This window comes from Urocitellus parryii, chromosome 1 (assembly GCF_045843805.1).
Source record: "Urocitellus parryii isolate mUroPar1 chromosome 1, mUroPar1.hap1, whole genome shotgun sequence".
Lineage (NCBI taxonomy): Eukaryota > Metazoa > Chordata > Mammalia > Rodentia > Sciuridae > Urocitellus > Urocitellus parryii.
In genome coordinates, this window is record NC_135531.1 from 143,051,228 (window position 1) to 143,123,316 (window position 72,089).

A 72,089-nucleotide genomic window follows, 5' to 3' on the forward strand; every position below is an offset into this window, starting at 1 on the left:
GCAGTTAAAAGCACAGGACTCAGGCTTCAATGTGCCAGATTTCAAAGCTCATCTTTGCTGTTATAGACTATCTTGCTATTTCGTAGGGTAAGGCTCATCATCCTGAGCCTTTCTGTTTTTTTCTAAAATGAGACCACTAGTACTTCGCTCCCAGCACTGTTATTTTGAAAGAAGTTAGTGCATGTGAAATATATAACCAATGTATCTGTAAATGTTCACTATTGTTAGGTCATAAAAGATATCATGTCATAAGCTGTAGGGTTACCACTATGTGGCGGGATCATAACATAATAAGTCATTGAAACTGCAGTGTAGGGCATTGTTAAATTTGTAATAGAGGGAGTTCTCTTGGGTCTTGAAGAATGAGCAGGCAAGGCAAGGTGTTTGAGACCAATCGCTGTTAGAAGAAAGGCATGGAAATCATGAATGCACTTTGGCAAAATGTGGATAAGAGCATATGGCCCATAGAGGATAGTAGAAGGAAAGAGGAGGATGGATAGAGAGAGATGAGGAGCAAAAGTTGACTGTTCTCAATGGCAAATGGCAAGTGCTAGGAAGTTTTTAAGGAGGGAAGGGATACACACACACACACACACACACACACACCCCACACACACACTGGCCTGCCTTTTAAAAATATAACTGGTCCCAGGATGAAAACATTAATGGAAGAATTGATGTTTTCAGGCATAATAAAACTTAATATACATGGAGACAGAGAATATTTGGTATGAAGTTGCATTTACAGCAGGTGATATTTTTGAATGTTCCACTGAAGAGGATAATGCACCATAGTTTCAGAATTTTAATTTTAACTGGAGAATTCAGGGAGATTCAGAATTTCTGTATCACAGAGCTTTGCCATATCTTTAGGAAAATATGGTACCCAAGATGTCATGTAATCATCTTGGATCTATCAGCCAGGGCTGAAAAGCAATGATTCTGCCAAAGCAATCAGTTTGTAGGCACATAATAATTTGTTTTATTACAGTTGTATTTTCTTCAACTTTATTTAGTCTTAAAATAACATTATAGCAAAATTAAACAAAACATTAAAATATTATCCACAGTTTCACCATTCTTATGCAACTGTTTTATTTCCCAAGCTTCCTGCTGCTTCCTTTGTATATATGTGAATTTTCACACAGTTGTAATCAAAGCCCATGTATAATTTTGCATTCTGGTGCTTTTTAAACCTAACATTATAGTTCTTCATATTTCCTTTTCCAGAAAGTATATAATCACCAGTCCCTAAGATACGTGTAATCTACTCTAGAGATAGGAGAGGATGTGAGCATGGGGATTCTGGAATCGTAGAGATTAGATTGGAAATCCAGCTCACTTTTTACAAAATGATGAAATCTGGGAAAGTTATTTAAGCCTCATTTTCTCTGTCTGTAAAATGGAGTTATAGTACTTACTGCACTTGTTAAAGATATAAGCTTAATACCGCGCACATTTCAAAGCACAAGTTTTAAGCACATATTGGTCACTATAACAGAGGCACAATTGCATTCATTCATTCATTTATTTTTTTCAAAAATATTTATTAAAAGCTTACCATGTACAGATACTGTATTAAGCAGTAGGATGAAACCCTCAGGGTCCTAGCCTGCTGGTAGTTCTATAGGGGTTGTGGTTGTATAAGTAGATATTTGCAAGTGCACATTAAATATAATGTTGATATCTCATCCTCTTCAGCTTTACCCTTGCAAGATCCTGGGCCTTTGCATGTTTTCTCGGAGTCAGTTTATTAAGGATCAAGGGCCCACTTGATTTGCCCAGGACACTCTTTTGCTGGTATTGCTGTTGCTAAAGGAACCTCTATGATGACAAGAATGGGTTCTGCAGCCAGACTCCCAGCTTCCCAGATCCAGTTAGCCAGATACAAGGTCTTGAGAGAGTTCCTTGACCTCTCCAAGCCTCTCTTTTCTCAAGTTCTCATCCAACGGGGAGAATCCCTGCTTTGAGTGGTAATTGTATTAAATTATACAATCCATATGATGCTCATAGCTCAGGCCTGGCCCACAGTCAGCCCTAAGCAAACGCAACAGCTTCTGTAATGAGTGTTAGTGAGGTACCACTGAAGGGTCACTGCCATCATCTCATCTGGGCATTGCTTTGTTTCAGCATTCCTTCAAGTGTGACTCCGGAAACACTCCTGCTTTGACAGATAACAAAGGAGGTCCATCCAACGCAAGAAAGAAATTTGACAAATGCTGCTTGTACTTGATTTTTGTTATGTTTCTGTTTGCATCCACACCCATTCTGAAGGTCATGCTTCATGGATCAGCTCCCTGCCCTTGGCCCCTCTAGGTTTCATGCCTGTGCATCTGCTAAGCTACCCCCATCTGAAGTCCGGCCACATTTGCCATTGGCTCAACCTCTCAATGAACTTCTCAGATGCAGCACATGATCTGTGACTCAGGGGCCCCCACCACCTGCTCCTGGCCTCATAGACCATTTCAGTCTTCATCTTCTCCTCTGCCCAGTGGGAAGTTGTTTTGCGGATTTTGACCTTTGATGTTTTAGGTAGATAAGAAGAGCTGGGCAGAGTCGCCATAGAGAGTTGACTCCTGTTGTAGTCAGCATTTTTTTTTTTTTTTTTTTGCTGCTGTGACCAAAAGACCTGGCAAGAACAATTAGGAGAGGAAAAGTTTATTTGGAGGCTCGTGGTTTCAGAAGTCTCAGTCCATAGATGACTGGCTCCTCTGTTCTGGGCCCAAGGTGAGGCAGAACATCAAGAATATGGAGGAGAAAAGCAGCTCAGGACATAGAACTAGGAAGCAGAGAGAGACTTCTCCTCTCACCAAGGACAACATACATACCCCAAAGACCCACCTCTAATGACCCACCTCCTCCAGCTACACCCTAACTGCCTCAGGTTACCACCAAGTTAACCTCTCACAGAATTAATGCACAGGTGAGGTTAAAACTTTCATAACCCAATCATTTCTCCTCTAGACCTCTTCCATTGTCTCACACAGGAGCTCTCTAAACTATAACCACTTCCTTGGGAAAAGGGGGAAAATCATACTCTCTCTTTTCCTGTTGGTGTCTCTACTTCCTGTTTGCTAATTCCGGTGCCCTACTGTCCACATACATACTACAGATAGATACAGCTATACAAGGCTGCAGTTCACTCTATAACTGCCTCCCAAAGTGTGTCCTCATTTTCAACATATACACACATATAATTTTATTGAGCAAAATTCACATAACATTATTTTAACCATTTCAATGCATCCAATTCAACATCCTTTAGGACATTCACAGTGTGGTGCAACCATCACCACTATCTATTTCTAGAACACTTATCTTTCTCCAAAGGGAAGCAAAAACACTTTCAATTCCCCATTTTCCCTAATTCCTGGAAACTATGCTTTCTGTCACCATGAAATTGCTTATTCTATATATCTCGTGTAAATGAAAGCAAATAACATGTGACCTTTGGTGTCTGTTTTTTCACTTATCATAAAGTTTTTAAGGTACATCCATGTAGTAGCATGTCTTGTTCCTTTCCATGGTTGAACAGTACACCATTATATAGATATACCACATTTTTGTTTATCTGTTCATCAGTGATAGACCTGTGGCTCATTCCCACCTCTTGGCTATTGCGAATAGTGCTACTATGAATATTAATGTGCAAGTTTTTATTTAAACACCACTTTTGGGTACACATCTAGGAATGAAATGACTGGGTCATACTTCATGATATCTTGCTTCTGTATTTTTAACTAGTAAATTGAATTCGCTAAATTCACAAAATTCAAATGCTATATAGGGCATCAAGTTCTCAAATTTTTATTTTGGAAACATTTTCTGGAAGAACACATCATCTTGCATTGAAGTAATTGAAGTAATACTTGTGTTGCTCAAGACTATACCACTAAAAAGAATTCCCATAAACAACACTTTCGGAAGCAAATACTGTAACTAAAGAGTATTGGTGGGAATACTGTACAGCTTCTGAAGTCCAAAAGCATAGCTCACTTCTGCCTGGTTTGCCACAGTGTGTGTGAATAATAGAAAGCAGAATTCTTTCCCTTAGTAATTCTAAACTGGCTGGCACTCTTTATTCTCCTGTTCTGTCCTCCAACAAGCCAATGAATAGATGAGGAAAATGGATGGAAATTGGGATCTGAATCACCTCCTAATTGTTTTCACTCAATTCAAATGGCCACAGTTACCATACACACATTTTTCTCCACTAAGTAATCATCAGATGATAGAAAACAGTCATCTTTTTAAAGAATTCCCTTCTTTTTTTCCCCCAGAAATAAATTGTCACATGGTCTTTTGCATTCAGACTTATATATTTTTAAAAAATTTTTTTAGCTGAAGATGGACACAATATCTTTATTTTTATTTATTTATTTTTTTTTTTTACGTGGTGCTGAGATTTGAACCCAGGGCCTCACTCATGCAAGGCAAGCGCTCTACCACTGAGCCACAACCCCGACCCCAGACTTATATTTTGTTATTGGTTTCTAAACTTTTATCAAACTCTTCATGAAGTTTGACTTTATCTGATGAGTTGAGATTGAATCTTACAGTCACTGAGTATATGCTGTTGACCAAACAGCCTCCCTGAGAGCCTCGAGGCAAATGACTATGTAACAAAGGAACATTCTACTAGTGGCATGCTGCATAATCAATTCCACTTTAAGGCACAGATCAATATTATCTTTGAGATATCTAAGGTCCATTAAATATGAACAGAACAGGACCAGCCAGCAAAAATATGAGGAAGAGGATGACTTTTATTAGGAGGCTTCTCATATTTTGGAGTAGAGGCATTGACCTGTTTTGGAAAATCAGCTGTTATTTTTGCTCATTAATGAGTCTAAATTAGTTGTTTCATTAAATTTTGCTTTGTTTTGGGTTTTCATGTTTAAAATATTGTATTAATGGAAGAAATAAGACTGCATATTCCTTTTAGCACAACTCCTAGGGCTTTCTTTTATTTTCACGTTTTGTAAAAGAAATGTTATATTTTAGAATGGCTTTAGATTTACAGGAAAACTTATCAATCTAGTACAGAGAATCCCATACACCTCATATCTACTTTCTTCTATTATTAACACTGGTGCTAGTATGCCATGTTTGAAAAATTTGTAAGCCAGTGTTGATGTTATTGTCATTGTTAAAGTCCATTTCGTTCAGATATTTAAGTTATCAATCTATCTTCTTAGAACATTGCATTTAGCCATCTTGTCTCTGTATATCTCTTGACTGGGAATGTTTCAGACTTTCCATGGTTTTTATGATTTGGGAAGTTTTGAGACATCCTAGTAAGGTATTTTATAGGGTATTCCTTAGGGAGTTTACTCTCTGTTTTTCTTATGATCAGACTGTGGTTGTGGATTCTTGGGAAGATCACAGTGGCCATATGCCGTTTGCATTACATCATATCAAGAACACTAGCTGCATGACATCACTATTGACCAAGACCACCTGGCTAAGGTAGGCTTTCCAGGTGTCTCCATTGTTAAGTTCATCTGTTCTCCCTCTTTACATGCTATACTTTTTGGAGAGAAGACACTATGCCCAGGCCACACACAACCCCAGGGCAGGGTCAGTTTCTACTTGATAGAGAAGTATCTACAAAAACTATTTGGAATTAATATGAGAGATTTGTCTCTTGTCCTTCATTTATTGATTTATTCAATAATTTACTTATATAGTGTGGAAATGAATATTGAGATGAAATCTTTTTTATTTGATTATTTTATACTTTGGACTATAGCCAATATTGCATATTTTGCTTATTTTATTTTTCATGTTATTCTATCATTGGTCATTGTGAGCACTTTTAATTTGTTCTTTTGTCCTATTAACAAACTTTCATTCTTGGTATGTGTGTGTGTACGTGCGCGTGCACGCGCATTCGCATATTTTGAGTATTTGCTTACCAACTGGCACTAAAGAATTCTCCAGTTGTAGAATCAACTATTTTTCCAAGGTGTTCTGGCTTCTTTTATGGGAGAATGGTATTAGTGTCTAAAATTTGGGTGCTGGGTATATTTAGCTATTAGGGTACCTTTTCTTTTATGCCTTTTCAGAAGAAAAAGAAAGGACATTTATTTATATACCAACCTCTGTGTGCTCTCACACCTTTAACTATTTCTATAAATATCCATCTGTATCTATACTAAGCTAAACATGAGATAACATTGATACCACCAACCTCTTTTCATTACCACTAGAACATTCTAGCCTTATCCCATTGCTTACCTGTAAATCTCCTCCATCGCTCCAGCAGTGAGAAACCTGGCTCTTATAAACCATTCACCCAGGGGATGTTTTTATTCGGTGTACATGTACATTAGTGCCATGACTGTCACCTGCACCCCCCTGTGAAACAAACTTATCAACTACATTACGTGCTTTCATTTCATTTCCATATGCTGAGGAATCCCCCCATTTTCCTTCACTTCTACCAGCAATTCCATTGTACATTTATACATTTGCAATACAGTTAGATTCTCTTGTCAGAGTCTACATTTCTTCCTGGGATCCCCCAAACTCCTAAATGACATTTTAAATTTGCATGCATTAAGATTTACTCTTGTGTTATAAAGTTCTCTGAGTTTCCACAAATGTGTAGTGCTATTTACTAATCCTTATAGTACCAAATACAATAGTTTCATCAACCTAAAAAATATCACAGGTGCTTCACCATTCAATTCTTCTCTCACAAGTTCCTAGCAGCCACTGATGGGTTTACCTTGTCCAGAATGTGACATTAGTTGAGGTATATAGTATGAACCCCCTTTGAATTTGCTTCTTTTGTTTATCAGGATGTAGTTAAAATTCACCCATGTCTTTGCAGTGCTTTATAGCTCATTCCTTTTGATCACTGAATACCATTGTGCATATTGTATAGATGTACTACAGTTTGTTTATCCATTTATGCATTGAAGTACATTTTAGTTGCTTCTAGTCTTGGCATTTATGAATAAAGGTGCAATAAACATTTGACTGCAGGTTCCTGTGTAGAGATGTTTTCAAATAAATTGAGTAAATACCTAAGAGTGCCAGTTTTCAATTGCATGGTAAGACTATGTTTAGCGTTCCAAGAATCTGCCAAACTGTCTTCCGGTTGGCTGCACCATTCTGCATTCCCATCAGCAGTGTTCTTGTTGCTCAGCATCCTCATCAACAGCTGGTTTGGACATTGTTTTCACCATTTTAATAGGTGCATAATGATTAAAGTAATTTTTTTTCTTAGTGATAATCCATACCTAATGTAAAACTATCAAGCATCCAAAACATATGTGGACTTGTGACTGAATAACTTTTGTTGGATACTTTCCTTTAGGGGAGGATGGTATTAGAAATTTTGTATTTGTCATATTTTTTTTCTAAAGACAAATAATCATTCATTGCTTATTTACTTTAATTTGGGATTGAAGTAAACTAGGTTTTAATCTGGCTCTCCCACTTACACATTGAACCCACAGGTAAATTATTAACTTTCTCTGCTTCAGTTTCCTCATCTTTAACATAGAGACCAAAGTGGAACTCAGCTGATAAGGTGATAGAAATTTAATGAGCTATTGCCTGGAAAATACTTAGCATGGTGCCCAGAACACAACAACCATAGTGTTATTATTGATATTAATCTATTGCTCCTACTAATATTGTTTAAACTATGGAAGGCTCTAGTTTTTCTTGAAAACTATACACTTTGCAATCTTTCACTGTGGAAATGCACCAACCTTTTTCATCCACCCATGCCTCATAAAAATAGAATAAACATACTTCACATTCATTACATTTCACAGCATGGCTTTTTTCTACTCCAAAGAGCATGGTGAAATAGATATTTGCAAAGGTAACCTAAGTGTTACAACTCATTGGTTTCCTGTTATTTCTTGTATTACTAATAATCCCTTACATTTGCTCAGTGCTTTTTATTTTACTTGGGCTAACTTCACAGATATTATCTCATTTGCTTTTCAGAACAGCTTTTTAAGGTAGGCAGGGCATGCTTAATAGCTCCTGATTTTGGTGAGGTGAGGTGACTTGCTCCAAATTGCATAATAGGTAAGGGTAGAGCCAGGGTTTCAATTTAGGTTTTCTGAATTCTTATTCAGTGTTCTTTCTAGGAAACCAGACATGGGAAGGATCTTCAGATAAAGTGGCAGATAAGAGCTTCCTGGGGCATTTATTAGAACCTATTGATTTTAGTCCACATGTTCAAGTTCATGGGCAGCAAGGATCTTTAGAAGGAGCTCCACTTGCACTTTAGGGTTTCAAACCGATAGTAACACCACCCATCCTCATGTCTCCTGGCTATCTCCTATAAGTGAGCTAGGGAGTGTATAATAATGTCCCCAACACTACTTTTAAACCACTGTATTTATCATATAAAGGAATGAAGTGGACACATTTTTACATTCTTTCTGGGACTTATCCCAAATACCTTTACTGCTTTATATCTATTCTACAGGGCTAAGCTTCTCACAACTTTGTTAATTCTGTGACTCCACACCCATGGTGCTGAATTACTCTCTAGGGGTGGACATTTGACCCAAGATGGGCTAATAAGATTATCTTCTGGTAATGTGGACCCCAGACTTGGGATCCAGAGACAGCAAGTTAAGAAATATATGTGAAATACATGGGGCAGGCATTTTCTGCCACAGTAGCAAATGCAGATTTCTTTTGCATCAAGAGAGCAGTGAAACATAAGCATAGGAAGACAAGGAGAGGCTCTGCTTATCTAGAAACAGAAGTAGACACTGATATCCTATGTGAGACTGAGGAAGATTCCATTCCCCCATCCCAGTGCCTTGTACAAGCCTTGTCTCACTAATTTCCATGTGTTTCTTAAGCTGATCATCAACCCCATCCTGCAACTAGCTTCTATTGTTGTCTGTTCTTGTGACAAAGAATCCCGACTACATAGTGAGATCCTCCTAATGGAAAACTGACTATTAAGCTGCATTTATTGAAGCTTGCAACAGCAGTGTTGATTTTCATATCTGATGGACTATCAGAGAGCCCGTTTGCAGATTCTGCTCACCAGGATTTTTACTCAGAATACTTAACAGTATTTCCACTTGATGCAAGTAATACTGTCAAACATTCTAGAATCTCAGCAAGAGGTGATACTTCTCAGGACAGCTATTTTGATTCTCTTCCCTAATCATAGTCTGTCCTTGTATCTTCCAGCCAGCTGTTGCTTAAAAATCAACCAAAGCTGGCACGTGAAAAGGGTGGGGAGGAGGGAGAGCATATGAGAATGTAAATAGATTTAGGATTAATACAGGCCTTTGTTCAATATCTGCTGTGGAATGTTGTAGGTCTAAAATCCAGATTATTTATGATAATTATGAGGGCTATGAGCCCTCATGTGAAAATGGAGATTAAAATATACTCATGGATTTTTAAATGAGGATTTTATGAAATAAAGTATGCAAAAACACCTGCTACAGGCCTAGTCATAGTAAACAGTCAATAAATGTCATGCCCTCCCAGACTTTTGAGGCAATCCATAATCTTTCTTTACAGACATAACTGCTAACCATGCAGACTGTAGCATCTCTATATAGAATGTAGCATGCAGTCATGAGGATGGAGTTTGAAAGACTGACAGTCCAGGCTGCTAGCTTTCTTGTAGGACCTGTGATAACTTTCACAAATTAATTTAAAATGAGGAGTTTTACTACTGGACCACACTTGAGATCTCTTTATAATGTGAAATACCATGCTTCAAACACTCACGTTTATGTTATGATTCTATTTATCTTTAATAAATCACAGTGCTCTTCATGCTAAAATTTTCCTGTTTGAGGAATAAGGAATACTTGGTTGCTGGGTGTGATGGTGCATGCCATGCCTGTAATCCCAACTCTTAGGGAGGCTGAGGCAGGAAAATTGAAAGTTTGAGATCAACCTGAAAAGTTAGCAAGACATCCTCTCAAAATCAAAAAAAAAAAAAAAAAAAAAAGGCTGGAGATGTAACTCAGTGGTAGAATGCTTGCTTAGAAAGCTTGAGTTCCTGTGTTCTATCCACCATATTGAAAATAAAAACTCCTATGGTATATTTCCTGTGGCAGGGAATTTAATGCCTTTAAAGTGAATTATTCTGATTTTTGGAAAGGCCTACGGGCCAGGTATCTGTGCAATCAGACAAAATCTGCCTTACTCCAAGTCATTAGTCCTAATTCTTCCCTTCCCTTGGTTAGAAGTCCTGGTCCCAGAATGAAAAAATAACCAGAAGCTGTCCTTTTTTTTCAGGTCAGGAATATACTAACTTTTGGGGGTCATCTTTCCATTTTCCTCCTCTTCCAATAATCTGTGAGAGCTACTCAGCTGCTTTCCTTCATATTTAAATCTGGAATTTTATGAAGCAATAAAGAAGAACTGTATTAGGAAAGAAGAGTCTGCTGAAAGTGGGATATTCAGAATGCATGATTGTTTTTGAAATGATTTTCTGCTCATGGTCCATTGATAATGCTTCTGTGAACTGGGGTTGTCAGTAGATGTCTTCTTGGCTTAGTCCTTTGCTATGCTCCAAGCTTCACCCTCTTCCTTCTACTGCTTTAATTCATTCATGTATTCATTGATTGATACATCCATTGAGCATTTATTGAGTCATTACTAATGACTGTTAGTAATGTTAATTTCTAATATTCCAAAAATAAAAAAAATAAAGTATCTGAATGTTGCCTTTGAGGAACTCACAGTCTAGTAGAAAAGACAGACAGACAGACAGACAGACACACACACACACACACACACACACACACATCCAACACCCAAGACAAAGAATTAATACTGGAGCTCAGTCTTTTTTAACCCACAAACTGCAGTCATTAGTAGGCTAGGGAATCAATTAGTAGGTCATGGCATGTATTTTTAAAAGATAAAATAAAATGGAATAGAAACTATTGGAGTGTGTCACATGTTAAGGTTGCATGGTTGATTTGGGCAATTTTTATTTAAATTATATGTGTGATGCATGTGTGGAAACATGGCTTAATGTGAAGTGTTTTTAGTATGCCTCACACTCAAAAGTTTGAAGACACTTGCTTAGGAAAGAAACAGAGAAAAGCTTTTCAGACTTACTGTGTATAGGAATCAGCTAGGAATCTTGTTAAGATAAAAATTCTGATTCAACTAGTGTGTGGTAGGGCTTGCAATTCTGTTTCCTGGCAAAGTTCCGGGTGATGCTGTTGCTATTGTTCCACACAAGGAGACAGAGTGCTAGGTGGAGAGATAAGGAAAGAAAATGAGGAAGTTCCTCAAGCCATTCATTTATGATTTCAAGGGCCACCAAAAATAGATAGATAGAAGATTTTCCCTTCCTTTTCTGGATTTTTGCTTTGGATCCCTTGATAGAAATCCTAACCTACCCTGTACTTCAAGGGCAGTTGCTATCCAGCTCCTAGGTGCTGAATGTTGCAACCAAAGGATCAGATAGATGCTTCAGACCAGCTATTGTGAACTTATACCATTGTTTCTGCGGGCTGGCCCTCTTTCTCACTGTATCTCAGACCCCTGTGCCTTTCTATCCAGTATTCCCCGTGATTAGCAGCAAGGTGCTTCCTATACAGCAGACAGGAGCAGGAAGAGTTTCATTTATTTCAGCTTCTACCTGTCACTACATTTCATCAGGGTTCTATCACATGCACCCAGATAGCTGCCTTGACCTCTTAATGGTTTCCTACGTCTGCAATCCTTTTCCTTTCCCCCCCTGCCTCCACCCTTATCCTGTTCAGGGATGTATTGATCATTCTAAAATGAAGCTTTCAGTATTTTTCTTGTTCTGCTTAAAATCCTTTCTTGACTCCCCATTGCCTAGGCAAGCTCTCTGCTCCTGCCAAACTTGTTTGCTGCTGCTCCAGTGCGTCCTTCTGCATCTTTCATTTTGACCTCTCTCTTCCTCTTGAATGATCTCTCTTTTCTAGCTATTCAAATCCTGCCTGCTCTTTAGGATTTTGCTTAAATCCCACTTCTTTCATGAAGCCTTTTTTTTTTGAAAACCCCAGGATGAATGAATCTCCTCCAGACCCTTTTTGCTGATGTCTTATCACAGTAATGCCCAGAATAATTGTATACCAGTGTGTGACAGAACAAGCATAGAATTGGGGTCTGATCAAGCCTGGGATGTGGGAACAGAGTCAAGCCATTTATCTTATCTGAGCCTCATTTTCCCCATTAAGGTAATGACAAAATGGGAGCTTTTGGTCTCTAAGTAATTACACATGGTGCCCACTAAATGTGTGTTTCACTAATTTTGTAAGTTGCCTTAGAGATCTCGTTTTTATCATTGCAATTTTTCTTATTTTAATCGTATTTCTTGTTAACATTAAACTATTACCCATCTTTTGAAATGTCTTCTGATTTTTAATTCTCACATGTATTTGTTTTGTGTCTCTTTCTCATATCAGGAAGGAGCCTCATTCTGTGGTTGAGGTAGTGAGGCCCAGGGAGGGCTGATTCAGGGCAAGCAGAGCAGAGAATACACCACCACTCCCAGCTACCGAGGTCTCCTTGTTCCAGGACCCTGCCGGCATCCGCTCAAATTGCGTGCTCACTAATTATTGGTCAATTGATTGGAGATTGTCAGGCCCATCTTGCAAGACAACTCCCTTCTCCTTGGAAGGAGGAGCCCCTTGGAGTCTGTGGGGTAACGGGAAAAGTGCTTACTCCCGGAGGAAGGCGGGGCTAGCCGGAACAAGCTCTGGCTGGGAACCCGCATACTTCCTCACTCCGTTTCTCTGAACCCCATTCTTCTCTGGGGAGCGGGGAGGGGGGTTAGAAGGGTACTTGGAACCTGTCCCTCTGGCGGAGACACGTAGCTGCCTCTGGCCGCCGCTCCTGACTGATCCTGCGGAGTGGAGCGCCCCTCCCGCCCCGCGCGTTTCGCTCAGGCTCCCTGGGCTCTGCAAAGGGAGGGAGAGCTGGGGGCGCCCAGCGTACCAGCCTTCCTGGAGCTGGAGGCGAGGAGCCCCGCGCCCTCGGGAGCCTCTTGGCAGCTTCCCCTCCACGGCGCGGGTGTACAGGCTCTTCCCGCCGCCCCCACCCGTGGCTCGCCCTCTCTCCCTCCCTCTAACCCCGCCAGCCGGAGCGCGCACACCGGGGCTCCGGCACGTGGGCGCGCGGGAGGCGGCTGCCGCTGCTGCCGCTGCCGGAGCCCAAGCCCGAGCCGGCGAGATCGCCCTCCATGCTGCGGGAGCTGCGGCCGCCTTCTGCTCAGCCTCTGGCCGCAGCCGAGTTTCGGGAGCCGGCGGAGCAGCTGAGGGGAAGAGGAATAGGACAGGAGGGGCGCGGTGGGCTGGAGCCATCTGGGCTCTGAGCAAGGGGCGCCCGCAGCCGAGAGGAGGCAGCCCGGCTTTCTCACTCGCTCACTGCTCCTGCCGCCGCTGAGGGCTCCAGGCAGCGCGATGCCTCTGCGCTCCTAGGCGGCGGCCGGCGGAGGCTTCCTGCAGCCGCTTGGCCCGCGTGGGCCCCCATTACGCCTGCAAGTACCTTGTCTATCCCGGAGGACGTGCGGGGCCGCCCGCCGCCGGAACCCGAGAGAGCGCGAAGTCCGAAGTCAGCCCCCAAAGCCGCCAACTTCCCCGGGAGCCCCTCTCCCGCTGCAGCCTGCGCCAGTCCTGGGAGCGATGCGCCCCCAGCCGGGCGCTGCGCCCTCTGCCAACTCGCCACCCATGGGATCGACTGCCCTCGGCTGCCCAGCTTGGAGCGTGTAGCCTTTGCCGCGTGGCCCAGGAGAGGAGTTAGACACCAAGGCGATTCGCGGACCCTGTGCGCGCACTGGTCTGCTTGGGTCTCCTAAGGGGGCGTCGTTCATACCCAGGGGTGAGTAAACAGCTGGTGGAGGCGTCCTTCACCCCCACTAGCGGTTTGTAAGGATGGCAGGGAGACGCTAGAAAGTTGGCTCTCCCGAACCTATCCTGGGATTGGCAGCGGAACGCAATGTTGATTACTCAATTCCATTTCCTTTGGGGTTTTTCCCTAGTTGCCTTCGTCTCTAAAACCAAGGACGGAACCCCCTTCCACTTCCCAAGGAGAAAGGGGGTTCCCTAGAACAGGTCATTGACTGTTCCCCATCAACATGCCATTTGAGGCTTTTCAGCCACCCGCGCGTTAAGCAAGCACCCCGCGTAAGCGCTTGGAGATCTGCAACCGCCTGGGCGCGCTCCGAGATCATCATCATGGGCAGCCAGGGCCCATAGGAAAGGCTTAGCTGCTTGATTAAAGAGAAACGACTGCTGGAATATTGAGAGGGGGGTGAGGAGGGAAGGGAACAGGAAAGGTAGTGGGAAAGAGAAACACTTGAAATTTATCTGTTTCTGACAGATAGGGCACAAGGGGTGCTTCGCTCCGTTTTACAGGTTTGGGGCCGCCCGGTATAAGGTGGCCTGAGAGAGTCCAACAGGTGGCTTGCACAGGCTTCCTGTGTTTGGGGAACGGCTCCTCCTTGGGGACTCAGGCTAGCTCTGGCACTTCTGGGGGCGCATCTGTACATGGATAAGGAAATGGGCTTTCTGCTCTCACGCCCGATTTGGGGTGTGTGAGGCATCCAAAAGCCTCCTGTCGGGAAACAGCGGCCTTATTGTGTGCCTGACTGAGGTTTCAACTTGCAGGCAACTGAGGATCCATTCAGCTGGGCAACTTGGACTTGGCTGGTCTTTGGACTTGTGCCTCCTCGCAGTCTCTGGTGGTGGGTATTCTAGCTCCCCCAGCTGGGCGGTGAGCCAAACCTCAGAGTTTCCCTCCTCTGTACTTAAGTGATAAGAGGCGGGTTTCAGGAGCATCGGAGCCTTGCCGGAATTGATTCTTTTTTACTTGCCTCCTGCACTTTCATGCACTTTCATTCTGAGACTCGGACACAAGGACTATGCACCTGGTGTGTGCTGGTAACATGGGGCAAGTCTAGTTTAAGAGCTAGTTGGAAGAAACTAGAGAGAGGAAATTCAGCTTCTGTATCAGATTGACCAGATTTGGGAGAGGGCATGTTTGTGCTTTGTGAAAGTTTCTTCTGAACTCACCATCCGGAATGCCAAATGCAAAATGCTCTGAGCCCTCAAAGCTGTGGGGACTTTAAAGTAGCATCTTCCAAAATCTGCTGCCTGCCTTCACTGATCTCATTACACCCATTTGTAGGTTTGGGACGTATACCTCTGTGCAGGGGAGAAGCTCTGAATTTCTGTAAAACAGATACTTAGAAATCAATGTTGGTTTGGAACACAGAAAAGCAGCCAGGTGTGTGTGTGTGTGTGTGTGTGTGTGTGTGTGTGTGTGTTGGGGGGGGGAGGGAATAAGCTGGAGCCTGCGTGGTACTAGGTACTCAGTTTTCCTATCTTGAGGGCACTGGTTTGCTTTGAGATTGTTGGAGATTTGGGGAAGTTAAAGCTTTTTCCAGGGGCTGGGGTTGTGTCTCCATGGTAGAGCACTTGCCTAGCATGTGTGCGGCACTGGGTTGATTCTCAATACTACATATAAGTAAATAAAATAAAGGTCCAACAACAACTAATAAAATATTTTTTTAAAAAAGCTTTCCCTGCACATGCTTTGTGCCACCTGGCTACTTTCTGCCCACCTTGCAGTGAGACGTTTGTGCTCTGTAATAAAGTGATGGGCATTAGTACTTGGCTCAGACACTTCTCCTTCAGAGGAGGCTGTGAGAGAGCTGTTGGCCTGGTTGCCTCTGCGCTGTAATTGCTGCTGCACCCTTCCAGACCAAGTTTGGTTTCTCACTGATAAGAGTCCACCTCACCCTGGGTTTCTAGCAACGAATTGTAAGTGTTGCTAATAATGTGTAAGCCTCCTAGCACACAGTGTCTAATTCAGCATGGGGCCCAGGTCTTCCCAGAAATGTGCCCAGGAGTCTCTGTGTTGGAAGGGGAGTCAGGAGTTAGGTGCCAAAAGTATGAATGGACAGGGAGATAATACATATGACAGGGAGACAAAAAGACAAGACGGAGGAGACAAATGGGACAGAGCCCAAAACAAAACAAAATTGTGTGTTGAGGAAGGTTGGGGGAGGAATGAGGGAAGGATGCAAAGAATTGATAGCTCTAGGAACAGGGTGGAGAGAGCAAAGAATATGGGGTGCCTGGGGAGAAGTGGAAGGAAAGGAAGAGGAGAAAAAAAGATCCAAAGGAAAGAGCGTGAGAGAAGAGAGTGAAAAAGGAAAGGAATAGGAATGGGAGGAGGAGAGTCGAGAAGGCAGGTAGGGATGATGGAAGGGGTGGAGGCACAGAAGAGGCAGAGGAAGCAGGAAGCACATGCTTTCGGCTTTTAGTTTTTTATAAACCATATTGTCATTGTGTTGACAATCCATATCCTTCAGGAGCCAGCCCTTGGTTAGTGCTTATTTCTCTAGGAAAGTATGTGTTGTGCAGAAATTGGACACCACTTGGAACTCAGCTGCAATGGAGATGACAGGAGTATAAGAGGTTTGGGTTCTTGGTAAATGCATAGTCCAAATTATGTAGCATGCTAGTCTAATCCTAACACCCATTTACATTGATGAGTCAAAAAAAAAGTCTTAAAGATCTTCCCAAAGCACTCTCTCTTCCCTCTTTACCAAATGAGGAAAATAAGAAGTAGTAAAAAGAAACCAAGACATTATTCTCCAGAAAGCCTTCCGCTTGTGCAGAAGCTGCACAAGTGCATTTGCCTATGGTCTTGTTGTTTTAAGCAACAACCTTCTCCAGGTAAACACAAGACTGAAGAATTGCAGCAAAGGGTTATTTTACTAACATTATTTGCTTGTGATTCTCTAACCCCTCCTTGTAGAAGGAAAGATCTCCTGGGTAACTTCAGAGAAACCCAAAGTTACAGGACCAGCTTCCCGGGGAGTTTGACCCAAAGAGGATAGTAATGTGCTTCTTATTTAATGAATGCTCCAGTTGATTCTAAAGCAGGTTATCCCTCAACTACCCATCACATGTTTGTGGTAGACACGATGTAGACTCTTCTGTCGTTTGTTCCTGAATTTCCTCCGAAGAAATATAGTTCAATGCTACCTTCTTCTGACCCTCCTCTACAGAAAAGCTGATTTCTTGTGAATTTCTCTTGATAAAAGGCCAAGGCCAAGGACTTGCTCAGCCAGGACTGCCTCTCCATGAACCTCAACCATCACAGTAGCTCCAGGAGAAGGCAAACAGCTCCCCTAGTTGACTTTGTCAGGGCTGTTCATACTAAGATACCGTGTTCTCAGTAAGGCATCATCTTGGACATTCTTTGCAAATTTTTTGTGCATTTAATACTCACAAAATGATGCTAAATGCACTGTTGTTATTATCTCCATTTCATAGTTGATGAGACTGAGACTTAAAGGAATTACATAATTTGCCCTAGAGAAATAACAGAGTTATCTGTGGTCCAGCAACTAGAAAGCATCAATGCTAAAATTTGAGCCCAGGTTTGGTTGCCTCCAAAGTCCAAATTATGTAGCATGCTAGTCTAATCCTAACACCCATTTACATTGATGAGTCAAAAAAAAAAAAAAAAAAAGAAGTCTTAAAGATCTTCCCAAAGCACTCTCTCTTCCCTCTTTACCAAATGAGGAAAATAAGAAGTAGTAAAAAGAAACCAAGACATTATTCTCCAGAAAGCCTTCCACTAGTAGGTGCCAGAACTGGGACCCAGAGTCTGATTTCTGGAGACCCTGTCCAACCTTCTTCCAATCCAACCTTCTCCCAACTGTACTGGTGGTTACTATATCTGGCTGATCATAAAGGTCATAGGAGCCTCTTAGTCAAATTATAAGTTCCTGCACCCTACTCATGGCTTACCAAATCAAATCATTGGCACAGAGAGCCCAGAAATCAGTATTTTTAGCCCATACCCAAGCCTACATCTGCACATTACCATTTGCCCCAGTTATTCCATAGCTCTTGGATTCTGACACTATGGCTTCCTTCCAGACAGCTTCAGGAGAACTCCAAGACCATCCTGATTCCAGAAAAATAAACCACACAAAAGGCAACAGGCTCTCTGTAAGTTGCTCCCCCCCCCCACACACACACTGTTCTACTGCATACCAGGTACCCTGGGTGAGGAAACAGCTCTCTACCTGAAGGCAACTTGGAAAGTTCTTTGGGAAACGGAGCAAACACACTGATGTGGGTTTGTTTTTCCCTGTGCCAAGTCAGAAAGCATTTAGGAAACATCAAATGCTCCTTCAATGGATCCGTTGGTATTTGTACTTATATTCACACACAAAATGATACTGTGTACCAGGCCAATGTACCTGTTTTTCAGAGCCTCACACCGTTTCCCAGTTTGGGGAATCTAGCTGTGGTATTAGGAAGACCCTTTGTTGATATCCTTTGCAGTTCTCATGACAGATCCCAGCCTCATTCTGCAGGTAAAAAAGAGTCCTCACACACACTCCGTCTCTCTCTGGCCCATTTAAATTGTTTTCTCAGTGACCTCAACATCTTTTCCCTTCTATTTCATTGAAAAGTGGCCAAAGGTGCCAGACATCTTGTCCGACAAACTGTTTTGTCATCTTTCCCTTTTCAGATCCAAATTTATCTCTTGAATCTGTTGCTTTTAACCCTGACCTCTTATTCAAGGATGGTAATTGAGCCTTAGGTAGTTTGATAAGCAACTGTCTGATACATGTGTTTTAAATCACCATGGTTCTTTGTGAATACAATGGAAACCAAGGAATAATTTATACTTAAAATGTCTGCATCTTTAATATACTGGAATTCATTCTTTCTTTTTTTTTCTTCTTTTTTTTTTAACATTTCAGTGCTAAAAATCTGTTAAGTGGAGAAGTAGAAAATGAAAAAAAAAATGCTTTGTTATTAAGACATGGGCACTGAATGCAGAAAACTAGCTGATTTCTTGCTTGGTTGCTATTATAATCCTGGTCTGGTTATTTCATTTCTCCAAGTCTCTATTTCTTCACCTGGAAGTTTAAGATAATAACAGTTGCCCACGTACTTGGCAAAGCTTTGTCTTCATGAGGGATAATGCTCAGCACACCTTCAGCTCTCTGATAAACATTTGCCACGTGCCTGGCTACCTTTAGCTAAGGCTAAAACTGACATAGAGGAGATTTAGCAACTTGCCCAGGTCCCAGATAAGTCCTTCATCCCCCGCCCCCTGGCCCCCTACTGTTGCATTGACATTAGCCACTCCTTCTTTCTTACATCTTAAAACAGAGTGTTGCATAGGAAGCACAGTCTGGTTTGTATTTTAATTTAACCCATTGCACAGAATGCCTAATAGAACATCATCAGGAATCTTTTGAACTTTGGGGGACATTTTTGAGGTGGTTAAATTATCTTTGCGTTGTTGTTTTTGCTTTTCCAACATTTGGTAAGAATTTTCATGGATCGGTCTGCTGTTGCTACTGCTTGGCTGATTCCCTCCTATTAGTACAATAGGATCTATTAGTACAAATACCAACAGATCCATTGAAGGAGCATTTGATGTTTCCTAAATGCTATCTGAGTTGGTACAGGGAAAAACAAACCCACATCAGTGTGTTTGTTCCATTTCCCGAAGAGCTTTCCAAGTTGCCTTCAGATGGAGAGACTGTTTCCTCACCCATGGTACCTGGTATGCAGTAGATCACTGTGGGGGTAGGGAGCAACTTACAGAGAGCCTGTTCCCTTTTGTATGTTCGTATAACTATAGTTATATAGTTATGTGTGTGTGTGTGTGTGTGTGTGTGTGTATATATATATATATATATATATATGGACAGTTTCATATAGTTGTATATAGTTATATGGTTATAGAGTTATATAATCATAGTGATGTATGTGTGTATGTATATATATATATATGTGTGTGTATATGTATATATATATATATAGTTATATATATAGTTATATATAGAAAAATAAGCTATATATGAGTTTCATATACCTGGTCTTGTATCTTCAGTGCCTAGGACAGTGCCCGACATGTAGAAAGTCCACAAAATATTTTTGAATAACTTTGAGTTAATTCTATGTGACCTAGGAAAAGTGACCATCATCCTTTATCCTTAAAAGAAAAAAAAAATCCAAATGTTGGAATTGCAAAGTGTGAGGTAGGAATATGTCCCTAGAGGCGCCCATTCTTCATGTAGAAGAGCAGTGTAATGCTATCCATGGTTGTTGATTAACTATGCTGGTAGCTTTCGGCAAGTTCCATTTTGATGTTGTTTAAGATGTAATTAGAAGGGACATTCTGATGTATAAGTTAATGCGATTTTATCTGTACATTTAATTAATTGCTCAGAAAGGCACGTTTGTTTCTCAGCCCAAAGTTTTAGAAATTAATAGGCTTGTGAAGTGAGAACCAAGCTTTGAGACAATTTAGTTTCTACCAGCTTGACGGAAAGAGAAGAAAACTGAGGCTCAGAGAAGGAAAGGGAGTGGCCCGAGGTCACCTAGCAAGGTGGTGCCAGCATCCTTGTGAGAGCTGTGGTTTCTGGAGGCTAGCCCAGGACTCCTAATGCACAGCTGCAGGTGCTGAACTCTTCCATGGCTGCTTGTTTGCTTTGAAGACACACTCGCTAGCCTCTGCCTGTCCACAGACTGCCCCTGAGATATTCCAAGGCAAAAGCCTTGAAGCAAACTCCAGATGTGGAAGAGGTTTGGAGAGAGTATCCCGGCGGGTCCTATGTTAGCAAAGCCTTGCAGGGTTCTGGGATCCCCTGTCTTCTTTTTAAAGAAGGATATGCACTTGGCAGGGAGCTTCCTTTGATGTTCTTGTGTGTGATTTTTCAAGATTTGGAGCTGCGTGGATGTTCCTCATCAAGCCCCTGGCACAGTGGACCTGGCTGTGCCCCTCTTTCTTCTTAACACTTCTTTGGATGGGAAGCAGGCACCTTAGGATCCTTCTCTCTACCTCTGGGATGCTTCAAAGTGTGACTAAATGAATCAGCCTAAATACATCTGCAGACACAGAGGCGTGTGCAGCGTACTGGGACGTTGTTAACACACAGATCTTTATCACACGGTGTCAATATCACGGAGACGGTAAGACACAGATCATTGGTGCGAGGTATTGTGGATGATCCTTTGGAAACATTATAATCAGTGCTGACGAGGCAGCAGAAATATCTCAACCTAGCACCTTCCCTGCATCCCAAATGGCTTGCCACACCAACCCAGAGTATCCGGACTGTGACTATTCAAGGAGAGAAAGAACAGGTGATACTGTCCTGTGTGCCTCTCAGCCATAATTAGTCTCAAAGTTTGGTGGGTGTTTTTGATTTGATATCCAAGGGTTGGGATTGGGGGGCACCTCTCTTTGTACCCCCACCATCAGAAAAAAAAATTCATCCCTTTCCTGCCTTGCCTGGCTTTCTAAAATTCCTCCATTTGAAGGCTAATTCCTTCAGGTTTATATTCTAGTTTCCTCTGGTTTTATGTTGAAATGCAGAATTTCCTGAAGAGAAGTCACAGCTTGCAGACACAACACCTCACAAAGGTCTTTTAATAGGCATAAAGGAGGGACTCTGTTACCAGTGCTACCATCACCATTACTGCTTCTGCTGTAGTCACTATTGCCATTATTGAGTGCCTACTATGTGCCAACATGGTTCTAGGTTCTGCTCATAGGTTTTTCTTACCTCATGTACCCACCCAGTAATCCATTATGGGTAATGGGATGAAATATCAGACTTTTCTCATTTTCAAATTTCACTAGGTACTACTCTCTCTGGCTGACCTACAAAACTCTGAACTTTAAAGGAGCGTGGAGAATATCTTCTTGCATGACTTCTAAATGGCTATGTTCTACAGTATAATATACCCACATCATATACTGAAGTTTAAAAAAAATCTATAATGTGGTTTATTTACTGATATTTCCTAATCTGCTCTCTTATTTCACATTGAACACATGTACATGTCGAGACATGGCATAGTCACACATGTAATTGAATCAAAAATTTCAAAGCATATTTACCATTACTGTGGTAATGGTAATAGTGTGATATTTTCCATTCTGATCTAGATTATCTTTTAAATTTCTGCTATGGTCTACACAATTGATTTTATAACTCTTATGAGTTAAAGCCTATTGCATCAGTCAACTTTCTGTTGCTGTGACAAAATACCTGAGAAAATCTAATTTAAAGGAGGAAAAGTTTGTTTTGGCTCATACTTTCAGAGTTTTAGTCTATGACTGGTTGACTCTGTTGTTTTGGGACCTGTGGTGAAATAGGATATCATGGCTGGGAGTGTGTGGTGAACCAAAGCTCTTCACCTCATGGCCAGGACATGAAAAGAAGAGACCAGGGTCTCGATGTCACATTCAAGGGCACACCTCCAGTGACCTAACTTCCTCCAAGTAGATCCCACCTCTTAAAAGTTTTACCACCTCCTGGTAGCACCATGGGCCGGGAACATGGGTCTTCAGGGACATTTTAGATCCAATTTTTTGCACCTATATTCTGAAAAACACTTACCTAGTCTGATACCATAAGCTTTTATTGGGAAGAAAAACTCAGAGAGATGAAGCCCCTTTTCCTTGTCCAAGATCTCATGCCAAGCTATTGTCAGAGCCAGTGGCAAAATCAAGGCTCCTGACACCATCTGCATCTCTAAGCGATGGCAACCTTGGTTGTGGATTCTGGGCCATTACTTATCTTCATTTGGCAGCTGATAGTTAGACGGTGGTCATTGATTGCTCACAATATCAGCGTTTTGAGTTGGTCTTGACTTCCACTGTCCTCATGTACAATTTTTTAAGTGAGATTCAAGTGGCAGTTAACTTTTCATATATGGTCTTGATGATGGGCAATGGTCTTGGTCTATCGTCTGTGCTGTAACTGAATACCACACACAGGTTAATTGATACAGAACAAGAACGGAAGTTTATTTGGCTCATGGTTCTGGAGGCAGACAAGTTCAGGAGCATAGCCTGTTCAACATCTGGTAAAGACCTTCTTCTGGGGCTCAAGCAGTAGCGCGCTCGCCTGGCATGCGTGCGGCCCAGGTTCGATCCTCAGCACCACATACAAACAAAGATGTTGTGTCCGCCGAAAACTAAAAAAATACATATTAAAATTCTCTCTCTCTCTCTCTCTCTCTCTCTCTCTCTCTCAAAAAGAAAAGACCTTCTTCCTGCATCTTAATATGGCAAAGGACATCACATGAGGAGGCAGAAAAAGAAGGAAACTAGTAAAAAAGCATTTTTGATAACAAAGCTGCTCCCTTCATAACCCCTTAATTGATGAATGGATTGATCTGTTCATCAGGGGGCCAGAGTCCTTATGACCCAGTCACCTCCCCCAAAGGTCTCACCTCTAAACACTGTTGCATTGGAGACTAAATGCCCAACACATAAAATTTGGGGGTTCATTGGAACCTTAGAAGTATCTGTGGTTGAAAGGGACTATGGAGGGGTAGGGACAAGAGCCCTGTGTCTTCTCTGTGGACCTCTGCAGACTTGGGTCAAGTGATTAGGGAAAAAGATCCTAGAGGATAGAAGAAGCAGTGATCTTTCTTTGGGTGTCCTTATCCCAAAATCTGTTTCTATCTGTGCTCCTTCCTCTTCCCCAACCCAGAGGGTATTTATGCTTGTATTTAAAGGCATAGATACAGACCAAACTCAGAGCCCAATCTTGCCACAACCGATGAATTAAAAAACCTTTTTTTTGGAAACTCTGGTGACTACTGGGATTGGAGGTGGAATCTTTTCAAAACATTCATTTTTAACTTATTTAACATCTCATGTGCACACAAGAAGCCAAATAGTACAAGGTGATAAAAGCTGAGTGTTCTCCTACCCCTGGTGTCGCTTCCGTATCTCCCCCTTTCCTGGAACCACCAGGATGCCAGGGTCCTCTGCATCCCCCCAGAGACATGTGGACAAAACCCATGATTTCCCTCTTTTAGAGGCATGACAACATACAGTATACCATTGTGATTTAATTTAAGTGAAACAACTGGGGATAGTAACATCAGTTAATATGGAACTGTGTCACGACTTTTCTGAACTACACGATGTGCTGTTACGGGGATGTACTGAGATGTTTTTAGCTAAGGTAAAGAATGGTCATTAACAGCCTCGATTCTGGAGCTAGCCTAAGTCTATGAGAGAACAAGACAGAAATGCAGGAGGAGGAGGGGAAGAGAAGAAGAAGGGGAGAGGGAGGAGGAGGAGAAGAGAAGAGAGGAGGGGGAAAAAGGTAGTGCCAGAGAGATCCTTATTCAATGAAAAGGAGAATCATACTAATTCCGCTAGTATAAAATTATACTGATTTTTTTCATATTTTCAAGAAGTCAGTTTTTACCGTGGTATAAACATTTTTTCACACCGTGAAACCACCAGCAAATATTTCTTGAGGATCTTCTGTCTTTGGGATACTGAGAAAATAGGGGACAAGTAAAGACAGTGCTTTCTATCCTGGAAAAATACTGAGGCAGTATTCACTTACCCAGAGCAAGTTGAGAATGGTAAACAATTGTGTTTAATTGAGACTTAAGCTGGATGTCGCCCAGCAGGTATCTGCTCAAAGATCTTTGCATGCAGAGGGAAGAGCGGCTGCTGTGGGACTGTGTCGCACATTTGGGAACCATCCAGGAAGCCTATGGAGCTGGAAGTAGAGGGTCCAGGACAACATGTCCCATCCCAGGAAGGAACTGCTGCAGGGTCATTGGAGAGCTGTGAAATACAGCTGCAACAATCCCTGTCACCTGCCCAGCTAAGGTTCTGTGGAGGGTTTAAAGAGTCCTGGATGACTTTCTAGATTATAGGAAAATAAGTTTCCTTTACGTACATCAGGACTATTTTGGTGAAACTCTTCCTAAGATCCTGGAGAGTTGGAAAAAGACATAGAAATGTATCCAAACACATTTGTTTAATGCAGGAATAGACCCTTGATTGAAGGAATGAATAAAAAAGTGAACTCACTAGTCTATCTGTGATAAAATGATGGCAGAGATTGAAGCAGCTTCTTCCTGACTTTGAGTCCTCAGTGAAATTTGTGCAAGAAGCAAAATTTAACCTATCAGCTGGGAATTTCTATTCTAGCCAAGGTAGGGAGGAAATTTTACTTTGCACTTAAAGGTGTACGTTTTTATCTTCTTAGAAATTTTGATGGAAGTTGGAGAATGAAGTTAAACAACATGGAAAATTAGTACCAGACAAATCTGCCCTCCCCACTCTATCATGGAAACTCTAGTGTGATTTCCCCAGCATTCACATCCACTGGCTCAAACACAGAAGTAAAGGGAGACCGTAACCAGGGTTTGAAATGCATTTAATACGTTTTTATTGACTCACACATACTTCTTTTAACAGCAAAAGTACCTCTTAAATCCTACCAATGTTTTTATTCTTACACATCATAGTCAAGAGTGTTTTAGAAACACACATCTAGGAGCTCTTGATTTTGAGAAAATATTTACATTGGATTTTTTTTGTGCATTTATTTCTGTTAAAAGCATTGCAATGAAAAACACGATCTGTCTGGGTGGTTCTTTTTTCAGATGTAAAAATCACTCAAACTGAAAGAAATCCTTTCTGTAGTCAAATTGGGCCTGCCAGCTCTAAAGAGGGCAGTGGAGATAATATGATAAACTGGCCCTTGTGTTCAATCTCAGCTCATCAAGGCCTTGCCAGAACTGACATTTTTGTACAGTATGGCTTGATGCTCTGATTACAAATTGGTCTTGAGCAGTTAGACTCTTTGTAATTGTATTCACTGAGGGATTGTGCTTGTATTATTTGGTCTGTTTTGATTTTGAAAGGAAGGAGGAGGAAATAGGTTCCTGGTTCCCTCCTCTTGTTTCTGAATGTGGAAGAGGGACCTTCATGCAGAAGCAAGTTTAATTTATTATAGCAAAATTTCTTCAAGGCAATGTTGACAACACGCCCTTTCAGCCCTGCTGTGAGTTTTAAAGAAATAACTTAAATTGTATTTCAAGAAGGCTATTGAGTATTTATATTTACTATCATTGACTTAACTTGTGATAAATAGAAGAATCATGTTGGGAAAATGAAAATCTATATGTGTACCTCTTTTGTACTTGATTCTCAAGAATTCTAGCTTTAAATAAATTGCATAAACTTTTTTTTTTCATGGAACAAAATTGCTAATAATTTCTTTTTTTCTTTTTGACCAAGGATCTTTCATTCCTGGGTTCCTGGGTGGCGGGGAAGACATGACAAGTCAAGATGATGTCTTCTGTCATTGGAGGATCTAGAGAGAATTACGTACTTACCTAAAGCAAATTGAGAATGATAAAATATTATATGTAATTAAGACTTCAATGGGATATTGAAGACAGTGAATTCACTGGGATTCAGAGAAGGAGATGATCAGCTATATTTGAGACAGGAAAAACCAAACTTGTTTTCTTTTGACATTCACACATGACCACACTGAACACAGGAGACTTTGCCTCTGGTCACTAAATCATGTACTTTGTCCCCACATACCAAGCAAGCAGGTCTTCAGCATACACCAGCGGGATGGCCTATAATTTGATCCTGACACTTGTCTACCAGAAGAGAATGTCAGATCCCACAATTTAAGGATTGAGTCACACCAGACCACCCCTCCCTTGGATGCCAATACAGATACCCAAGTTGTGACATGTGCTTCAGACTGATTGTCTGTAACTTGGGACTCCCATGACCCCTCTTTGGTTTTGATTTCTTTGTTACAGTGACTCACAGAACTCAGGGAAGCACTTACTTAAATGTACTGGGTTATTGTGAAGGATGTTGAAGGATACTGATGATCAGACAGATGGAAGAGATGCATAGGGCAGGGCGTGAGGTGGAACACAGAGCTTCCCAGCCCTGTCTAGGAGTACCACCTCCAGACTGCATTTGCTCAGCATCTAGAATTTCTCTAAACCTGGTCCTTCTTAGTCTTTATGGAGGCATGTTGCATAGGGATGATTGAGTCCATCATTGGCCATTGGTGATCACCTCAACTTTCAGTCCTTCTGCCCTCTTGGGAGGCAGGGACCATGGAACTGAAGTTTCAACCCTTATCATATGGCTGGTTCCCTTGGCAGCCAGTCCCCATAACCTGGAGCTCAGGTTATCCAGGGTTTGTGTTACCTAAATAGAACAAATGACGTTCCTACCACCCAGGAAATTCCCAGGGACTCAGGATCTGTGTCTGATGCTGTTATCATTCACAGAATGATGAAGCTCTTGGGAGTTCTGTGTAAGGATCCAGGGTCATGGATCAAATACCCAAACAAAAGATTCTCTTAGCCTTCATGTCTCTAGGGCTTTAGGAGCTCTGACTCAATCACTGGGACAGAGACCAAATATATCTTTTCTTCTTTATATTATAATATCAGAGGAACATATTTTGGTGATGTTTCCAACATAGCATCAGAAAACCATCTCATAATAGGGTAGTGAACAGTTTGGTATGACCCTGATTCTATCAGCTGAACTCTTGCAACGAAAAAATTGAAAATAATTATTTTAGATTTTTGATTTGGCAGATGATCTCAAAAATCCATCTGCTGCAAAACACTTAGATAAGCCCGAGTTTTTAATGCATATACACAAATATCACTTTTACATAAAACTACAATAAATCTCAAACTGAAACCCATGTGGGCTGTACTGAACAAAAAGCTAGTGATAAAGGCCAGAGTTATTCTGACTGCAGATACCCTGACAGCTCTGCAAATGAGAACCAGGCATGAGTGAACCGGGTGGTAAGGTGCCAGAAGTAAGGGAGCTGAACCCAAGACTTGTGTGTGAGCACAGGACCAGGAAGAAGACCAAGTGGTCATAGGTTGGTGGTTTTCTTACCAGCAGAAGCAGTCAAAAATTCACTCTGGAGAAAAACATCCTATTTAGGCCTGGAGGACTCTCACAGGTAAAGATTAAAAGAACAAAGATGACAAAAATACACACACACACACACATATACATATACCCACCCCAGCTAATAATAGAGTTATTGAGGAAAAAAAAAAACGTTGAAAACAGACTTAACTCCTTGGAATTTTTAGGTATTAGAATGATCAGGTATAGAATATAAAATGATAATACTAATGATAAAGACAATATATGAATGTTTAAAGAAATAAAAACCAATCATCTAAAATATGAGCATGCACAAAAGGCCATAAGAAACAATTTGCAAGATTTTTACAAAGAGCCAGATACAACTTTTTCAAAGAAAAAAATATTGATTAAAAACAACTTAATGGATAAAATAGCACCGTGGACACCGCTGAAGTTGGAGGAAGACAAGACATTCCTCCGGAATGTGGCAGAAGGGATGGGGAGACAGACGGTGTGGGAGAGAAGTTAAGAGGGAGGATAAACTGCAAAGTTTGTTCTGTGTTTAATCAGAGTTCCAGATAAAGAGCAAATGGAGGAGACACAGCATTTGAAGAGATAATGGCTGCAGACGTTCTAAAACTGATGATATTAATCTACAGATACAGGAAGTACAAGCAAGATAAATAAAACAACGAATCCCCAACATAGACCCAGTGTAATGAAATTGAAATACGAAACATAAAGAGAAGGTCTTAGAAGCATCCAGAGAGCAAAAACAGATTACTCACAGAGGAGCCACAAATAACACCTCGGCCTGTTCAGTGGAAGCAAGAGGAGTCAGAAGAGCTGAGGGCATCCTCAAAGTTCTCAGGGAAAACAACTGACAAACTCGAATTCTTTGTTTTTGGGATAACAGCAAAAGAATACATTTCTAAACAAATAGACCTTCTCTAAGGAACTCTAAAAAGTACACTTAAGAAGATAGGTGATCCCGGAAGGAAGGTCTGATGCAGAAGAAATGGTGGGTAAAATAAATGGGCAAAAAATGACAATAAATTTAAATATTGTAAGATGTGCTATCACGCCAATGCTCTAATGTGTATTTTTTCTTTGGAGAAAAGAAATAATATACTAGGTATGTGAGCCAGCTTTTCATTCTTGTTTCCAAGCTGTCTGACAAGAACTACTTAGAGGAGGTACAGTTTATTTTGGCTTATTTTGGTACAGCTTATTTTGCAGGTTTGGTCATCCTCCACTGGCTCCATTACCTTGGGCCTGAGGTGACGTGGCACCTCATGGTGGAAGGATGTGGTGGAGGAAAGATGCTCAGCTCATGGCAGCCTGAAGGCAGAGGGAGCATACACCAGAGACAAAATACATAATACCAAGGCATGTTGCCAGTGATCCACCTCCTCCAGCCACACCCCACCTGCCTACAGGCTCCTCCCGATTGTCAAATTATTAATCCATCAACTGCAGTAATCCATTGATGAGGTTACAGTGCTCACAAGTGAATCATTTTGCCTCTGATCATTACTGCTTCGAGAGGAACTTCTGGGGGACACCTCATACCCAAACCCTAACACTAGAAGACAAGAGCATGTATCTGGTCCACCTCAAAATCCTAAATTCATAAACTGCTCTATAATCTGACTATTTCAGTTCTTTCTTCCTCTTATCTATTTTTTTCTCATCAATCTCATCAGAGGATGGTAGGTTTTATTAGACATTTCAAAGAAAACCATCCACTTTACAGGTTCTTTATGTTGTATGTTCTTTGAAAAACACGTGAAGCGAGAGAGAATTCACAAACTGAAAAGTCTGATAACACATGGCAGTGTTGATGAAGCGACTAGTAAAATGTGAAAAGTTGTTACAAAAGAATAAGAAGAGACAAACAGCCTATTGAAAAAAATGGGCAAAGAGCTTCAAACCAAAGTTACTCTGAAGCTGGGTATGATGGCTCACACTTATAATCCTCGTGACGTTGGAGGCTGAGGCAGGAGGATCACAAGTCTGAGGCCGGTCCATGTCTCAGCAAGACCATATCTCAAAATGAAAAATAAAAAACATGGGGGTTGTAGCTCGGTGGTAGAAAGTTCCTGGGTCCAAAATAATAATAATAATAATAATAATAATAATAATAATAATAATAATATAAAGAAGTTACTCTGAAAAGGAAAAATGGATAACCAATGACCAGATGAAAAATTGTACAACCACCTTAATGATTGGAGAAATTCTCATTCGTAGTTTAACACATCACTGAGATAGCTTTTATACTATCCAGATCAGAATAAATGAAGGAATGTGAAAATACAAACTGTTGGAGCAAACCGTAGTGCTTTGGGGAATGTAAGCTGGCAATCATTTAGGAGTGTAGGTTAAAGTTTTCCTACCAGAAGTCAAAGTTTTTTCCCTCCCATCTTACTGATATTTGTCTCCCTCTCACTCTCTTGGAATAATGATACCAATTTTGCCAACCAGAAACCTGGGATTGTACTTGACCTTGCTCAATGTTTTCCTAATATCTCCATCAACTGCTTGAATTCTCTTCCTTCATGATCTTGTTCTCTATCTTACCTAATCTGACTAATACCCTAGACAGATAGATCCACAGCTTATGGTTCATAAATTTTAGCATGCATCAAAATGACCTGGAGAACTTTTTTTTTAAAGACAGAGTGCTGAGCTCCATCCGCTGAGTTCTGACCCACTAAGTCTGGGGTGGGACCAGAGAATTTGCAACTACACTTCAAAGTGAAGCTGGTGCTCCTGGTCAGGGGATCATGCTGCCCGCCACTGCCTCAGACCTCCTTGTCTGATCAACCTCATGCTCCTCCGTGACCCTCCCACCACATTCTGACTTTTCAGCTCCCCCTCTTCTTCTAGTGCCTGCCCTCCAATGATTCATTGAAAACTCCTGTCTTATCAGATGTAGGAATTGGGAAGTTTTGTAATTATCCACATGCCTAATGTGTGCAGCAATTAGGGTAATCAGGAGTAGTTAGTGTTTTCTCTGTGTCAGGTGCATTATTTGAAATTTCTAGAAGTTGCCAGTCTCCTACCTTCCTTTTCCTCAAATATTTAGTCTGACAAAAAATAGATACGTAAATACAAAGAATAAAAAGGAGGAGTCATTGGGCTCTGTAGGGAAAGTGATACAAAGTAGATATAAAATATAGTTAATAAACTTGATTCAACTTAGAGATAGAGGTGTTAAACACACAGTTCACTGTGAGGTTTTTATTTCTTTTTTTTGTGTGTGAGGACTTATATAATTCTATCTAAGCTCTTTCAAAATATAGCATTTCAAATATTTATGGAATCTGTTCTTATTTTAAGGAATTTTTGAAGCCATGCCATCTGTTTTTGAAATGAATAAGTAAACCACCCTGGGTGTGTAGGAGAGCACCTTACCTTTACAGTTTTCAGATTTGCTTGCAGAATGGATTTCACACCATTTCTAACCAAAGTCCTATGAGATGATTAGAAAAACTTGTTCCACTGTTAGCAAAAAGAGGAGCAGAGAACTCTCTCTAGCTGCTTGTCCAAGGACATGAGTTCAACTCAGGTTGTTTCAATGACATCTCTCCATTTGGGTTAGAGAATCTTAATGGCTGAGGAATTTTCAGAGGCCATTTAATCCAGGTCTCTCAAAGAGATGTGAAAAAAAAGTGGCATAAGCCTTGGGGTATCATGAGAACCATGTAAATGGATAGCTGCTCCTGATGTCCTGCAATTGTCATCGTATAGATAGCAAAATCTATTATCAGATCATCTGATTTTTTTCAAGGGAACCTGAAAATGTGGACTTCAATGATAAATTTCAATCTGAAAATATTTTTACTTAAAGAAAAACACCATTTAGGACCAAATGTCTGCTTGGTCTGTGGGATGTTTGAAACTGGTGATGTAAAATTATATTGCAGGTGGGAGTCAGGGAGCTACCAGTCCTAAAATCAAATTGTTGGGCCTTTGCTTGACCATTTTTGTGATGCAGAACTTTCCATAACTTAATGAGGTTGGATTCTATTATTGGACTTTTCAATGTTCCTAGACCACTTATCCTAAACCCCTTCATTCTGCTTATGATTTTATATCCAATGTCTGTTCATGATACAGCAGGGAATCCTTTCAAATTCAAAGAGAGATCCTTTTTGTCCCTCTCTCCTCTTCCTCCCCACTACCAATCTTCTCTGTGGGCTAGACATTCCTAGTCTTTCAACTCTTCATCCTGAGGCAAGATGTTTAGGACCTTTACAATTCCAGTTACCTTATTCTGGATGCTCTCTAAATGTGTTAAGTTTCTCCTAATTAGAGTAGCCCATAGTACTGTATCATAGTATCTCTTACCCCACAAATGAAATTAAGTTTCGATTTATTTATTGTTACATGTGATTCAGAAAACAGGTAGATGTTCAACATCTTCTGAGGATCTGTTTGGAATGATGTTACATCCAAACGTAGTCTATGTCACAAACACTAAATTCACTTTGGGGAACCCCACAAAGACACCGAGCATCATTTTCCAAAGTGACCCAAGCTGACAAAGGCCAAGGGGCTCCTGTGGCTATCCATCGAGGAAGGCTTGCCATGTTTCTTGAGTTCTCATGAATGCGCAGAGAAGACATATAGTTCTCAAAAGAACTGTGAATTCAAGGCATGATCTGTAATCAAACTGTTCCCCACAAGGGCAAAAGTCTGTGAAACATGCTCTGTGTTCTAGACACTGGAATCTGAGTCCAGAGTGAGAAGCTGTTGAGTTGTTTTTTGTTTTGCTTTGTTTCATTTTCTTTTGTGATGTGGGGACTGGAGCAGGGCCTCACACATGCTAGGCACTCGCTTCACCATTGAGCTACATCCCCAGCCCATGATGTTTTCATTAAATACTTGAATGATTCTCCCAGATAATTTTGAGAAGCAAACCAATTAAGACTGAGAGCTATGGTTTATTAGAAACCTACTGTGTGCCAGATACCGTGAAAGGATACAGAAATGTGATAATGCATGTGGGATAGTACCTAGCAGTTAATGATTTAAAGAAGTGGCACTGTTACTGTCATTAATATTATCATTATATTCAATCTTACTTAGTCCTTATTACTCTTTAAGAGGCAATTATTATTGACATTTTGTAGACATGGCAACTAAGACATAGATCAAGTTCTAGGATCACACAACTTGCAAGCAATGAAAGTTTAGAGACTTGTGAGACTGTTTTAGACACCTTTTTGGCTGCTGGGAACAAAAGACCTGACAAGAACAGTTAGAGGAGAAAAAGCTTATTTTAGGGCTCATGGTTTCCGAGATCTCTGTCCATAGGTGATTGACTCCATTGCTCTGGGCCCTGGGGTGAGGCACACCATCAGGGCAAATGAATGTGGTGGAGGAAAGTGGTTCAGGACATTGCACCAGGAAGCAGAGAGGTTCTTCTCATTGTGGACAAAATATAAACCCCAAAATCACACCCCAGTGACCCACCTCCTCCAGCCACACCCTGCCTGTCCACAGTTAATCCCCATCAGTGGATTAATGCACTGATTAAGTTAAGGTTCTCATAACCCAATCATTTCAACCTCTGGACTTCTTTGCATTGTCTCCCACATGAGCTTTTGGAGATATGTCATATCTAAACCATGTCACAGATTAAACACTGCCACACACGCTCCTCCCCCTACCTAATGCTATCTTCCCCTTTGAATTCTAGGATGGGCTTGGAATCAATGTGTAGCCCTTAGTTCATTTTGAAGAATTGTCAAATTATTTCTGTTTAGATGGTTAACATTTGAATTTAGATGCAGAAACACAAGTTTATTATTATCAAACCAGTATTGTTATTATTGGTTCTCTTATAAGAAGCTTGAAATTCCTAAATTTCATTTAGTAGATTAAACTTTTGACATGCACAGATTTGACAAACATGATGGACGTTTTTTCTGGTCTTTGATTAAAAGACGTGTAAGTGAAATGAGTCAGACTCAGAAAGTGAAGGTTCAGTTATTGTTATGGTTTGGATGTGAGGTGTCCCCCCAAAAGCTCATGTGAGACAATGCAAGAAGGGTCAGAGGAGAGATGATTGGGTTCCAAGAATCTTAACCCCATCAATCAGTGATTTAGTTCCTTGATAGGGGTTAACTGGGTAACAGAAGTGGTTGGGTATGGCTGGAAGAGATGGGAATTGGGGTGTGGCTTTGGGTATATATTTGTATCTGGAGAATGGATTTTTCTCTCTGCTTCTTAATCATCATGATGTGAGCTGATTCCCTCTGCCACACACTCCACCATGATGTTCAGCTTCACCTTGAGCCCCAAGAAATGGACTAGGACTTGTATGAAACCGTGAGCCTTCAAGTTAACTCTTCCTCTTCTATAATTTTCGCTGGTCAGGTCCTTTAGTCACAGCAATGAAAAAGCTGACGAAAACAAATATTTTATCTCATATATGGAACCTGGAGCAAGTGAGGGGTAAAAAGGGCAGAGAATCCCATGAATATAAAAGGGAGATCAGTGGAGTAGAGAAAGAAGATTGAGGAGGAGGGAGCAGGGCCAGGAAATGTGTAATAAAATTGACCAAACATTGCTATGTACATATATGAATATGCCACGGAGACTTTCACCTTTATGTGTATTTATCTCTAAAGCACCAACTAAAGCCCGATAAATAAATAGAAGGAAGACCAGGAGAGTGAGGAAGGGGAATAGAGGGAGGAAGGAAGGGAGGGAAAGAGGAAGTACTGGGGATTGAAATGGAGCAAGTTATATCCCATGCATGTATGATTATGTCAAAATGAACCTCAATATTATGTATAACTATAATGCACTCACATAAACATTTTTTAACCCTCCCCCCCCCACATAAAAAGATGTGTAAAGGAGACAAGAAGAAAAGTTGAGGGAAGCAGCTGCCCACAAGCTTGTGGTCCATTCCAGAGATGGTTTCATTCCTTTCTTCTCCACAATTTGTTGCCAGTCATGATTGTTCTTCTTTGTATAAGGTCGGTCAACTTGGTATGCATTGATTATCCAACTCTTATAATCTCTTATATTTCTCTCTCATTCATTAGTAAGAAATATTTAGATGGGCTCCTTACCCAAACCTACATATTCCACAATTTTGAGATATTTATCAGTGCATGAGACTTATTAAAATCCTATGTAAATTTCAAATGAATCTGGCATGACATTTTTGTTGTTGTTGTTGAATTCATCGTGACTTTAAGGTATTACTGCTCTCTAATATTGATTTATTCTTGTTGTTGATCTGAGAAAAATAAATTCCTTTCATTTAAAAGTTTTTAAATGGTTTTAACTTTTACATTACCTTTTGGGAGAAGATTCTTGGGAACCTAAAAAGCAAGAAAATTATCATTATTACATTGGACTCTGGGCACTTGGAACACTTTATTATAATCAAATGTATTCAAAATGGATGTACAGATTTGCTGCAATAGCAAATGTATTTTTTTTATACAAAATAGATAGATAAGAGTTTGGTGTGGGAAGATTTTTCTGGAAGGTACAGGAAGTTAGTGCATTGGTCATTCCTTTGCATCTTGTCCCCCCATAGGAGAAAGAGCTTATTTAAACAGAGACTAAAGCCTGCATACTACATATAGAGTTTTCCTACAGCTGATAGGCAGTGAAAAAATAGTACCCTGGAGAGATGCACGAAAGGATACATTTAATTTAGTAGGAACAGCAACAACAACAAAAACCTGTTATTTGTCCCTTTTAATTAGTGTCTGAAGAACAAGATTTCTCTAAGGATTCCTGGTCTATATTTATAGAATGACATCTTAAAATGACAAGTTTTCCTGAAGAAGAAGAACTTGTAAGAAGTGCCATACTTTACATCATCCCCAAAGAGATTTGGAAAAGTATATTGCACTTAATAATCTGTGAACAGTTAGGGATCTTTCTCTGTGTAGTGGCAAACACTGAGGGGCTCCTGGGCTAATTTTGGCTCTTGGCTGCAGTTACGTGAGTCTGCCTGTGAGTGTAGTTGTATTTTAATTAACTCTGATTGCAATTCCTAGCTCATAACAGCTCTTGCCCCTCCAGGCTACTGTGTATATTCGATGTCCCTGGCTGGCCTCCGCCTTCCTGGGGCAAAATGAAGAAGAGTGGTCTTGGATACCATAAAAATTTTACTTGCAATGATTATTACTCCATGGAATAATCACAAAACCCCTCAGGTATTTATAGTTTACTGTTGTTTTTCTGTTGTTATTATTTTTTTTAACAAAAAGTGATTCCTTTATAATTTTCTGTCTGCTTAATGCCTATGTGTTTTTTTTTTTTATTGAAAGTGCACACAGTTGTAATCAGGGAAATTAAAATAAATACATTTATTTTCCATGATGATGTTGAAGAGAGACTATTTCAGGGAATTGTTTTAGTGAACAGAATGGTAAAAGTATTCCCTTTCAAGAATTGTACATATTCCCCAGTGACTCAGGAGGTCCAAGCAGGAGGATTATAAGGCTGAGGCCACCTCAGCAACTTAATGGGGCCCTAAGCAGTTTACTAAAACCCTGTCTCAAAATGAAAAATAAAAAGGGTTGAGGATACAGCTCAGTAGTTATGTGCCCCTGGGTTCAATTCCTGGTACAAAAACAAAATATAAATTTTTGATTTTAAGAAATTATCAGTGTTTTGGGTGCATATACTTTATACTTTTTGATCTATGTATCTGAGCACTCAATTTCCATCTCAAAGATATAAAATAACTATAATGATTATATATATATATATATATATATATATATATATATATATTCTTATATCAGAATTTCCCTGAATACCCACTGCTTTGTCATAGTGCCCCATATCTCCTGTTGTCTTGCAATGACATTATTCAGTCTTTGGGGTTACTGATTCATGTAGCCTTTGAGTTTATAAACTATGGGTAATATCAGGATAAAATACACACACACACACACACACACACACACATATATATATATATATGATCTTTTATATATGTATATATATATATAATATGTAATATATAAAAACTATAAATACCCCTCAGATATTTATAGTTTATTGTTGGTTTTCTGTTATTATTTTTTTAAACAAAACTATTTATTTATATTATATATATTATTTATATTATATTTCTATATATATAATTATACAATATAATTATAATGTCTAATATAACATATATTATATATGTATATATATCTCAAAGAAATCACATAACTTAAATGATCATACATACATATATATGTGTATATATATATATATGTATATATGTATGTATGTTGGCACTGAATGAATTCAGGCACTCTAAACTACTGACTATATCCCAGCCTTTTATATTTTTTCAAGGCTGGCCTTGAACTTGTAATCCTCTTTCCTCAGCCTCCTGAGTCACTGGGATAACAGGTGTGTGCCACCATGCCCAGCTTGAGATGACTCTAATTCTTCGTGGTACATACTTGAAGTTAAGCTGCTTCTGCTCATCATAACCATTCTCACCATGGTTATCCTTCATGGTTTTCCAGCTTCCTTATGATTTCTTTCAGGTGTCTTAGTGGGTCACAGTTTCCTTTCCTACTTGGAACCCTTCCCTACTCAAGTCAGTCTCTGTGCTTTCTGTTAGTCTTCCTTGCTGGTTGTGTCTTCTCTCCTAGCTGCTAATGATCTGCTCTTACTTCAGATCACTATCTTTTGGCCACCTCTCGAGCTTTGGTCTTCCTCTTTTTCCAGACTTTCCATCCCCTAGCCAAGTCTTATCCTCCACCCCCATGATACTCTGTATGTCTCCTTCAAAACATGAACATGGTTATGATTTGATATTTATTTGGATGAGTATCAGTATTTTTCTTATCAGCCAGAATAAAAGTACCATAAGGTCAAGGGCCAGGTCTTCACCTACTAAATGACCCTCAATCAATATTTATTCAAAGAATTAATTTGAAAATGTCGGTCGGGGACACCTGAAGCTCTTGACATTGAATCTTTTTAGTGACACTGTGGGTATCGGTGTTGCAATCCTTCCGTTTAGAAAAGGAAAATGAAGCTCAGACCATTTTAAAGAGTTTCGCTTAAAATTAGACAGTACATTATCAGTGTGCTATCCCTTGCATGCAGGATGCTCTGAAGCTGAGTCTCGTGCCCTTAACCAGTGGCCCTGGCTGCCTCCTCAAGAGCCAAGCCAAAGTGTTCACGTGTGGTTGCTCTCACTACAGTAAAACACCATTTCATCTCAGCTCTGTTGGTTTTATTTGTTTGTTTCCCATCCAAGTGCATGGGTGTTAGGAATCCTTCTGTGGTTCATTGTCAAATGTTTCTTGAGTGCTGAGAGGGCTCAGTCTTTATGTCATTGTAAGAAATATCAAAGTTTTGGAGCAAAATCACTGCAGAAACAAAGAAGCTCTCTTGGTCACACATGCATTTCTTTGTTGTGCTCACTGTGCTATGAGTCCCCGTAAGAAAGCCTGCCCTACCCTGACCAGCCATGGGGAGAGGATGTCTGCCAGTTCCCAGTGGACTGTGAGACTCTCAAGGCCAGGGACCAAGTTTCCCTTAATGAAGTTGGCTCTCACTTGTGCAGGCATAGAGTTCCAAGGTGTGCCTCTCTGTGGAGGGCTCTGTTAATTCCTTGGTTGTATGTTGACAAGGACGTGTAATATAGGTGTCACCACCGTCAGCTAAAGGGACCTATTCAAACCCTCTAACCCCAAGCCGATGTCTATTTTGGACTTGTGTTTAAAATTATTTTGAATTTACATAGTTTTAAAGCAGAATTTCTCTGAACACCCACTGCTTTGCTCCATATCTCCTGTTGTCTTGCAATGACATTATTCATTCATTGGCGTTACTAGCTCATGTAGCCTTTGAGTTTACAAACTATGGGTAATATTAGGATAAAATACTCCTTGGAGTGGGAAGCTAGAGATAGTGTGTAAAGAGGACTGAGCTAGTGTTTGTTTGGAGTCCTAAGTTTGCTCTTTACTGTGTCCTTCAATGCTTTTAGGATCTTCTGACATGTTACTCTGAATTTTTTTTGGGGGGGTGCCAGGGATTGAACCCAGGGCCTCACGTGTGCTACACAAGATACCTTTGGGTCTCATCCCTCGCCTTTCTCTCAACTTGTGTATCTTCATCTATACACTGAAAACAATAATCACTACTTTGTCTCCCGTACAGAGTTATTGTGCGAATCCAAGGGGATAATGGACATGAGAACATTTTGAAAATGGAGAATAGCTGTTCTAATATGAGGGCCTTTCATTAACAGCGAGTTTGGCTTCAGACAGTGGCAGGCTGGTCATGAACAGCCTTCCCTATAATTTCTGACACTCACTGCAGGAAGAGAAGCCCAATTAAAAGGGCAAGAGTTACAATTGTGACACAAAGACTCAGATGCAGAAGGTCCCTTGCTTCTTCTGCATGGAGAAGGAGAAATGAGACAATGTCAGTTTAAATGGAACAACAGAGAACTGTACAGCAATGTTGCAAATAATGACATTACCTTGTCTTGCTTTGGTGGGCAGCATCAATTAAAAATGAACGTTAAACCCCTTATTTTTAAACCACTTCATAGTATTAAAAAGGCTTCATTCGATAGTGAATTCTATTTATTTATTTTTTCAATAGGCAAGAATGGAGGAAATGTAGTTTTTCTAGCCTTAATTTATAATGGAAAGTTTATCGATAAAGCATTTCATTTCATAAGGCTTAATTTCATGCTCAGTAGTAGGTGCAGAGTTATTTGGTGATGATTTATGCATTCGTAATTATTTCTATCCTCTATTTGTAATTCTCCCTCAATTCTATACTCGATGGCTTTTCCAGATATTAAAAGCTGCTTAAAGTTAGCCAGTTTTGCAACCGTGAAAGGGAAAGAACTCACACAAGTGGGCAGCATGCACTCCAGTTACCCACCCCCCTCTGCACTTGAGGATAACGTACATACTTTGTCCCCTCAGGTCTGGAACCTATCAAGGTGCAAGAGGCCCCTTTTCCCATATCGCCAGTCCTTGGTGCATTTTCTTTGTGATTCACCATGAGATGTTCTCATAGCTCATGGAGAAATGTTATTAAGTTTAATTTTCCAAAATCGAGTGCTCTATGAGACATTGAATCAAGCTGCTTTCTCCTAGCTGGTAAACATATTTATTAAAACAAAAAAGATTAGTAACTCACTGTGCCCTACCTGGGCTGATTCACATAAACCATGAAAATAACATTCTCATAAGCTAGGACTCGATGTTTTATTTTATTTCTGTTTGTTTGTGCTGTTCTGAGACCCATGCTAGGAGACTAATAGAACTATCAGACCTCTCAAATCTAACGTCATAAAACAATTTGTCTCGGAGTCATTTACTTTATGGGGGGAAAACAGATACTTAGTCCTTCATTGTAAATCAGTATCTTGGCCAGCACTTTGTCATAACTGAGGGTTTTCTATCTAGTACATGGTGATGGCAAAACTAAAAAGGACTGTTTTTAGGATTCGTTAAAGGTAAGTTTTGTACTGTTTTAGTTTCCTCTTCGAAGGGGCTCCTGGATGTGCTCATGGGATAGGCCTGGTCCTTATATATTCTTTTATTTATATTTTTAGTTGTAGACACAATACCTTTATTTTATTTTTATATGGTGTTGAGGATGGTACTCAGGGCCTCACATGATCTAGGCAATCTCTGTACCACTCAGCCACAACCCCAAACCCCTTATATTCTTATAACCTTGGTAATACTTCTGAGTGCACTTATTCTGTTCTAGTAACTTCTCTTTTATAGGAATTTCTCCTCCAATTTGTTAATGTTTATGATCCTATTATGAGCAGAGAGCTGGGTACATAGTAGGTATGCTATTAATGGCGATTAAGTCAATGAATAGTTTTTGTCTTTTGCCATTTTTCCTCCTTGAAGTTACAGGGGGGAAAAAATCAATAAAACTGCAATTTGTGTGATTTAAAGTTAGGTATTAGAATACCTTGTTGGTATTAGAATTTTGTCATTCATTAAATTGCAAACTCTACCTAATGGTAACAAGCACTAGGCTCCAGAGTCAACTGGTCCTGGGTTCAAGCACTGCTACCTCTTATTGTGCTGACTGTAAGGCTCTGAGAACTTAACTGCCTCAGTTTTCTCATCTTTAAAGTGGGTGGCAATAGTGGAGAAAGCTGATATCACTTATGTATGACAACATGGTTAATCTTAGGTCAACCTGCACAAGTGTGAGTAGATTAGAAACTTTTCTTAGTGTTTCAGGGACTTAATCATGGAGTATTATTTTAGACATATATGACAATGAACTTCTGAAAGTCCAACAAAGGGAAAAAATTTTAAACCGTTTCTTTTATGAGACTGATTTTTATTATTAAAAGCTTTCTGCCTGGTTGCTTGATGGCAGATAATTTTCATTGTAAAAATGGATCTCTTTTCCTTTTTCCACCTCTCCTTACAAATCATTGATATATCGGCCAATAAAAGAGATACTTCTGAATGTCGCACAATGCCTCCTTGCCTCCTTCAATGACCACACCTAGAGTTGTTGTAGGGATTGAGAGTGATTATGTTTGCATGGAGCTTAGTACAACCCCTTGCATGGTTAATTATCCAATAAGAATCTTATCATTGTCTCTCAGCCACTGTTGTAATTGCATGTGACTAGACCTAGTACAAAAACAGTCCTGGTGCATAAGAAATGCAAACCTTGTATGGCTTGCTAATACTAACCACTTCCCGAGGAGAAGTCCAAGGAGTGACATTCACCTTCACCTCAAATGGTAGGTCTGAAAGCTTAGATGGAGCTTGGCAGGCAGTGTATGCTGGTGTGTGGGAGAGGTCAACCACAGAGATGATATGGGCTTGGCATCTTCCTGACTCCTCTTCAAAGCATCTTTAGTCCTCAATTGTGTCTCTGGTTCCTAGAGTATGTGCCAAAGTTGAATGTACTCCTGTGTCAATCATTTTCCATAGTCACTGATAAATGACACCAAGCCTATGGTGTCAGTCTTGGACCATAGACTGGGATAGTAGCCTCTCTGTAGGGAGAGGCAGAAAGCTTATGTGTAGCTCCTGGCTGAGGCTGATGCCTTGGGCTTGTATATTCTGACTCAATTTCTGAACAGAATGGTCACCAAAGTACTGGGCTGGGAGAGAGAAAAGCTGTGTTTAATTTATAAGAGACAGAGGTAATAGAATATGGATGGCTTAGTGCTACAAGGGGCCTCAGGGCTTATCTGTAATAACAAGCTTGTATTTATTGAGCAGGTACTATACGGCAGCATCACACTAAGTGATTTTTCATATATTATAACTCATTTAAGTCTTGCAGTAGCCCTGCAAATTAGGCAATATTTTAACCATCTTTATAGGCACCAGGTACATATTAAATGTTATGCATATTTCATTTAATCGTTATTACTTTCAATGGGGCTGGTGATATTATTCTTGGAAATAGAAAGGTGGAACCTTGGAGAACTTAAGCGACTTGTTCTGTCATAAATAGTTACTAAGTGTCAGAGCAGGCTGGTGAACCCAAAGGTTTCCAACAGCAAAACACAGGTACTCAACCTTTACTCTTCCCTGTCTCCTTTGTTGCTTACTGTGGTGGAGGCTAAGAATGAAGAGGAACATGCCCAAGGTAGAACAAGATGCTGGGCAGGTCTTCTGCGGGAGTAGTGTTTATTCTGAGTTCTCCCATCTGCTTTGTGGAGATGCGAGGCCTCCAGGGTCCCTCCAGCTGTAGACTGGTGTTGTGAATCTGCTCTTCAGTCTGCTCAGTTTCCTTAGTGAACAACTTGAAGTTTCCCATCATCTTCAGTTTTTGTCTGGATTATGAGCAAAGCCAGGATGTAACCACCATGAGAAACTGATTTTTTTCTAATTATTAATCAGCTCTATTAATCTGATTTTTTCTAATTATTAATTGGATTTTTCTAATTATTAATCTCTATATTTAAATCATGCCTACACTACTTCCTTAAGCTGTTGGGAAGGAAAGAGCAGTCTCTTTATCCACATTGTTGATTGTTTTAGTCAGCTTTTTTATGCTGAGACCGGAAAACCTGATACGAACAATTAATGGGGGAAACATTTATTTGGCTTGTGGTTTCGGAGGTCTCAGTTCATAGATGGCCAACTTCATGGCTCTGGGCCTGAGGGGTGGAAGACATCATAGGAGAAGGGCATGTGATGAAGAAACAGAGAGCTCTGCTCACCAGGGACAAAATATGAACCCCAAAGCATGCCCCTAGTGACCCACTTCCTCCAGCCACACCCTACCTGACTACAGTTAGCAGGTGGGTTAATGCACTGATTCAGATTAAAGCCTCCATAATCCAATTATGTCACCGGTACACTTTCTTGCCTGCTTCAACCATGAGCTTTTGGGGACACACCTCATTCATAAACCATCACGCTGATGATGTAAGTCATCAGGAATTTTAGGATGTGAGATTTACAAAAAGAAAATTTGCAAGTATAGTTTCATATTTCCTGTGGCCTAGACTGATTGACTGTGGCTTCCCTCCCCCATTATGGATATAATGATTCTAGAAGACTAATAGCTTTCTATTTTTTGCCTTTATTGTCTTCAGAGAAGTTGATGGTCACTTTACTGTGGTATTTGGCCATGAATCTGAAATATTAGCATGTGATTAAAAAAACTTTAAAGAGTAGACAAAGCTTCCAATTTGTCCAAGACTGTCCTGTCCTAGATTTGTATTGTTAGCCTTGGTTGAACAAATATTTTCAGTTTCATAGCCAAGGGGCTGAAATTAGTATTTTAGTTATATGTAACACAGAACATTGTTGTGCTTTAAGTGACTCTTATTCTTCCTCTCTCACTTTAGCTCTTTTTAATATCTTTCTATTCCTTATTAATTGCACTTCAATATTTATATACTCTTCTTTCAGAATATTTCACATTATTTTTAAGTTGCACTGACGCAGTATAAATATTTCTATTTGTTAATTATTTAATACTTGTATTATTCGATACAGTATCAACACTATGACTCCAGAAATATTTTTAAACACACACATGCTGTGTCCCAGGGCTTGTATACCAGAGGGCACATGGACAAGGAGGCCCATCTTCTCTGTCTTCATGTCATCAGTAGGATACTTCACTGACGAAGAATCAAGGCAAGATGTTCACCCTCAGGAAGGAAGGGACCAACTTCGTTGCTGATCAGAAGACTGCTACATTTCAATGCACTCTTTTCTTTCTCTTCTCCTGCATCCAGTGAACAGGTTGTCTGGCTTCATCTCCCAGCTGTCCATTGGCCTCCAGTCTTGGTTTCCATCGTTCCTCAGCACTGTGGTGTGTTCACTTCTGCCACATCTGTATAGTACTTTCATCAGGCACTTTTGTCAAAGCAGCTTCCGGGAACCTAGCCACACTGTGGTCTCCACCGTTGTCTGGGGCTGCCCTCCTCATGCTCTGCACCCTCTCCCCTTCCTTTCCATTATCATCAAGTCTGCCCATTGTTGGGGCTCTTTCTACCTGGCAAGGATTGTGCTAGGCACCTTTTCCAGCAATTTCATGTTATTATGTAAGGCAGGGATTATTACTCTTCCCTATGAACAGACACTTAAGTCTCAGGAAAAGGAAATTAATCCAAGTCCAGAGTGTCTAAGAGACTGCAAAGGAATGGATGCCTCTGGTGTTTGATTCTAAAGCCAATGACCCATGTTCACCAATGGCATGCTGTGTCCTCTCCCTGATTCCCCTACCTTCCTCCTTCCCAGGCACACCCAGCCTTGTTGAGGACAAAACAAAGACATAGCCAGACAGTTGTGAATGGATTCTGGCCAGCTCAAGCACTAACCAGCTGATGATGTTGGGCAAGTCACATCTGGACTTTGGGTTGCCTATGCGAAGAGTAAAAGCAAAGCCAGAGGCTTATGAGTGAAATGATGCTTAATGTCTCTTAGAGTCAAACTTCTGCAGTCCTCTGGTCTCCCCACTAAACCCTGTGGAAAACAACAACAATGATGTTTTGGTTTGGATGTGAGGTGTTCCCTGGAACTCATGTGTAAGACAATGCAAGAAGGTTTAGAGGAGAAACTGATTGGGTTATCAGAGTCTTAACCTAATCATTGAATTTATCCCCTGATGGGATTCACTGAATGGTAATGGAAGGCAGGTAGGATGTGGCTACCTGAGGAGGTGGACATTGGGGACATGTCTTTGGGGTATATGTATTTGGTGAGCTGAGCTTAGTCTCTCTCTCTCTCTCTCTTTGCTTCCTGGTCATCATATGATCTGCTATCCTCCAGCTATATTCCTCCACCATGATGTTCAGCCTCACCTGGAGCCACAGGGAGTGGAGCAAGCTGTCTATGGACTGAGACCTTTATGTTTTCTTTTCTTTTTCTCCTCCTCCTCCTCCTCCTCCTCCTCCTCCTCCTCCTCCTCCTCCTTCTCCTTCTCCTCCTCCTCCTCCTTCTTTGTTTTTTGTTTTTTTTTTTTTTACAGTTTGCAATGTACCTTTTCTTATTTTAAGAGTAACAACTATAATAGCTATTTGCTCTTTTGCACTTTCTGTGTGCTAAGTACTTACTGGACCTTCTTGGCAGCTCGGATGGCTTGTTCTTCACTACAAGCCTACAAGGGGCCTAGGGCATGTACAATGTAAGTGAGTCACCCAAGATCACCCTCCAACTGGTGGAGCTGGAACTCAAACCCAATCCCTTCAACCCAGAGGCCACAGTATTTCCATCACACAAAACACCTCTCCCGCAGTGTCTTGAATCACTTTATCAAATCCTCTGTGTGGATCATAAGACAGTTTGTTGTGGAGTGGCAATTCTTCCAGTACTTAGTTCTTTATTTCTTATATTTCCAACCTTTCAGCAGTAACATGTATTACTCAGGAGTTGAGTATCCTTGGAAGGCAAGTCAGAAAGCATGCTGTCAGGGACACAGCAAAGGAAAAGGGACATTACTGACTTGCAGTTTCTCTCTTTGCCACCCCTGTACTACTAGCCTTTGGCCTTAGATGACTGCCACTGAGAAGATAATGCACCAAGATTATGACCGTCCTATAGCTGAGAAGAGTTTTGTTTCAGAGTCGTATGATTTTTATTTAAAGTTTTGCTTGAAAAATTAATCCTTCAATTATACTCTTGTAATTGGAAATAAAACCATTGCAAGTTGCCCCACTTTTTGACTGGCTTGCTCTGAAAACATGATAGTACTGACCTATCTAATTTCAAGGCTGCACAAAGGTCAACGAAACCAGATGTCTCAGAATTCTGGCTCTCACCCGGGAGCCCAGTTCCTTAGAAGGCGAGTTGCTAGGACCATGGAGATAGAAGGCCAGAGGACAGAGAGGCTGCCCATTAAAAGAAATATAGTTCTAAAATAATGTTATAAGGATAATTAAAAATAGCAATTATCATTTTGTTAACCAGCTATAGAGAGTTAAGCCTTATAAAATTTCCTTTATTGCTAGGTCATAAAAGTTAGACGCTTGCAATAAATGTTTGTTCCTCTCTCAAGGCCAAAGTTTCAGAATATCCATGATATGATGGGCCATGTTCAAGAAACATACCTGAGGATATTCTCAGATGCATCATTTGTAATAGCAAAACCCAAAATGGAAGAAGTAAAGACCCACGAAGAGGACACTGCTTCATAATATATTTAGAGTGGAGTGTTGTGGAGCCTGTGACATGGAGGAGCATATGTGGTGATATTGGAATTCCTCCATGTATATTTCAGGTCAAATCAGCATTGACATTAGGAGCACAATGAATAGTGTGATCCTTTTTTGTGTAAAAAACTTCTAACACCATCTCTCTCTTACTCTCCATATGCAGAGACTTTTTCCTTCCTTGGGAGGATTAACATAAATTATGCTAGTAGGGTTCCCTTTTGGGACAGAGATTGCAGAGAAGGAAATGAATTTTTATTCATACTTTTTTTTTGCCTTTAAAAAAATTGTCAAATCATCCAGTCATTTATTCAACAAATACCTGTTAAGTGGCTACTAAGTGCCAGGCAACGTAATACCCTCTTATAAGAATAGCAAAATCCAAATCTCAGAAAGTTAAGTCTAGTAAGGAAACAGACAGTAATAAGAAAATGTCAAAAAGATAATTCCAGAAAATTCTAAGAGATAAGGAGAAGTAAAAGGTTATTACTTAAAGGTGAACAGGGGGAAGGTCATGTTAGACAGCACAGTGCTCAGCTTTTGCTCCTTAAGTGCTCCAAAGACAATAACAATAACAACAGCCATCCTCAGATGCAATGCTACAAAACCAGCATTAATTCTCATGTACAATTTTGTGGCCACATATGGCTCTGATAGTTTAGGTTGGTCTTCGCTGGGCAGTTCTGTTTTAGGCTGTGGGTTAGCTATGGTTGCTGGTGAAGCTCAAATCTTCTCTATAGTTACTCATTCTGGGGAGCAGTTTCAAATGTTAACATCTGCTCCGGGAGGCTAGTTCCATGACAGATCACCAGCCAAGCCAGACTGCTCAAGCCCACTGAAGACCTTGGCTGGCATCATCTTTGCTAATATCTTATTGGCCAGAGCAAGTCACACGGTCAAGCTCCACTGCAGTAGGCTTCAGAGTTATCCTCATTCATGGCGTCAGCATGGGAAAGTGAATTTTCAGTGCAAATAAATTAACCCAAGGCATGTTAGCTTTCCATCACTGCAACAAACTGCTTGAAAGAATCAACACGTAAGAAGGAAAGGTTCATTTCATCTCACAGTATTGGAGGTTTTGTGCATGGTTTATTGGCCCTGTTGCTTTTGGGCTTGTGTCAAGGCAACATGGTGGGAGCATGCAGGACAGGATGCTATTCATTTCATGGCATCCAGGAAGCCCATAAAGATAAAAAGGAGGGGCTGAGGCTCCAACATCCCAATCAAGGGCAATTGCCGATGGCTGGGCTTCCTTCTAGGCCCTGCATTCTAAGGTTTCTATCACCTCTCAATATTTCCACTGGGTGGGGACCAAGCCTTCAACATATAGACCCTTTGAAGATATTTATACAAATTATAGCCATCAGTGAAGATCTTTCTTCTTGCCCATGGCCCACACAAGCAATGGAAGCCGGGTTCCCTTGCATGGGGTTGGCTGGCTGAGAAATATGGAGAAAAATCACATGATACAGAAAATAGTTTTAAAGAGCAGGAAAAGGACCACTCTTCAACCTGAAGGGTCGAGCCTTCACTCTGGAAAGAGAGAGTAACACCCCCTGTTTGCTTTATTTATATAGAATGATTTCTATAGAGTGTTCTTAGCCAATGAAGGTAGGGCTGTCTAGTTTCTAATGGCTCACTCCCAACTCTGGAGCTACGAGATCAGTCTTCCTATCCAAGTAAAGACTAAGGTCACATGCATTGTGTGACCCATTAAATGGGAGGGGACACAAAATGATGTGAAGGCACATCAATTACCTCCACTCCCCCTGGGAGCCATTCTGCTCCTGTAAATAGAGAAATCCTGCAAATAGAAATATCCTTGGCTCAAGGCCGAGTGAAGACACTAAATAGTTCAGGAGTGGCTTTGCACACTTTCTGATAGTTCAGATGGAAACTGAACAGCAGTGAGCCATTCTTGCTAAGACCATACTAAGGTGTGGGGGAGGATGGAAGACTCCTTCAAGGCAGAGAAAGCAACGAGTGCTTGAATTGTCTATCAGGAAGGTCAACTGCAATTGGTTGACTGGATTTACACCATTTTTTTTTATTAAACTCTTCTATGAAATTACACCCTAGCAGATTATTTACAAGAGGTAGTAAAATGGGTTAAACAAAAGAGTCTAAGAAACACGGAGTGAATCTGGAGGCCTGTAGTCAGCCTAATGTAATTTCCTGCGTAGAACAATTATGATCATCAATGTAATAGGACACGAAACTCAGCATTTCCTCTGAAGCACCAGATGCTACGTGCCAAAGGAGGTGCTAGATCATATGCAGCATTTTAAAGAGAACAACTAAAGACCAGTTGGATGACCATTAAATCTCCCACTCCCATGCAGGATTAATGTAAAAACAAAAGATGGTTTTGTAAGGATATCCTTGCAAATGCTGTGCTGAGATGCTCACCTCTTCCTACTATCAAACAGTAGAGGAAGACTCTAGAGAGCCTCCTAGTAGCCTCAGGTCGAAGGTTATCCATGGGCCACCCGAAGAGAAGGTGAGGGACATGGTTGTTAAGCTTGAGAAAACTCGAGCAGCCTCGAGAAGGATCTGACTGTTCTCCCCTACATGGGATCAGTAATGTGCAAGTCTAGGACCCAGATGTAGAAGTTGTGGCATGCCTGTTAACCTTGGGCCATTTTAAAGGGATAATGTCCTGGGGGAGTAGCATGTCAGAGTGAGGGGAACCCCTATGGAGCAGGATGAGAACAATCCCCTAGGGCCAGAAACTCTGGGAACTATCTTCATCAGGCAGTCAAAGCAGATTGCAGGGGAGGTACGTAGCAAGAACTCATGGCTGTCCCAAGGGGTAGAATATATATTCAAAATCTGTGAGTCACAGAGAACAGGAAGCCAGGAACAGACAGCAAAGTCCATGTAAGAGCTTCCATTCCTCTCACCTGTCCAACTCTTGCCTGGTGGACTTAACAGCTTACAGCAGCTACCTGGAGGGCAAGGAGATAAGCAAAGGGAAGAAGCCCCCCAACACAGACATCTTTTTTCAGTGGGAGGCATCGACAGCTGGCTGCAGGTGGGGAGGAGGCTGTTTTTGAGAGAAGAATGAGCTCTGTGTACCTTTTGGGGTAGAAATTCTGACTTCTCTATCAAGGCTGATATTGAGTGAGAGAGATGATAGAACTTTCTAAGGATCAACAGAAACCTCATCACTGCGAAAGTTTTGATCTGAGGCATTGCCTCTGCTAAAATGGTAATCGAAATTGTATTTGCTTTTATGATTACATCCTTCGAATCTTGTCCAACCTTCCTGTTCCTTTGCACTTACTAGAAGATGGGATAGAAGCAATATATTAGGGGTTGATAGGTTTTATCTCATTTATAAGAACTCTATAAGGTAGTGAATGCTATGCCCATTTTACAGATGAGCAAATTGAACAAAGAAGGTTAAGTGATTGTTCAGGGTCATAGAATCGTGTGTCTCAGAACTAGGATTTAATAGCTTGGTTTTGTCTAAGTCCGGTGCATGCTCTTAGAGAGTCTGATTTCTTTTCCTCAGAGTAGCCTTATACTTGGTGTGGAGAGTGACCAACCACGCTCTCTTTACAGCCCCCAGGCTAAGAAAGCCTCTCCTTCTCCTGTCACCCCTTGCATGGCATGGTTTCAGTCTGTCCCCCTGCAGGTTACTGTTCTGACCTTGATCCTGTTAGTCTTAGGTGGCCTGTGTATGCATGAATGTTCAGAATTATGTTTGACCACATACATGTGACTCAGCAGATGCTTCAGTGCATAGCTGTCAGCAGTTCTGTGGAAGTAGCTCAGGGCCTTCTGGATGTGCTTTCCATGGGTCCTCATCTTCTGCTGTGATTTCCACAGGGTGGCTGAGGAGGACCCTCCCTGTGGCAGCCCAAGGAAGGCACATCAATTACCTCCACTCCCCCTGGGAGCCATTCGGCTCCTGTAAATAGAGAAATCCTTGCATCTGCTTCTCACCCAGCAGGGCCCATATTGGCTGTGGCACCTTGTTAAAATGAAGGACTGTCTCTCGTATTACAGATAATGTGAGACAAACTACATTTTCTGCTTCCTGGCAACATGCTTTGTTGAAGACAAAGTCTAGGGTGAGTCCTTGGTGGGTTTGCCCTGATTCGCATCTCTGTTTTTCAGGAACAGCAGTTTTTAAAGATCATTTCTATGAAGGGGAAGGACAAGAGGAGTTGCATTTTTTTTTTTAATTCAGCAGGAAGTACAGTAGAGTAAGTATGACTCAAGAATGAACAGCTAAACACAGGGGAAATCGAAACACAGGAAAGCTGTTGAGAGCACAAGAGACTGTTCTTGGAAATCCCATTCCCTTTGTGTCTGCTGTTCCAGTTCATTTGAATGAGCTTAGTTCCTGCTTTAACATCACCCTACTAACCCACATGTAGTAGGTTTCCCAAATGCCAGCCGTTCAGAGTCTCTCTTCACGATTACTACCATTTTTCTGTCCTGTTTGCACTGTTATGTAATACCTTTCTTTAACTGATTTTTACTAATCCTAAGAAATATTTCAAATCATGTGTGTGGGGCATCTATCAAAATATGATTTAGTGTGTAAGAATTATTTCTGTAGAGAGAATTCTATACAGGTAAAATAGAATACATTTTTGAGGGGTTGGGCCCCTATTCCTCTTAGAACCCCTTAGAGTTCCTCCTGTGGTACTTCAATAAGACGGTTAGATGATATTTACTACATTTTATTTTTTATTTTTTTTTTATTGGTCGTTCATGACATTACATAGTTCTTAATACATCATATTACACGGTTTGATTCAAGTGGATTATGAACTCCCGCTTTTACCCCGTATACAAATTGCTGTATCACATCAGTTACCCTTCCATTGATTGACATATTGCCTTTCTAGTGTCTGATGTATTCTGCTGTCTGTCCTATTGTCTACTATCCCCCCTCCCCTCCCCTCCCCTCCCCTCCCCTTTTCTCTCTCTACCCCTTCTACTGTAAATCATGTCTTCCATTTGTATTCTCTTGACTTACCCCTCCTTACCTCTTATATGACATTTTGTATAACCCTGAGGATCGCCTTCCATTTCCATGCAATTTCCCTTCTCACTCCCTTTCCCTCCCACCTCTCATCCCTGTTTACTGTAAATCTTCTTCTCAAGCTCTTCGTCCCTACCCTGTCCTTGTTTACACCCCTTATATCAAAGGAGTCATTTGGTATTTGTTTTTTAAAGATTGACTAGCTTCACTTAGCATAATCTGCTCTAATGCCATCCATTTCCCTCCAAATTCTATAATTTTGTCATTTTTTAATGCAGAGTAATACTCCATAGTGTATAAATGCCACATTTTTTTTATCCATTCATCTATTGAAGGGCATCTAGGCTGGTTCCACAGTCTTGCTATCGTGAATTGAGCTGCTATGAACATCGATGTAGCAGTGTCCCTGTAGCATGCTCTTGTTAGGGCTTTAGGGAATAGACCGAGAAGGGGAATAGCTGGGTCAAATGGTGGTTCCATTCCCAGCTTTCCGAGAAATCTCCATACTGCTTTCCAAATTGGCTGCACCAATTTGCAGTCCCACCAACAATGAACAAGAGTGCCCTTTTCCCCGCATCCTCTCCAGCACTTATTGTTGTTTGACTTCCTAATGGCTGCCAGTCTTACTGGAGTGAGATGGTATCATAGGGTAGTTTTGATTTGCATTTCTCTGACTGCTAGCGATGGTGAGCATTTTTTCATGTACTTGTTGATTGATTGTATGTCCTCCTCTGAGAAGTGTCTGTTCAGGTCCTTGGCCCATTTATTGATTGGGTTATTTGTTATCTTATTGTCTAATTTTTTGAGTTCTTTGTATATTCTGGTTATTAGGGCTCTATCTGAAGTGTGTGGAGTAAAGATTTGTTCCCAGGATGTAGGCTCCCTATTTATCTCTCTTATTGTTTCTTTTGCTGAGAAAAAACTTTTTAGTTTGAGTAAGTCCCATTTGTTGATTCTATTTGTTAACTCTAGCGCTATGGGTGTCCTATTGAGGAATTTGGAGCCCGATCCCACAGCGTGTAGATCATAACCAACTTTTTCTTCTATCAGATGCCGTGTCTCTGATTTAATATCAAGCTCCTTGATCCATTTTGAGTTAACTTTTGTGCACGGCGAGAGATAGGGATTCAGATTCATTTTGGTGCAAATGGATTTCCAGTTTTCCCAGCACCATTTGTTGAAGATGCTATCCTTCCTCCATTGCATGCTTTTAGCCCCTTTATCAAAAATAAGATAGTTGTAGTTTTGTGGATTGGTTACTGTGTCCTCTATTCTGTACCATTGGTCCACCCGCCTGTTTTGGTACCAGTACCATGCTGTTTTTGTTACTATTGCTCTGTAGTATAGTTTGAAGTCTGGTATCGCTATACCGCCTGATTCACACTTCCTGCTTAGTATTGTTTTTGCTATTCTGGGTCTTTTATTATTCCATATGAATTTCATGATTCTTTTATCGATTTCTACAAGATATGCTGTTGGGATTTTGATTGGCATTGCATTGAACTTATAGAGAACTTTTGGTAATATCGCCATTTTGATGATGTTAGTTCTGCCTATCCATGAGCAGGGTATGTTTTTCCATCTTCTAAGGTCTACTTCTATGTCTTTCTTTAGGGTTCTGTAATTTTCATTGTATAAATCTTTCACCTCTTTTGTTAGGTTGATTCCCAAGTATTTTATTTTTTGGGGGGATATTGTGAATGGAGTAGTTGTCCTCATTTCCGTTTCAGAGGATTTGTCGCTGATATACAGGAATGCCTTTGATTTATGCGTGTTGATCTTATATCCTGCCACTTTGCTGAATTCATTTATTAGCTCTAATAGCTTCTTTGTAGACCCTTTTGGGTCTGCTAGGTATAGAATCATATCATCTGCAAATAGTGATAATTTAAGTTCTTCTTTTCCTATTTTTATGCCTTTAATTTCTTTTGACTGTCTAATTGCTCTGGCCAGTGTTTCGAGGACTATGTTGAACAGAAGTGGTGAGAGAGGGCATCCCTGTCTTGTACCAGATCTTAGAGGGAATGCCTTCAATTTTTCTCCATTCAGAATGATGCTGGCCTGTGGCTTATCATAGATTGCTTTTACAATGTTGAGGTATGATCCTGTTATCCCTAATTTTTCTAGCGTTTTGAACATAAAGGGATGCTGTACTTTGTCGAATGCTTTTTCTGCATCTATTGAGATGATCATATGGTTCTTATTTTTAAGTCTATTGATGTGGTGAATAACATTTATTGATTTCCGTATATTAAACCAGCCTTGCATCCCAGGGATGAATCCTACTTGATCATGATGTATAATTTTTTTGATATGTATTTGAATCCGATTCGCCAGAATTTTATTGAGGATTTTTGCGTCAAGGTTCATTAGAGATATTGGTCTGTAGTTTTCCTTCTTTGATGTGTCTTTGTCTGGTTTCGGAATCAGGGTGATGTTGGCCTCGTAGAATGAATTTGGAAGTTCTCCCTCTTTTTCTATTTCCTGAAATAGCTTGAAAAGTATTGGTGTTAGTTCCTCTTTAAAGGTTTTGTAAAACTCTGCTGTATACCCATCCGGTCCTGGGCTTTTCTTAGTTGGTAGTCTTTTGATGGTTTCTTCTATTTCCTCTATTGTTATTGGTCTGTTTAGGTTGTCTATATCCTCCTGGCTCAATCTGGGCAGATCATAGGACTCAAGGAATTTATCTATGCCTTCACTATCTTCTATTTTATTGGAGTATAAGGATTCAAAGTAATTTCTGATTATCTTCTGTATTTCTGAAGTGTCTGTTGTGATATTGCCTTTTTCATCCCATATGCTAGTAATTTGGGTTCTCTCTCTTCTTCTCTTCGTTAGCATGGCTAAGGGTCTGTCAATTTTATTTATTTTTTCAAAGAACCAGCTTTTAGTTTTGTCAATTTTTTCAATTGTTTCTTTTGTTTCAATTTCATTAATTTCAGCTCTGATTTTAATTATTTCTTGCCTACTACTTCTTTTGCTGTTGTTTTGCTCTTCTTTTTCTAGGATTTTGAGATGAAGTATGAGATCATTTATTTGTTGTTTTTTTCTTTTTTTGAGGAATGAACTCCAAGCAATGAATTTTCCTCTTAGAACTGCTTTCAATGTGTCCCATAGATTCCGATATGTTGTGTCTGTGTTTTCATTTAACTCTAGGAATTTTTTAATTTCCTCCTTGATGTCTTCTAAAACCCATTGATCACTCAGCAACCTATTGTTCATTCTCCAGGTGATGCTTGCTTTTTCCTTTCTTCTTTTATCATTGATTTTCAGTTTCATTCCATTATGATCAGATAAGATGCATGGTATTATCTCTACCCCTTTGTATTGTCTAAGAGTTGCCCTGTGACATAGTATATGGTCTATTTTTGAGAAGGTTCCATGTGCTGCTGAGAAAAAAGTGTAGCTACTTGATGTTGGGTGGTATAGTCTATATATGTCAATTAAGTCTAGGTTGTTAATTGTGTTATTGAGTTCTATAGTTTCCTTATTTAACTTTTGTTTGGAAGATCTGTCCAGTGGTGAGAGAGGTGTGTTGAAGTCTCCCATGATTATTGTATGTTGGTCTATTAGACTCTTGAACTTGAGAAGAGTTTGCTTGATGAATACAGCTGCACCATTATTTGGGGCATATATATTTATGATTGTTATGTCTTGTTGGTGTATGGTTCCCTTGAGCAGTATGAAGTGTCCTTCTATATCCCTTTTGATTAGCTTTGGCTTGAAATCTATTTTATTAGATATGAGTATGGACACTCCTGCTTGTTTCCGCGGTCCATATGAGTGATATGATTTTTCCCAACCTTTCACCTTCAGTCTATGTATATCTTTTCCTATCAAATGCGTCTCCTGTAGACAGCATATTGTTGGGTCTTGTTTTTTGATCCATTCTACTAGCCTGTGTCTCTTAATTGGTGAGTTTAAGCCATTAACATTTAGGGTTATTATTGAGATATGGTTTGTTCTTCTATCCATATTTGTTTATTGATGTTACTAAACCTGATTTGTTATCCTCTTTGACTACTTTCCCCCCTTTACTGTCCTACCTCCCATTGTTGGTTTTCAATGTTGTTTTCCATTTCCTCTTCCTGTAATGTTTTGCCAAGGATTTTTTGAAGAGATGGTTTTCTAGCTGCGAATTCTTTTAACTTTTGTTTATTGTGGAAGGTTTTAATTTCATCTTCTAACCTGAAGCTTAATTTCGCTGGATACACGATTCTTGGTTGGAGCCCATTGTCTTTCAGTGTTTGAAATATGTTATTCCAGGATCTTCTAGCTTTCAGAGTCTGTGTTGAGAGATCAGCTGTTATCCTGATTGGTTTACCCCTAAATGTAATCTGCTTTCTTTCTCTTGCAGCTTTTAAAATTCTCTCCTTATTCTGTATGTTGGACATCTTCATTATAATGTGTCTAGGTGTGGATCTCTTTTGATTTTGCACATTCGGCGTCCTGTAGGCTTCTAGGATTTGGGATTCTGTCTCAATCTTCAATTCTGGGAAGTTTTCTCGTATTATTTCACTGAATAGACTGTTTATTCCTTTGGAATGGAGCTCTGTGCCTTCCTGTATCCCAATGACTCTTAAATTTGGTCTTTTGATATTGTCCCATAATTCTTGGATGTTCTGCTCATGGTTTCTTAGCAGACTTGCTGAGCTGTCTATGTTCTTTTCCAGTTGAAATACTCTGTCTTCATTGTCTGATGTTCTCTCTTCTAAGTGATCAACTCTGCTGGTAGTATTCTCAATTGAGTTTTTAAGTTGGTTTATTGTTTCCTGCATTTCTAGAATTTCAATTTGTTTGTTTTTTATTACCTCTATCTCCCTGTGAAATTGATCTTTTACTTCCTGGATTTGTTTGTCAATGTGATCTTTCATTGTCTGATTTTGCTGTCTCATGTCTTCCTTGAGACTCCAGATCATCTGAAGCATATATATCCTGAACTCTTTATCTGATATTCCATCTGTTGCAGCTATTACCTCTTCTAAAGTTGAATTGACCTGCATTGCTTGTGGTCCTTTCTTTCCTTGTCTTTTCATACTGCTCGCGTTTCTTTCTGCTTGGTGCAACTGTTGTGTTTTGAAATTTACCCCCTATTTATTTATGTTGCTCTTGTATACTTGAAAAGTCTCCCTTGCAGGTGCGGGCGGCGGCTGTGCCCCTACTCCAATTGGGGTGACGTGTCTACCACGCTGGCGGCTCTCTGGGCCTGTTCCGGGAGTGGAAGGTGGCTCTGCTCTGTCCCTATTCCAATTGGGGTGTCGTGACTACAATGCTGGCAGGTCGCTGGGCCTGTTCCGGGCGTGGGCGGTGGGCTTGGCTGGCGGGATTCCACCTAATGGCAGTCCCTAACCTCCCTGCTTGCTAATTAATGGCTTCTCTGAGGCGCCACGCCTTCTGTAGCTGCGGGGCAGGCCGCGCGAATCAGTTGGCCTGGATCTCCGGGGTCCTGCTGCTGGCTCTTTTGATGTTGCAAGCTGTTGGAGAGTGGTGGTGTATTCTTCAGCTTTCCCGGATGGTGGCCACTGACTGCCTGGATGGAGTGTCCGCTGTTTTGATGTTGCACTCTGAAGGAGAGTGGCGGTGTATCCTTCAGCTTTCCCGGATGGTGGCCGCTGACTGCCTCGGCGGAGTGTCCGCTGTGGGGGATGGGACTGTACCGCTTCCTTCCCCTTCTGAGAACCCGTGCTCGGCCCAAGGGTCCGTGTGGGCTTGGCTGGTGGGATTCCACCTAATGGCCTTCCCTAACCTCCCTGCTTGCCAATTAATGGCTTCACTGAGGCGCCACGCCTTCTGTAGCCGCAGGGCAGGCCACGCGAATCAGTTGGCCTGGATCTCCGGGGCCCTGCTGCAGGCTGCTGGGATCCCTGGCACTCTATCACTTTGATTTTTTCTGCTTGCCCCTCCCCCAGCGCTGGCTAGCCAGGTTTCCTTTTGTCTGCTACTGGGAGGAGGGGTTGGAGGTCAGGTGTCTCTGGTTTCCCCCTAGCCTGTATGGAGGCTCAGCTTGATACTCCCTCTCCCGGCAAGCCTGTTTTGATGTTGCACTCTGAAGGAGAGTGGCGGTGTATCCTTCAGCTTTCCCGGATGGTGGCCGCTGACTGCCTCGGCGGAGTGTCCGCTGTGGGGGATGGGACTGTACCGCTTCCTTCCTACATTTTGTTTATAGAAGAGAAAAATAGGCCGGGGAAAGCTGGAGATGGGTAGGAAGGTGGGAGGTTTCTATTAGGATATTCATCATATTCTTTATGTTTTATGAGATTTAACGAGAGTTTGACAATAGCAGAACACTGAGAAAAATAAAGATCTTTTCCAGAAAAAAACTTTCTAGAGACATTGGAAGTAGTTTTGTAGTATGGCCTCTTATTTACTCACTCTTCTATGCATTCATCCATGCAAGAAATGCTTGTAAAGTGTGTACTCTGTGTGAGGCTCTGAGATGCAGTAATGGATATCCCATGAGGAGTTCCCTGTGCTCAGAATCTTGGCTGGGAAATTAAATAAAACAATGATCACTCGTCAGTGCAAAAAGTGCTAAAAATGGAAGTATGCACACAAAAGTGTGAGGACACCCAGGAGTGGGCAGCTGATTCTGTTCAGGAATGTCAGGCTGTGGTGGCCAGCCATGGTGCTAGGTCTCCCTCAGAAAGCAAACATACCATTCCAATGGAGAAACCCTCCTTTTGAGTTCTGCCTTTATTTCACAGGACACCATTGATCTTCTGAGGGGGTCCAGGGGATGGGATGCTTTACCTTTCCATCTAGGAGTTGGTCTGGCCTTGACACGAATCACCTCAGAAATTCCTCTTAAAACACATGTTGTGTTTTTATGAAGAGAGTTTTGAAGGTATGCCCTGGTGCCCCATTTAGAGATCCTGCATTCTTCTGGATTGTTCCCTGGAAGGGTTCATCCATTTAAGACTTCAGCTATGTGCTTAAAGAAATTGCCAAAATTTCCACAAAGGTGTATATTCAGGGCTATTCAGTGTGTATTGCTTACACTCACCATAATGAGGATTTGATCAAATAACCCTATAAAACATGCCACAGTAAAACACCAAACTGCCTTTTAGAAGGACAAATCAAATCTACATGTCTTAACTCTCTTAATACTCTCCCTAGAGTATTCACGGTACATGAACAGAACATTCAAATAAGCAGATTATAGAACCACGTGTGTAATAGTACCTTGTTTGTATTAAAAAAGTGAGTTGATACATGCATAAAAAGTCTGCTGGGATGTATTCCAAACCACGAAGAGAGAGGCTGTGGGGAAGGAGGTGGTATGTGAAGAGCCTGGGAGGGAATCTCACTTCATCTTTTAAGCACATCTGCATTTTGTGCCTTTTAAATAATTTTTATAAACAGCTGATAAAACGACACAGTGAAAAACAAAAACATCACAGGCGTTTTTTTCCTATGGTGAAGAAGAAAATGGGAATTGAAGAAAGGTTTCCATAGTGAAAGGATCACATGGCTGAAGGTCCAGGTTCATGGCTAAGGATTTGAATTCACAGAGGCTCTTCCTTCCGTTGTGCTACAAAATGGCTGGGTGATGTGGAGGACTGAGCGCACCACCTTTGTTCTCCAACCTGAACTCTTTTCTCTTGCTCCAGTTCCAATTCTCAGCTCTGAAAGCACCATCTTTCCCTTATTTGCTTCCCTTGTACATCCAACTGGTTGCACTAGGTCTCTGACACATCTGCATTCTTTTCTATTCTCTATTGTAACATGTTGGCCTGGCCCATTGGCATGCCCTTCCTCCCACTCTCTGTCCATTATACATTTGCAATGGCAGCAGAATGGTCCTCCTCAGGCACAGAAGTAGTGATGTTATGGCCTCAATTATAGACCCTAAGTGAACGCCCTTGCTGGTGGCACAGATACCCATGTTATGATTCCATCCCGAAGCCCTTGCATGATGATGTAATCTCTCCAGTGATGTCCTTACCTCCACTCTGCACAAGATTCTCTTTGTCCTTGGGCTGTGCTCTGCACCTTTTCTCCTTCATGCTTTTGTGGGCAACACTGGCTCCCCCATCTTTTTCTGTGACGTCAACCCTTACCCTGTACTATTTCCTATGACAGCTTTTGTGGTTGTGCCCATCTTCCTTTTTCATTCATGCACTTTCTGAGTAATCCTTCTATTGTGCCTGCTGGGTACCTGGCATTGTGCTGGGTTTGAAGATACAACAGTGAGCAAAACAGACCATAAGCCCTGGCCCCCGGAGACCCAGGCAACCCCCAAGGAGACAAGCAATCAGAATTTTACAACTTGGGAGAAGACTATGGAGAGAGCAAACTTGGGACTGAGAGTGTTGGCTTAGATAGTGGGGTGGGGAGAGGAAGGGGGATGTGCCTAGGAAACATCCGGTTGAGGGATGGCACTTATAGTGGACCTAGAGAGCTTAGGGTGTCAGTAGTGGTGTGTGTGTGTGTGTGTGTGTGTGTGTGTGTGTGTGTGTGTGCGGGGGTGGGGGTGTACATTCTAAGCAGATGGCATTTCATGCAGGGGTAAGTTCAAAGACCCTGAAACAAGAAAAATGTTTAGCCATATAAGGGATTTGGTGAGAGGAGAGTTTAAGGTGAGAGGAGAGTTTAAGGTGAGAGGAGAGTTTAAGGTGAGAGGGGACAGGAGTTGATAGTGGGGAAGAAGGGACGTTAAAAATTAGACTTTAAAAGTCATGTAAAGATTTGGATTTTATTCCACTTGCAGGGACATGCTGTAGGGGGTGAGATTATAAATCCAGCCTTATCCCCTTCTGTATTCCCCTAAGCACCTGCCACAATGTCCCACATAGAATTGTTACATAGTCAGTACTTGTTGCATTATTGAATGCTGTGACTGTGATTGATTATAGAATTAGCCACTCTTCAGCAGAGTTTATTTAGTCCTCTTTATCAGTTTTTATCCAGCAAGCTAGATAAGTTCATAAAAAAAGGTAACTTTCCTGGTAATTTTCTATTTTCAGTTCATTAATCATGTACTGAATGATGGCTCTGGTTTTGCTTTAAAAATCTGAGAAGTTTTCTGGATATTGGGACTTTCATTTAAATCTCATCAAGAGGTTTTTACCTTTTTTTTTCTTCAAAAGAAATTTGAATTTTAACACCAGAAATCATGAACTGCTCTTGTAATATTAAGAAGAAAATATACACTTTGTGTGTGGTTTAGCAATAGACATTGGTGATTTGTAGGTGAGTAAAATGAGATCTGGAAATTTAAAGTCCCTGGTCTGAAGTCATTCCCGTAGGTGACATTTTCTAGCCTCTTCACTGCTCAGCAGCATTCCTGCTTAATTCTTCTGGGGTATTTCTCCTTTTCTAGATTCTTGTCTAATGCTCTATCGTGTCAATCAATAAGCAGACCACCCAATACATGAAGCTAACCCTTTGATCTTTAAGAGGATGTAATTAAGGATGAACTTTGGTATTATGCACTTTTTTGTTTAACACCATGTAGCATTCAGGAATTGTTTTGTTACAAGTGAAACAAAACAGATTAAAAATAGGGAATGTTTGGTTTCCATAGTTAAGCCAGTGGTGTTACAAAAGGCCTCGGGGACTATAGGTTCACCAGAACTGCAGAACCTGCCTTCTCTGGAACAAGCAGCATCCCTTGCTTGGTTGGATGGGTGGAGAGTGGGAAGCAGGAGCAATCCATCCTCTAGATAAGGAAGCCCTTTTTCCAGGGAAGGGAAGGGACACCAATACACAAAGCAATATGTGGTGACCACACTGTAAGAACACAAGCTCTTTAGTAATCCTCAGAGCAAATATTTGTGTAACACTTTGATATTTTGCAAGTGCTTCTGTGTGTATTGTCCATTTCATCCTCACAGAAACCTATGGGATTTCCAGGAAAAACAACAAGCCCAAGTGAAGAGGCCCTGGAGTGGAAGGAGACGAGGTTAGAGGGATCTAGAGGGAGCCAGATTATGCTGGCAGAGCAGAGGTGGCTTGGGCATAGATCCTTCTAAATCCACAATTCATGCTATGGACCACATAGTATTTTCTCCTGTGTCATAACAATGCTTTTACTTCAAGTGTGCATTGGAATTTGAGAAACGGTCCAATGTCCTTTGGAATCAGGTTTTCCAGATGTGGCAGATAACCAAAATAGGTAATTGTTCTGATTAGCTTTTCATTACTGTGACCAAAATACTGGACAAGAAAAACTTAGAGGAAAGACAGTTTCTTTGGGACTCATAGTTTCAGAGGTCTTATCCCATAGATGAGTGCACCATTGATCTGGGTTCAAGGTGAGGCAATGCATCATGTAGAAAGGGCTCAGTGGAAGAAAGCTGCTCAGCTCATTGTGGGGTTGGGAAGCAGGGGTTGGGGGAAGCAGCCACAGAAAAGATGCACCCTTCTAGGGCATACCTCCTGTGACCCACCTCCTCCAGCTACTCCCCACCTGCCTACAGTGACCACCCAATCTATCAAAGTAGGATGGACTGATGAAGTCACAGCTCTCACAGTCCAATCACTTTACCTCTCAACATTCATGCAATAACACAGGAGATTTGGCAGGGGGCGGGAATTTCACATTCAAACCCTAACATAAGTGAGCTGTAGAGGCTGGTTCTTTGAAGTGATTGCATGTATGCACTGATTTCTTTAAATTTAAAATGTTACCTGTGGTGATCCAGGCATGGTACTGAGCACACAGGATGGAAAGATAAATAGGTATAGTCATGGCCCAAGAGAAACCGCCACTAGTTGGAAAACAGGTGTGTAAACAGGTTATATTAATGGCGAACTGCTAAGAAAACCCCATTACAAGATGGTACTGGGGGGCTGGGGATGTGGCTCAAGTGGTAGCGCGCTCACCTGGAATACATGCGGCCCGGGTTCGATCCTCAGCACCACATACAAACAAAGATGTTGTGTCCGCCGAAAACTAAAAAATAAATATTAAAAAATTCCCTCTCTCTCTCTCTCTCAAAAAAAAAAAAAAAAAAAAAAGATGGTATCCGGGACAGAAAAAGCAGGGAGCCCATCCTGGGGTAAATCAAAGAAAACTTACTGGAGGAGACATTTGCTTTGCAAGGGAGCAGCATGACCAAGTGTGGGTGGGGAGGTGAAGGAGGTGCAGACACATTGGAGGGTAAGAGCATCTAAGTTGGTTCCACAGTTTAGCTATTGTCCCCATGCCCCTGTCCCACCCCTCCCTCTCCTTTGCTCCATTAATGTCCCTCCATTCACCCAAATGTTTACATTAAAAATTAGAACATGCATGTGGGATATTTGAGTTAAAAAATGCTTGATAAAATCTGTCCTGACTCCTTTATAAGAATGCCTTGCCTTTCAAATTCTCAACTTCTGCCTTGAATTCATTTTCTCATAAAGTCAGCCTATAAGTATGAACAGTCTAGACCTTTAAACTCCAGGATGCTGGGTTTTTACTTGTCTCACACTTGGGGCCACATCTAATGTTCTGTGCTTTAGGAATGATGCCTGTTGACTATTTCAGCACTGTTGTGCTGGAAAGCTATGTTTAAGGTCTTCAGACCATCGCTGCCTATCTGTAAGGGAACTCCAAATTGGAGCTCCATTGGGACTCTTCCATGACATTCTTTCCTATCAGGAATCACAGTAAAAACTTTGTCTCTGTTTTAGATAAATTGTTATGAACTTAGTTGCTTACACATTATAAATTTATTCCCTTACTGGACATTTAAAGTCTATCCTATGATTCATGTGTCTAAAGTTGAGGCATCTGCAGGGGGGTTTCTTTTGGACTCTTTGGGAGGAGCCTTTTCCTGTATCTAACAGCCGCCGATGTTCCCTGACTGTGACCCCATCCTCCATCTTTAAGATGACTCCAATCTGTAGGTACTCTGTTATCATAGCCTCCTCCTTGTGCCTCTGAAAGAGACCCCAGTGAGTGCAAAAGGGCCACCGGATGACCCAGGACAATCTCCCTATCTCAAATTCCTTAACTTGATCTCTTGCAAAAGTCCCTTCTGCTATGATTTAGCATTCACAGTTTCCAGGGATGAGATCAAGGACATTTCTGGAGGTCATTATTCAGCCTGCCACAGTCTTATGACAGCTTCAATGACCACAGTTCATCTGGTACCTTTTTATTTATTTACTTACTTTTTTGGTAATTTTTCTTTGAGAAATAACACATAAACTTGGTAAAAAAAATAAATAACACAAATATGAGATTGTCTCCTTGTCATAACATTAACCTCCCCATAATACTTTTTAAAAATTATTAATTAATTAATTAGGTATATATGACAGCATTTTGATTCATTGTACACAACTGCACCACAACTTTTCATTTCTCTGGTTGTACACTACGTAGCGTCACACCATATGTGCAGTCATACAGGTACATAGGGTAACGATGTCCTTCTCATTCCACTATCTTCCCTATCCCCATGCCCCCTTCATACCCTTCCCTCTCCTTTGCTTCATTAATGTCCCTCCATTTTCCCCAGGCCCCTCCCTTCCCTATGGATCAGCATCCACTATCAGAAAGAACATTTGGCCTTTGTTTTTTGTGGGATTGGCTTACTTCACTTAGCATGATATTCTGCAACTCCATTCATTTACCTGCAAATTCCATAATTTTATTCTCTTTTAATGCTGAATAATATTCCATTGAATATATATATATATATATATATATATATATATATATATATGTGTGTGTGTGTGTGTGTGTGTGTTTGTGTGTATGTGTGTGTGTGTATATATATATATGTATATATATATATATACATATACATATATACACACCATAGTTTCATTATTCATTCATCTATTGAAGAGCATCTAAGTTGGTTCCACAGTTTAGCTATTGTGAATTGAGCTTCTATGAACATTGATCTGGCTGTGTTACTATAGTATGATGGTTTTAAGTCCTTTGGATATAGACCGAGGAGTGGGATAGCTGGGTCAAATGGTGGTTCCATTCCAAGTTTTCTAAGAAATCTCCATATTTCTTTTCTAAGAAATCTCCATATTTCTTTTCATAGTGGTTGCACCAATTTGCAGTCCTACCAATAATGTATGAGTGTACCTTTTCCCCCTCATCCTTACCAACATGTATTGTTGTTCATATTCTTGATAACTGCCATTCTGACTAGCATGAGTTGAAATCTTAGAGAAGGTTTTTTTTTTTTTTTTTTGGTACCAGGGATTGAACTCAGGGGGCACTCAGCCACTGAGCCACATCCACAGCCCTATTTTGTATTTTATTTAGAGACAGAATCTCACTGTGTTGCTCAATGATTAACATTGCTGAGGCTGGCTTTGAATTCATGATCTTCTCTCAGCCTCCTAAGCCACTGGGATTATAGGCATGTGCCATTGTGCCCGGCCTTAGAGTAGTTTTGATTTGCATTTTTCTAATTACTAGAGATGTTGAACATTTTTCATGTATTTGCTGATCAAATATAAATCTTCTGAGAAGTGTCTGTTCATCTCCTTATCAGATCTTAAACTACAAAGCTACAGTAACAAAAATGGCATGATATTGGCACCAAAATAGACATGAAGACCAATGGTACAGACTAGAAGACAGAGACAAAAACCACATAAATACGGTTACCTCATACTAGACAAAGGTGCCAAAAAATATACATTGGAGAAAAGATAGCTTATTCAACAAACGGTGTTGGGAGAACTGGAAATCCATATGCAGCAAAATGAAAATAAGCTCCTATTTCTTACAAGACACAAAACTCAAAGTGGATCAAGGACTAGAAATTAGACCAGAGACCCTGTGCCTAATAGAAGAAAAAGTAGGCCCAAATTGTCATCATGTCAGATCAGGCCCCTACTTCCTCAATAAGACTCCTATGGCATAAGAAATACAATCAAGAACTAATAAATGGGATGGACTCAAACTAAAAAACTTCTCAGCAAAATAAACAATCAATGAGGTAAAGTGAGAACCTACATTTTGGGAGCAAATTTTTGCCCAAGCACATCAGATAGAACACTAATCTCCAGGTATGTAAAGAATTCAAAAAACTTAACAAGACACACACACAAAAAATCTTGTACCTTTTTGACCAGATAGATGCTGTGCACATTTCCATGGTTGACAGTTTGTGCACATTTAAAAAAAAAATTTGCACCTCAATGATTTTGCATTTACCATATAAAACAGTACTAGCAAGTGATTCCATGACCTAAGGTTAATATCACTGGATTTTAGTCATCTCTTTCACTGCTATGACTAACAGATCTGACCAGAACAATTGTAGAAGAGGAAAAGTTTATTTGAGCGCTCACGGTTTCAGGTGTCGTTGTCCATAGAGGGCCATCTCCATTCCTCAGGGTTCTAGGTGAGGCCAAACATCACCGCAGGAGGGGGTGGTGGAGGGAAGCAGCTCACATCATGGTGATCAGGAAGCAGAGGGAGAGAGATTCCACTTGCCAGATAGAAATATATAACCCAAAGCCATGCCCCAATTCCCACCTCCTCCAGCCACTTCAGTTACCACTGAGTTAGTCCCTATCAGGGATTGGGTTAAGACTCTTAAAACCCAATCATTTCTCCTCTGAACTTTCTTGCAGTGTTTCTCAAGTGAGCTTTTTGGGAACACCTCACATCCAAACCACAACACATTGTAGGAGTTTCTTGAGTCCTGCCTGACAGTGAAATTACCACTTAGCATTAAGTTACCTTATTAGTTTTACTGAAAGGAAAATATTTATTTGTTAAAAGCCAGAGTGATTTCATGTGACGTTTATTGCTCCTTACTGTACTTTTAGGGCAACTTCTCCATCTTATCTTCAAGTAATTTGTATATGTGATTTATCTGATTAGATTGTAAGCTTCTTGGGGACAGAGCCATTTTCTGATTTATTAGTCTATCCAATAGAGCACATAAGATGCTTGAAATATAATTAGGTGTTTTCCATGTACCAATTTAAAATTTTTTAATAGTTTTAGATGGACAGCATGCCTTTATTTGTTTAGTTTTTTATGCAGTGCTAAAGATCGAACCCAGTGTCTCACAATGCTAGGCAAGCACTCTGCCACTGAGCTACCCCTCCAGCCCTCCATGTACTAATATTTTAATGCTCACAAAAGCCTATGATACAGAATCTCAGAGAGGATATGTTACTGGGTTGAAATGAGACAGCTGACAAGATACAGTGCTGACGTCAAGCACTCCAACTCCTGTGTCCCTGCTTTTAACAACTCTGTTATGTTCTTTTTATTACTGCAGTAAGTATGTGCTGAAGGAATTATAATTATTGCTTTATAGCTGGCACGGCACTTTTACATACATTATCTTATTAGATCTCCATTAAGTAAAAGTCAGGCAACTATCACTTGCTTCTCTTCTAGCAATGAGCAAACAGGCCTAGAATGGCCAAGTGTGTTCATTTATTTACTCACTGAATTTTCATTGTGCAGAGATTCACAGATCCTCCATGGGGTGCCTAGCCCCGGGTACACCTTGGGAAACACAGGTTAATAGAAAAGGCTGTTCCCTCATGGAGTGTAAGTGCTGTGCAGAACACTGGGTTCCACGTCTGCTTCAAAGGCACAAGTGTTTTTTAGGAAAAGATGATAGAGACCATCAAATCTGAGCCATCTCAAAAGGCTTCTCTGGTCAGGGCACATTGATCAATGCACTTTTGATTTCAAGTAATAAAAACTCTTTTCCAAATAGCTACACTTTCAGGTAGTTATTGGATCACATTGCTAAGAAAAAAAAATTCTTCAAATATAAATGAGCTTCTAGAATAGATCTGGTAATATGTATTATGTTACTAGAATTTGGTGTTGGATTTGTTCTTTGTTGATTGTCCCCTTTTGTTGCAGAGATAGTTTGAATGGTGCTGGCCTTTTACTACTAGACACAGAAAAGAAGGGACAACTTTACTTTGGTTTTCCAGGAACCAGTTCCTGAGGAGGCCTTGGTTTGGCTCTGTTTGGACCCATGTGTGTAAACATCTCTACGGCCAGATTGCATTCTGTGCCTCTTTCCTGCTACCTTTTAGCCTACACTAAGGAGAAAGCGGGGCTTCATATTTGATGTTGGGGAGACGAATTTTCTGAATAGATAAAAATTAACAGATATTCTCTACAGAGTCACATAATACAGTCAATTATGCTATAGCATGTACTCTATGTTGTTTTTTTAAATCACCGCACTATGCAAAATTATAGAAAGAAAACCCCAAAGCTTGTGGGGAAAATGAGGTTATAGAAAAATAAATGTTTGTCAGTAAGATATTAAAATATAGAAACCTAATAAAATCAGTGCCACGATTTTATCCACACATACGTCAATAAATATGGCATTTTACCTTGACGAGAGCTGACATGTGCTTTTGGTTATGGGCAAGGGGAGAGATGTAGCTGTGAGTTATTGTGAAATGGTAGAGAGAGAGGGTTACCAAAACTTACTGTCCTCTGCAGCCTTAAGTTCTAAAGCATGTTTTTTTCGACTCTGAGAATAGGTCTTTTAAGGTATGCATTTATTACTGATATCTATTTCGTCAAAGTTGAAATCTGGATCCAATACATGGGCTTCTTCTTCAATTAATTTCTTTGTTGTCTGTAAAATTTATTTTACAGCTTTTTCATCTGTACTCGTGGCTTTACTCATCCACTGAAAGCTTTGGAAATTGGTAAAGATGTTTGGAACCACTATACACTATACAAGCCCACCTCTCCTGGCCCTAAAAGGAGTCATGGACCTGGGATTTCTGCTTAAGGTCTTACAAAGATGTTGCTTTCTTTTTGATTGTCACAGAAGTTGTTTCTTCATTTTCTTTTCTTTCTCTTTGGTGTACAATGTATGTCCTCGACATCTTTCCAATTCTTCTATTTCTATAGACATTTTTCTTTCTGAATGCCTGACACTTGACGTTTTCCCAGCAATAGATATTTGTTGTATTCTCACGTGGCTTCTGATGGTCTGCAGGGCGGATTTCTTTATGCCTTTTGCTCAGGAGAGCAACCTGTTCTCCCATTTCTTTCAAAAAACACTTCTTTCAGATTTCTTCTCAAGATCTTAAACTTTTCTTTTTCCTGTACTTCTTGGCATTTTTGAAGCTGGATACATAGACGTGAATGGGATGTTGAAAGAGAGTTTTTTTTTTTTTTTTTCCCCACATAGACAAGTTCACAAATGTCAAAAAATAGCAACACAATAGGATAAAGCACATGGCGGCTTGGTTGCTGGTAAATGTTTGAAGTGTTTTGTGTCTTTGAAATGCTTGGTTTGGGGTGTGGTTTTTCTATTTTTCTAATGTGGTGTTTTGGGTGGATAAAATTGCGCACATGCAAATGAAGAACTCATGTTCAGCTCAAATGATTTCCTAGTATATCAATCACATCATGATACAATTTTGTTCTGAAAGGAAGAGATAAAGAAGAATTGACTAATAGGAAGAGAAGAGAATAAAACATAGAACTTTTGGTTTAGTCACTTTTCCCAGCACACAACAGTGCTTACAGAATGAGCACTTGTGTGCATCCTCATAGTATTCAAAACATAACAAAATGCATTTTTGATATTATTGTTTAAATCTGGAATACCCCCCCCCCCCAAAGGCCTATGTTTTAAAGGCTTGGCCTTCAACTTGGTGCTGTTGGAAGGTGGAAACCTTTGGGAGATGACACCTAGTGGCATGTCTTAGGACACTGGGCATGTGACCTAAGACATGCCACTAGGTGTCAACCTCAGGGGGATAGTGGGACTCCTGCCCATTCCTCTTCTTTTCCTGACAGCAATGAGATGAATGGGTTTCATCTATCATTCATTTCTGCTATGATATAATACCTCACCATAGGCCCCAAAGCAAAATGGTCCAACTGACTATGGACTGAAACCTTCAAAATTATAAGCCAAAATAAGCTTGTCCTCTTTTTTAAGTAGTTTATCTCATGTATTTTGTTTTAGTAACAGAAAGGGAACATGCACGTAAATGCCAGATCCTAAGTTACAAAATATAGGTTTATAACTTCAAAAAGTTACAAAATTTTTTGAAGTTATAAACCTATACATTTATTTTTCATCTATTACAGCCATTGGTTAAAATGTATTTGGAATTTGGTTTGTTTCTATCTTTGCCTCCAGATCCATTTTATAGCATGTTGAAAAATCACTTTCACTATTTTATAATCAATTCTCTAAAAAGTCTTCTACTTGACAATCACTTTTTTTTTTCTGCATTCACTACTTGATTCTGAAACATATTACTAAAAGTGCTAGTGTTTAGGAACATACTGTATAAGCCTTACAGAATTACACTAATAGTAGTTGTTACTTTATGGGTTTTTTTGTCAATTCTATAAAAAAATGAAACAAATCCTTCAAATATAGACTTTGCTGCAATTGAGAATTTCTAAAATGAAGTGCTAGAGATATTGAAGGCAATTCTACAAGAAAAGCTCTTAAAATGAATTGAAATTTGTTGGGAAAAGTTGCAAGCTCTGTGGGAATAAACTTCTGCCATCTCTATTGGAATGATACTATTTTATTTTCTTCCTACATCTTTTTGAATTTTATTGTCTTCCTACATCTTTTTGAAACTTTAGCCAGATCAAACCAAAGTGGCCCAACATGAGTAGTGATTCCATGTTTAGATCTTTCTTCACATGTGTAGCTCTGCACATGGCACAGAGGGAGTGCTCAACAGGGGGTTGGCTGGTCAGCTGACTGGCTGACCCTTCCAGTGGTGTCTTATACATACTTAGTTAATGAAGATTTGATGCTGTGAATCTTTTGTTCTACTCCAATAGTTGAATGTCGACTCTCATGGTCAAATATGGTATTTTGTAAGCAAGAAGAATTATATTTAAGCAAAACAATCCTTAGTAAGATAAAAGGAAAGTTTTCTTTCATTTTTATTCCTCTCTTTGATGTCATTTGTAGAAATTCAAACTTAGTCTTACCACAGCACACACCAAATGTTCGTTATAGATGCTGGCAACTTCTGTTTTTGTTTTAGTTGATTTCTCTTTAATTTGTTGTTTCTCTAACCCCAGGCTTGTTCTGTTTCCCTCAAATACACTCACTCTGGTATGCAGGCTGTGTGTGTTTTTAGATTTGCTTGTGTTCTTATAAAATACGCAGTGCTAGTTTGGGATATACAGAGTTTTAATTTATCTAAACAATTGTGTCCTATTTTTCTTGTTTTGTTCTTTTCTCTTTTATTCAACACTCGAGGTCTTCCCATGTAACAATGTGTCATTTCTACCTCATTCTCCATAATGAGTATCCCACAATTTTCCATTTTCTTACCATTCTCATCATCGCTATCAAACAGTGCTGCCTGGGTCGACCCTCCTGTATATGTTCCCTTGTAAACCTCCTGGGGATTTCCATGGGCCAGATAATCAAGCCTGAGACTCCTGAGTCATAGCACAAATTTATTCCTAATTTGTCTGGAAATGACCCCATTGACTTTTGGAATAGTTCCAACCGACAATCCCTTCATCAGTTCTTGTGCCAGCACCACAAGGGACAAAAACAAAAACGTCTGAATACTTTCTCATACCTACTGAACATTCTGGATTAAGACATTAAAATAAACCTAGGTAATCTCTAAGTGGATTTGTATCATTATGTCCATTTTTTCAGTTTGTAAAAGAACAATGTAGACAAATTCTGGATTCCCCACTTCTCCATCTAATTACAGGATTGAAGATCAGCTTACTGCATGACACCCAGTTCCTTCCCCTAAACCATGTGACAGTGTCACCTTTTGAAAAAGACACCGGGGACGCTTTGTGGCCGTCGGAGTCGTATTATGTTGTCTAGACATCTGAGTACATTTTATGCATTCTGCTAGGATTTAATATTTGCACATAACCTACATTCAAATAGTTAGGAAGTACTTTTTTTTTTGAAGAGCCAATTAAAATAGTGACATGGATGATGTGTTCTTTTTCTTTCTTTGTAGTAGGACTCCTGTCAGAGTTCCTGTATCTTAATTGGGTCTATTTGAAAAGAAATTTTGAAATCCCGCGCTGCAGGATAAATGTTCTTACTTATCCCTTGAGTTTCCATCGGGTGCCTTTGCAGCGATCACTGAGAATTACTTGTCTTGGTGCTCTTTGGAAATAAGATGCAGTGGCATTTGAATTGATGAGAGCAGTAACACCTCGGATGAAGTGTCATTCCGTAACGATGGCAAGTGGAATGCAGTTTCATTAGGCACAAAGGTGAAAACATGATTTCTAGAAACACTCACTTTGTACAAGCAATTGACTCAATTAACATCAGTTTCTAGCAGTGATTCTCAGATTTTTTTTGTGCTCATAATACACAATTTTTTGAAGGGAATAAAAGACCCCAAGGGACTCTGAGTAAGAGGATACTATATGATATAATCAGTTTGCCATTATCAAAATGTGTCTGACTTTGGAAAAGCACCTGTGACTATCACACTTTCTACTTGGTTACTTCTCAGCTCAGGGCTGTGCTATCACTGTTCAGATTTTCTTTGCCAGTGTTGTCTCCTCTTTGTATAGTCATCCCTTAGTAGCAATCCTAGGTTGGTTCTAGGAAGCATCAAGGATGCTCAGCTCCCTTATGTAAATAAATGGCTTAATATTTGCACATAATCTACATTCATATTCCTGGACATTTTCAATTATCTCTCAATTCCTTACAACACTTCATATAACATAAAATCTATGTATATTGTTATTATACTGAATTGTTTAGGGGATAATGGCAAGAAAGTCTGTGCATATTCAGGCCAGACACAGGTTTATTTTTTGAACATTTTTCATCTGAAGCACAGCACATG